The following is a 72089-nucleotide window of genomic DNA, read 5'->3' as shown; positions in this document are numbered from 1 at the left end:
ACATTCGGACAACCCCTTTTCTCCTTTGTCACCCCTTCCTGAGACTTCTGACCAGTTTGCATCACTAATTCCTGAGTTTCAGCCCGTAGTTGTCAAATGTCCCGATTCCACGCCTCTTCCGCCTCTGACTAACCTGGCCTTGAATCGGACCTCGGAATCTCACTCTAGTATTCCAAACCCTGTCATTCATATTCCGAACCACAGTCCTCCTAACAATTGTGTTGTTCAAGAAATCATTCCGGAGACAACTGAACCTGATGCCTCGAAATTTGTTTGGGTATCTTTAGATAGTGACGTTGATGATTCGTCAAATTCATGTGATTCTGACTCGCAAGTGATTTCCAAAACAAATCTTGTTCCAATCAAGCTTGTGTTTAACAATCCTTCTATAGGTCAAACTTCCAAATACTCCTTTTATTCCAAAAAAGAAACCCATGTTAAATAGGAAATATGTTGTTGATCCTAAGGTAGAAGCCCGGAATGCTCATAAAAAGGAAACTAAGTCAAGACAAAATTTTGGATTCCTTGAGAACTCCAAAAAGAGTGTATCTCGGACTACCAACCCATCGACTACGAGTCACAACACCTTTGCACCCACTAATATTCTCAAAAGGCAATCTAATCCTTCCAATCCGGTAGAACACAAGAAAATGGTAAGTCCTACCTCGAAAAAGTCCATTGTAGGTACTAAATGTGTCAGAACTAACTCTCCTCGAACTGTTTCATCTATTTTCATAGCTAAATGTGATGGTACAATTTTCAAACCTCAACAGCTTTCAGAACCAAATGTATCATCAACCAAAGAACAAGTTTTTAAGAAAACAGTTTCTCAAAAATCTTCAAAACAAAATCTTGTATGGTAAGTGAAAAATCTCAATAATGAAACTGCAACTCCGAGAGACACATTGATTCCTACTGCTCCGGAAGCTACTGGTCAGTGAAAATTTGTTCCAAAACCACATGTCATTGAGTATTATTATTGGATAGATGAAAGAACCATGTCATTCTGTTTGTTCCCAAAAGGATCTCGGAATAAATCCTCTAAAACAGCTGTTGCTCAAAAGTCACAGTTGAAGTCCAAAACTCATTCCTTGGTCCCAAAACCTAACCCGGAGCCTAAAAACTCCACAACTCACTAATTTTTGTAGGCCCTCTATGCTTCGGAGCAAGAAACAATATGGTATACATATATATAGTGCTTGCTCCATGCACATGATGGGGCAGAAGGACTTTCTGCAAGATCTCAAACTTTCACCAAATGTTGGCTACGCGATGTATGGAAACAACTCACACTTTCATATTAGAGTTTATGGCATTCTTACAAATGGCAACTTCTCCATTTCAAATGTGGCATATGTAGCTGACTTGAAGCGTAATTTTATAAGTGTGGCTCAACTCAACAATGCAAATCATCGAGTTGAATTCTGCAAGAAACACAGCTCTGTCATGTCAGAAGACCGAAAATAATGTTTAATCAAGTCAAATCGCAACAAGAACATGTATCGTCTTGACATCAACATGATCATTGGCAAGCCCCAGCTCTGCTTACTATCAAAAGTTGTTCCCGACGTCAGTTGGTTATGGCATAGAAGACTTCCTTACTTGAATTTTAGATATATGAATGATCTTGTTTCCGGTGAGATGGTAAGAGGTTTTCCACTCCTCAAATTCGAAAATGATCATTTATGTGTTGCGTGTGAGTGTGGAAAGCAATCGAAGAAGGGTCACCCTGTTATCATTGAAAAATCCATCTCGGATCCTTTAGAGTTACTTCACATTGATTTGTGTGGACCATGAACAGTAGAAAGTCTACATCACAAAAAATACATGCTCGTGATTGTGGATGACTTTACTAAGTTCACCTTGGTCCTTTTCCTAAGGCTCAAGTCATAAACAGCCTCAGAACTCATCAACTTTATCAAAGGAATTGAAGTTCTTGTCAAACTTATAGTAAGGCGAATCCGAAGTGACAATGCCTCGGAGTTCACCAACTATACTATTGAGAACTTCCTCACCGAGAAAGGTATTGATCACAACTTCTCTGTTCCATACACTCCACAATAGAACGGTGTAGTCGAACGATGCAACAGAACACTTGTTGAAGTTGCTCGATCCATGCTTAACTTTCCAAATCTTCCACTCTATCTCTGGGCTGAAGCTGTCTCAACTGCATGATTTACTCAGAATAGGAGTATCATCAATCGATGCCTCAATAAGACACTGTATGAAGCAATGAACGGTCGGAAGCCAAGTATCTCTTTTCTTCATGTGTTTGGATGTAGATGCTTCATCAAAGACAACCCCGATCAGCTTACAAAGTTCCAATCCAAAGCTGATGAAGCAATATTTCTTGGGTACTCTGCAAAATCAAAGGCTTATTGAGTTCTTAATCGTCGAACTCGTGTTCTAGAAGAAATCTTTGATATCACCTTTGATGACAACTTCGTTCGGAATTCTGGCCCAATCCATGTTACAACTCATATCATGGATTCCGATGCTCCAGCGCCAGGATGTCCGAACCAACAAATCATTTATGAAGTAGACTTCGAAACACTGTTCGGACCTTCAGAAATAGCTCTTGATTCGGAATCTCGAACAAGACAAACTTCATCAACCGAAGCTCCGGTTTCCCAAAATGTTTCAGGTCCGACAACCAGTTTTCCTCCATTTGATTCTGAACCATGTCAACCTTCTCAGGTTAAGGGGGAGAATGGTCAACCTTCCCTTGAATCAAATGTGGATGGATTCCAAGATGCAGCTGCTGAATTTGACTCTAATCCAATCAACAACGATGATGATGCATATTTCTTCGATTTCCCACCTGAGGACGACGTAAATGTGTCCGGTTCAGAAGTTCAGGGGGAGCATCATCCACAAGTTCAAACTATTCAGGGGGAGCAACACAACCCCATTGTTGATATAGGATCTTCTCCTGCACAAGAGCTTCCAAGACTACATATTTGGACTGAGGATCATCCTCCAAACCAAGTTATTAGAAATCCAAACACTGGTGTACAAACTCGTTCTGCCTCAAGTGTTCAAAATGAATGTCATTTCTCAGCATTTATCTCAATGGTTGAACCCAAATCCATCAAAGAAGCATTAGAACATGCTGATTGGATTACAACCATGCAGGAAGAATTGGCAATTCGACAGAAATGTAGTGTAGACTCTCGTCCCTCCTCCTCATAATCATCCCATTGTTGGTACTAGATGGGTGTTTCGAAACAAACTAGACGATGCAGGAGTCATCATTCGAATTAAAGCAAGATTGGTGGCTAAATGATTCACACAGATCAAAGCACTTGACTATAATGAGACCTTTGCTCCTGTTGCCCGTCTTGAAGCCATCAAAATCTTCCTTTCTTATGTTGCTCACAAAGGCTTTAAGGTTTACAAAATGGACCTCAAAAGTGCTTTTTTAAATAATGATTGATACTGAAGTGTATCTCCAACAGCCCCCTTGTTTTGTCAATCTCTCATATCCGAACTACTACTACAAACTCCGAAAAGCTATTTATGGCCTCAAGCAAGCTCCTCGCGCCTGGTACGAGACCCTCATCGGCTTTCTCAAGCGTTCAGGTTTTCAAAGAGGTATTCTCGATCCTACCCTATTTCGAAGGTCAAATGGAAAACATCTCATGCTTGTCCAAATTTATGTTGACGACATCATTTTTCGTTCCACCGGTTCATCAATGGTTGCTAACTTTGCTAAGTTAATGGTTAGTCGATTCCAAATGAGCATGAATCATGAACTAAGCTTCTTCCTAGGTCTCCAAGTTACACAGACCAACAGAGGAATCTTTATTCACCAAGAAAAGTACATCTCGGAACTTCTCAAGAAATATTCAATGGACACCTGTGCCTTCGCAAAGGTACCTATGGGTTTCAAACACAAGATATTTTTGGATCCTTTGGGTGTTGCTGTCGATGAAAAGAAGTACTGAGGAACGATTGGATCACTACTCTACCTTACAGCAAGTCGTCCGGACATCATGTTTTCAACATGTTTGTGTGCCAGATTTCAAGTCAATCAAAAGATGTCTCATCTCTTGGCCGTTAAGCAAATATTCCGATACCTCAAAGGTACAAAGAATCTCGGAATCTGGTACCCAGCAAATGAGAGTTTTCTCCTTAAAGCATATTCTGATTCGAACTATGGCGGTCTTCAATTGGACAGAAAAAGTACAGCTAGTGGCTGTCAATTCTTAGGGGGTCGATTGGTCAGCTGGTCATCAAAGAAACAAAAGTGCATTGCACTCTCAACAGCTGAAGCAGAATACATTGTTGCTGCTAGTTGTACATCTTAAGTTCTTTGGATGAAATCACAGCTCTTGGATTACAGTTACCGGTTTCAAAAAATCCCAATCTATTGTGATTCGCAAAGTGCCATTGCAATTTCGCACAATCCAATTCAGCACTCTATAACGAAGCACATCGACATACGATACCATTTCATTAAAAATCGTGTTTTAAATGGTAACATTGAACTTATTTTTGTTCCATCTGACGATGAATATGCTGATGTCTTTACCAATTCATTAGACGAAACCAAATTCATTGCTTTTCTGAACAAAATGGGTATGATGATGTCTGATCCTCAGTTCTTTCAAGAGGTTTCCACTCTCTGATGGCAACATCAGAAAGGAAAAAAAGTTCCATAATCAAATTTTCTCTTATCTCAGAACTATTGCCTCTCGGAATAAATAAGATCATTTTATATATATTTTATCTAACCACCTGTTGTAGTTTTAAGTTGAACAGCTCACTTTGTCATATGGAGTCCATGACCAATATAGTCACATTGGTATCAATCTCATTTCTGAACTTACTTCATTAGATCATCCCGGAATTCAAGTCCGGAACGGTATTGAACTCTTTTCTCTTATCCTGTCCGAAATAAAATATCAGAGTTTTTTTTTCAAAAAATTTCACTCCGGACCTTTAACTCCGAAATTTCTTCAAAATTTTACTCTGAAATTTTATTTTTTAAAAACTTTTCACTCCGGACTCTTGGCTCCTAAATCTTTTCAAAAATTCATTCTGGACCTTATGGCTCATATATTTCCATTATGAACCCTATCTCGGACCTTTCTCATGTTCCGAGATCATTCGATTTTTTTTTGGGACTCATGGTCAGAAACTGTTTTCAAAACATTTCAGAACCTTTCGACTCCGAAATCAAATCACATGATGAAGTCCAAAAGGTTTTTATATGAAACGTTTTTTAACGGTTACTTTTTAGTGATTATTATCTTTTCACCCTCGAAACTCGCTCCATGTTGCACACGTCTCTGTAAAGTAAACATCCCATCAACAAAGTGACAGTTTCTATTTTGCACAACAAGCCATTGGGATCTTTAGTCATTGCAGGTCAACTCATCTAAAAACGACATCATAATAAATTCGATCCATTTCCATTCGAGTTTCATCATTAATCTTTCTAATCCGACCCGTTTTTCTTAACCTATAAAAACCCTCCTCAAATCCTGTTTCACCCTTTACACGCACAAAAGAGCTAAAATCATTCTTCTTCTTTCTCTCTGCAACTGTGTTCTTCAAACCTTCATCTCCTGCAAAAATGGCATCTTCCCAATCTCCTTCTAATGTTTCCCAAACCGCTCTTGAAGTCACTCAAACAACTCCCAAAGTTCCCAAAACAACTGCGAAAAAGAAATCATCCAAAGGATCATCGTCATCTCAGTCCAATAAACCCTTTCTCAAAGACACGACACAACTGTTTTCTCTTGACCCCATGGATTTCGACGAACCCATCAAAGTCATGATTAAGTTCATTGCTCATCATCCCATCACTGTTCCACTCACCAAGATACCAGACCCACCAATCCCTTTTCGTCTTCTTCACACAACATTTGAACGGATGAAGATTGAAAACAACGTTCTTGAGACAAAAATAACAGGTGATCGCATTGTACCTATTCACAAATCGACGTTTCTCAAGGCGATTGGAATAGAAGAAAACCCTTCAGACTTCAAGGTACAAGAACCCACAGTAGAAGAATTCCAACTGTTTCTCACTCACATCGGTTATGGCCAAGAATACAAAGCAAAGAAGTTCAAGAAATCAGTTGTATCAGGTCTTTGGACAGTCCTGATGCACTTCATTGTCAAGGTTCTGTCTGGAAAACATTGAGGGACCGACACATTCAGCAAAGATTGGTTATGCGAGGTTTACAGTATCTTCTCCAGCAAGAGCAATGTGACAACCCGAAATTTCTATCTTTTACAACAATTCAACTCAATCAAAGTCAGACTCGTATCTGTTATCTTCTAGCACTATTTAGGGTCTATTTGAGTGTTTTAATCATAGTACATCCAAGGATCGAGTATTAAGAAGTAATTGCTTGAGTCCATTGTGCACCAAGTAAGCCATAAACTTCATCATGTGGAGTTTACGGCCACACCATATGAGTTTACGGCCGTAAACTCAAGGTGGCCGTAAACTCACCCTATAAACATGATATTCCATCCTTATTCTTCATTTCACCATTTCAACCTCAAAAACTCGAATTCTCTCTCAAGTATCATAAGGATCTTCATTGTATTCTTCAAAAATGTAAGTGTTTCATCCTTTGTTTAGTTGATACATCTCATTATATAGTATCAACCTTTGATTTCATCCATTAACTTCATCTTTTTGGGTTTGATCTTCAAGATCACTAAGAACACCAAGAACACACACTAGTGTATTGGGCCGAAATCAACTCTTTTTGCTTCTATATTGTAAGTATCTTCTTCCTATACATGTTATCTAGTAGGAACCCTCGATTTACACCTTGAAAACATCCATTTCCCAAGAAAAATAGGAGTTTACGGCCAAGAGCATCTCCCTTGGCCGTAAACCCTTGTTAAAGGTGCATTTGTTGGCCATAAACTCCCTTAAGCTAAGCATTGAGTCTAAAACACTTCCTTGATGTTTGCAAGGCCTTGACAACACTTTTTGGCACAAAACTTCTTGAGTTTACGGTCGTAAACTCATAGGGCCGTAAACCCTATGGCCGTAAACTCATGAGGCCGTAAACACATGGCCATAAACTCTAAGGCCATAAACCTCATGGTCGTAAACTCCAATGTTTGGCCATACACTCCTTAGATGCAATCCCTTGTGATTATAACACTTCCATATAAGTGTTTCCTAGTTCCTAAGGTGTGTTCCTTACCTGATTAGTTGTTGAAACACTAATTATATACATATATGTGTCATTATATGCTTATTAGGATTCGTTGTGCTCAAAGCTTCACTTGGCACTTAGCATCTTTCAAATCGATCTTTCATTCGTATCACTCACTACAGGTGAGTTCATACCCCTTTAACTTATCTTTTAAATGATTTTAAATGCTTTTATGGGGGGAATTCAAGTAGAAACGTTATATTTATTATATCGATCACATGTGATTAATAACTATCAAACAGTGGATTTCTTACACTTCAAACTGTGCTTTCAATCAAATTACTTCAAATCGTTTTACAAACTCTTTTAAACTTTTATTTTGTCAAAAGCATACCTATATGGATATAGTTATATAAGTAGGATTGAAAGGACTTAGGACTGATAACTCGCCTTACTTCCTGTTCCTTGTTTGGTTGTGGACTTAGGGTATCGGTTGTTTTTCCGAAGGTCGTTTGAATCTTAGTTATATATTATGTGTATGTATATAGATATAAAAGTTATTCATTCAGTTCAAATCCTTTGGGTAGCAAAGGTATACAAACATGTTCATTCATACAAACAACATTGCTAGTAAACTATAACAGGTATAGTTTAGGAAGTCACTAATACTATTACTAGAGCAATGAAACATACAAAGAGTCAGTTCATTCATGAGTTAGAGAATACTATAACGAGAAACAATAAATACTATAACAAGAAACAGTACATACTATAACGAGAATCAATACATACTACACACTATACACTAGAGAACATACTACATACTAGACAGAGAGACACTACACTAGTACATATTATACAAATACAAGAATACTATAACATTAATGTGAGATACTACTTCATGGCGCTGCATATACTCCTGTGTCACGTTTTGTACCAGAGTCTCGTGGAGGGAGAGCGTAAATTTGTGTATAGATCTATACGGGACTGACCCTCCTACACCTTGTTGCTAGCTACAGTGGGACCTGCAGGTCTACGGGTGACGAATGTCATATCATTTCGACGTCTCGAACGTCATGTTATACCGGTCGATCAAGTATGGTCACAATCATATCACATTTTACCTTAATTAAACTAACAAGTTTAAGGGTAGTTAGTATATTAGTAGTTACCTAGAACAAACTACAATACATCTTTATTTTCCCATTTCATATACATTGTGATCTTCTCACATATCCAGTAATGAAAAACTATATTTTGATAATGATAGTCATACATTGGGAAAATGCTCACTTTTACAAAAGAACAAACATAGAGAACAGTTGAGTCTTGGTAGAAGACTACTTTAGTAGAAAATATAGGATTTTCTAGGAAGCTTACAAACATTTACATAAAACACTTACAAACTCTTACATCAAACATTTACAAACACTTTCTTCAAACTTATACAAACATTCACACTAAAATACTTATGAACTCACCAGCTTTAATGCTGATCTACGCTTTCAAAATAACTTGTATTCTCAGGTCGCCAGTAGACAGGTACCGATGACCAGGTTTTGAGAAGATGGAGCACATTCAAGACTCATCTCTTATTTTGATATTCATTTTTGGTGTCTTATAAACTTCAGAACACACTTGTATTAAAACTATTACTATTAATGCAATGGATGATGTTGTTGCTTGTTTACTATTATGCATTGTTGTGATACTGTACATGACGTCCTCCGCCCCCGAACGTTTCTGCCGTTCCGGTTTTAGGGTGTGACAAGCAACGTCGTCGATCTTCCTAAAGTCTTGTGGCAAGATTTTCGGAAGTTTTCCATCAAAGGAAGCCCAACGAGATTTCCAGCCCTAGATTTTGGGCCCTGATGATCAAATAACTATACAAAGAAATGACTGAACCAATTCATGTGGATACGATTCCGAGAGAGGTATTTGTTTCTTTCACAACTGTTAGACATTATCGTATTCCGGACAAAACTTCCTTCGGACCAATTAGACGATTGCTGGAACATATGTTGGCCGCCCTACCCTCCGAATCAATTCATTTGAAACGTCACAAGGAGACCTCGATTATGTATAGCCCTACACAATCTGCCCCGATCCCCATTGAGCCTACTCCGGAAGTGGCCAAGCCTGTTCCTTCAGGTGGTAAGAAGAAGAAATATGCCAAGAGGAAATCCTCTCCTTCTAAGCCAAAAGCCAAAAAAAGAACCAAAGTCGGTTCCTCCTCTCAACAGGTAGGAGCCAAGGACATTCTAGAGGACTCTGGCCATCCTCTTACCCCACCTACCCACTCTTTCGAAGTACACTTCGGAGTTTCAAAAACACAAGCACACACACACGGGGAGTCTGCAGATAATCCACCCTCACCTTCCCAACAAGGTGCTTCTGGTGTTGAACAAAGTTCCTTGCCCCCATGGAACAAACCCACGAGCCTCATTGGAAAACCCCATTCTTTCTACACAAGCACGGTACGAAACCCCTGTTTCAAACCCCAAGCATTCCGAGGCTGGAGTTGTCCCTCCAACCTTAGGTGCCACAACTGGTCTGATACCCGGAAGGGCTATATGACGACCAGGTGCTAATGATCCATTATGGGAAGATTTTGTTGATAGGGCTTGTACGAGACATCATGAACTTACAAGATCCCGGGTTGAAGCATCTCTCATTTCGATAAGAAATCGAGCCATTCAGAGCAACCTGCCCTTTGTTGCTCCAACTCATGAGGTAGCAGATCTTGAGTTTGCTTTCGGAGAGACACATGACAACATCATCTCTGACAATCCTTTCAAGACTCAACATCATCATGGTCTGCACTGCGATCCAAATGAAGAACTTTCCGATGAAGTTATGTTTGATGATGAAGGTGCTTCCGTTGCTGCTCCTCTGATGTTCTCTTCATTTCTTTTTCCTTCAACGGCAACCTCGTCAAGGCCGGATCTTGACTTCGGACTCTCATCCTCCTCTTCCGAACCGGTTGACAAAGAAATAAATACTGAGGACCAAGCTAACCAAACGCATACCAAAAATGAAACAGAGTCTACTCCCAAACAAGTTGATGCGGATACAACTCTGCCTGGCCCTTCCAAACTGCAAGCCAACCAAGATGATAAAAAAACAAGTCCCGGACTTCCACTTCGGACACAGGATCATCTGCTGGCAATTATGTTGATCCTTTTTCCCTCCTAGAACTCTGAGACAATGTCTCTGACACAATGAAGAAGGTTTATGCCATAGATACTTCTATAGCCGGACTGAATACAAAAATTTATGAAAAGGTTTCTGGACTTGATTCCAAGTCTGATGTAATCCTCCAATCCCTATCTGAAACCAACAAGTCCGGACCCACTGTTGCTGAAAGAGAAGCTCAGCTTGATCAGCTAATCTCCCTTTGCCTCAAGCATACTATCGAGGAAGTTGAACAAAAGTATGATGCCTCCGTCGATCATTATCTTGACACTATAAACCAAGATGCTAAATGTTCATGATGATTTTGTGACAACCCGATATTTCGAATCAATGTAATGACCTGAAAAGTCAAAGAATTGTAATCTCTTTTGATATAATGAAATTAGCGTCAAAAATTAAATGTTCAAAAGTCTCTATTGGGTTGCCTAAAATGATAGTTATCATGTCAAGGTTTTCAGAAATATAAAGAACACTAGAATCCAAGTTATAACGAAGAAGTTATGACCAACCTAAGATTCACAACAAAACCGTCAATACGATTAAACGTTAAACGCGAAGTTTTAATAAAATACTTTTTAACCTTAAGTATCTAAACGAAAGTCATAGATACATTAAACCGTGAACATACATTAAAAGAACGCCCAAATCTGACTTTGTATGAGGAAGTTATGATTTTTCGAAGTTTCGGATATAGCAGTAGACAGCTAAAAACTCGAAATAGAGATCGAGAGATTTTTGGCCGAAACAATCTAAATGAGAATCAAAGATCTCAACAATAGTAGTGCAACGGTGAAAAGTCTGACGAAAACGGGCATCGGATGAAGGAGTTATGGATTTATGACGGAGTTTTCGTGTCCCGGCCTGTTAAAAATTAATTAATTAAAAATAAAGTCAAAATTAGCCGACGAAATCTAAACGATAGTCGTAGAGTATGTTCTCACCTACGCGTGCATATATAGAACATCGAAAACGGAGCTCGTACGCAGATGTTACGGATTTTACAAGTTTGAGACACAAAATTTGAGGCTGTCAGGATGGCCACGACGTGGCACAGATGGCCACGACGTGGGGGCCCTGATTGATGGGTTTTCAGGCTTGGCAGCAGACGTCTCGTCCATGGAAGAGGATAGGATCGAGGCCACGACGTGGCAACCTTATGGCCACGACGTGGGACCCATAAATTTGACTATAAATAGAGCTCAAGGGTTCCGGGTTTCATTGCTCAATTCTCTTCTTTCTCGTGCCGAAGCTCGACGATTTAACCCCCGAAGCCATCCCAAAGCCCCGGTCTTCGCATCCAAGTTCCGAAGGAAGGTCTTACACTCTCGAGAATTCCCGAGAATCCCGAGAAAACCCGCTTTCTCCTGTCGAAGTTCTGCTCGGTTTTCATCTCACCATCTTCACTCTATCAGGTGAGTTCATACCCCTATAACTACGTTTTCAAATGTTTTGTAAATGATTTTATACACTTTTAAGGGGGGGGGGGGAATACAAGTAAACACACGATTATCCTCGTGTGAAAAACATCAATCTTTTGCTATGCTTTTTGTTATGAAATCAATCATATGTGATTTATAACTATCGTACGAAAACGTTCTCATACAACATATCACGATAACACTTGTCTTTTTTTTTTGAATAAAACATGTTGTTATGTAAATATCAAACACTTAATTTATATTTTGAGTATAAATATTCAATAATGTTATTATAAATGTTATACTTTCCATACAAAGTCGACACTACACTAGGGTTTATCATACAAACGAATCACACTTTTGGAAAAACTATAATAGGTATAGTTTACTAGATATTCATGAGATTTTACATACTATAAATACGATATCCAGGAAATACTTTCATATACAAGAACAAATGGACTTTTCATACGTAAATCTATTTGATACTAAGTTTTGTGAGACATTCAACTTCACGTACTTTCAAGTATGCAGTTAAAGTCCTGTATTATATACCATAATCTCTTGTAGGGAGAGCGTGATTCTTGTGTATAGATCTATACGGGATTGATAATCCCGCACCTAAACTGTTAGCTACAGTTAGACCGGCAAGTCTGGGGTGACAAACGTCATAACATTCCAACGCCTGAAGAACGTTGTTACGGGCAGTCTGGGTCAATAGCATGGTTATAAAACTCACATAGAGTATTAAAAACACGTTGATTTACGGGGTTATCAAATGCCTTAGTGATTTTATACATACATAAATCTACTATTCTAGGCATGAAAAACACTTTTGCATTTCAGTTTTGGGACTTTTAAACTACCACATATTTATGGAAAAACATTGGATTTCTAAAAGCAAACATTCAAATCAGTCGGGTCTTGGTAGAAGACTACTTTTATACTAGTAGGAAATATGGGATTTTCTAGGAGTTTTCAAACATCTAAAAACAATTTCATTCAGATTTATACAAACATTAACATTAAATACTTATGAACTCACCAACTTAAATGTTGATCTACTCTTTCAAATCTACTTGTATTTCTCAGGGATTCAGTAATACAGGTAAACTTCAGCTTTTGGAGAAGTGGCGCTAAGGCGTCAGTTTAAAACTCATTTTGTCATCATATTGTAATTTGTTTTGAAACAAGTATCATTCAACAATGTAACTACCAAATTATATATATGATGGTTGGTTTACTTTCTTTACTATGTATTCAACTGTTACGATACTACATGAAGTCATCCACCCTCGAACGATTCCGCCGTTCTGGTTTGGGGGTGTGACAGATTTATTCAGTGCCACCAACGAGCTCATCAAACAAACTCATGTTCGCCATGAGAAATAGATTCAACGGTTAGAGAAGGAGATCCGGAAGAAAGATGAGATGAACCTGATCATCCAACAAGTTCTTGTCAAGCTTCTCGGGGCATGCTAGAACATCGTGGATATTCCGAACCACAAATTTGACGAGATGCATGCCATTCTTTCAGCCCTCATCGATCATATAAAAGCTCAGACTCCCACAGCTGATGCTTATGACGCTCTGATTCTTCAGATGAATCAGAGTTTTCAGAAAGTGTTTCACAAATTCTCGGATCTTAAAGCTTCTACATTACATGCATCGATTGTAGGATCCTCCGTTGCAAGAGGGGGAGAAGGACCTAGCTGGAGAAATCAATCGTGGAAACCTGTCTCGGAGTTCAAACTTCGAGATGAAAACTCTGATGATTCTTTACAAATTCTTTCAGGTTCTCCAGGTGGTGATGATAATGATGATGATGATATGTACGTTACGAATGCCATCATAGGGCTTCCAGCATTAAAAAAATTTCCAGCTAAGGTGCTCTCCGAGGAAGAGCAAAGGATCTGGTCAGCAGTATCATGGCCATCAACTCTGGCCGATGTACTTCATAGAAGCCAAAAAAATGAAAAAGGCTAAAACTCAACTAGCGGTTGACGCCTTCCGAGCCACGACATCAATGCTCCCCCCCCCCCCCCCCGGTTCCCTCGCCCAAGATTGATCCTAAGATTGATCCTATCGATGAAGGCTCTCCACTCTGGAAGTCGGATGATATTCCGGAAGAGCCCCTGCCTTCCTCTCCTCTAAAATTCATCGTCGACGAGAACATGCAACACATCCTCTCCGCCTTCCAAAAACAGAAAGACAAGGGAAAGAAGTCCATTTTGGGACTTTTCTTACTCCACACCTCACTTGAAAGAAAGAAGTGGTTGGTCTCAGGAAGAAATCAATCGATCTCTTGAGGAAAGCATCCGGATTCAATCCTTCAAAGATGATAATCCTCATCTAATGCTAGGGATCTCTCCTCTTTGCAGAGATGGGATCATACAAGATATAGACATAGTGCCTTTTATGTACTATGATCTTCCCAACCAAGACTCGAACCAGATCGATTTGCCTCTCTCTCCTTACAACAAGTTTTACAAAAATTTCGCTCATCTCCACCCAGATGACGATCCTCAAATGATCATCAGAACTGAACGTGAAAGATTGAAGACCTTTTAATCCAAGAACGCACTTCCTCAAAAAGAAGTATAGTCTCGGAAAAGGATAACTAAGATTTTTGGGTTCGGAAGAAATATATTGACCAAGTTCGAACTCAATCGTGTGTTATTCCGATACCACATCTTCCAAAACAAACCAACTCACAAAACCATCATTGATGCCAACTTCGCTGCAATCAACCCAAATGATATTCTGACGATTGTTGCACACTGCAGAAACCATCAAGCTGATGATCTTAGCATGGGAGCTTACCACGCTGCTTTGAGCTTCCTCAAAGATTATATTGCTGAATTTTGTCGGTGCGACTTTGAATTGGCCCATCTATTCCGAACCGAGAAATACTTAGCCAAAATTGACTTCAAGCTGCCAGAAGCATAGATATTAGCAGAGGGACCCATTGATGAACCAGTGCTAGGTTTTGTCTATCTTCAAAGAAAAACAAATAAGAAGGACTTCTTCCGAGTCCTTGAAAAACATCTGGTTCCTACCAAGGCCCTTCGGAAGTTCATCAATCGAGAATCAAAGTCCGACGCACCATAGCATGTGAAGGCAAAGTTCATAAGTTAGCATTAATTTTTCTTGTCTTTTACTTGATGTAACAGTACATAGGACTTAGTCTTTTTGTCAATGGTATAATCAGAGTGTCAGAAGTGACTCTTTTATCCGTTCCTTTGTATGTAACTGGGTTTGTACAATGTACTTCTTTCTCCTATATAAGGAGTGTTTAATGACAAGAATAGAAGACGGATTGTTGCTCCAAAGATAGTTATATTCACATTTACTTCACTTTCACTTTTCTCTCTAATCAAACTCTTTCAAACATTCTATTTGTTCATTTATTGTATTTACTTTGATTATACTCATTACTCCATATTTAATACTTGAAGTACTTTGTTGATTCTTATCTTCAGTCTTGACCGGTCTTGCTAGACTTGACTGGTACACTTAATCAAAAGCAGACATTGATCTTAAGCATTAACTCAAGGTTTGAATTTTCAAGCCTTGTCCCTGCGCAATTAGATCCTTGTTCTCACAGTAGGCACACGGGCTCGAGAGGAGCGTTTGGGTTGAGGCGGTAGGCCAACAAGCTCGGGGCATTCCATTCGGGAGACTGTGGGCCGAGGGCATTCCAATCCGATGACTAAGGACCCAATATGTATGCGTATATATTTGTTGTGAGGGTTATTTTGGGGGAACTCACTAAGCTTTGTTCTTACCCAGCTGTTATTGTTTTTTAAGTATCATCGGTTATCGTGAGAAGGCGAAGGCGTGACTGTACACATTTATCAGCAGCAATGAAGATTCCACGTTATTATATTACTCTGATTTTCAACAATATAGTTAGAAACAAATAGTCTTATTAATATGGATTTTAATAATATGGTGTTTTACCTTAATAAAAATTAGGGGTATGTATGGGGCGGTTTGATTCGGTTATTGGTCAAAACCGAACCATAACCATTACAACTGGTTAATGTATTTCGATAACCATTAGGTAGCGGTTAATATTGGTTTTGGTTAATGGTTTTAGTTGGTTAATGGTTATGGTTAACGGTTAATATCGGTTAACCATAATGGTCCAAGATGACATAAAAATAAAAATCCTACAAATTCCTAAAATAAGCTAGTGCTCACACCTCACAATCATCACTTAGCATTCTAAGTTTAAGTCTAGAAATCCTACAAATTCCTAGTTCGCTTAAACTAATGCTCTGATACCAACTGTGACATCCCCATTTTCACGGCCAGAAAAGACCGATTTTGTTTATGCTTGTTTGAAAATCAGAGTAACATTTTAAATAAAAGTGTTGCGGAATTTGTCCCAAAACAAAATATGATAAAGATTTATCAAAAGCATTTCCAAAGAAATGTATTTCATTAAAAGACTCGGGATGTCATGTTCGATACAGATCAAAAGCATAAACATTACAATATAAGCCTTACTACATTATTTCGTATCTACAGGCCTATATCCATAATCCCTCATCCAAAACATCACATCTATGCTCGAGCGCCACTACCTGTAATACATAAAACTGAGTGGTTCAGGCTTGGGAGCCTGGTGAGCACATAGGGTTTTCAACCCACAATAAATAAGTTTATTAATTTCATCAATCAACAATAACCCGATTACCCGTTCCCGTTATCCTCACTTTACGTCCCTAAATACCTATCATAAGGGACCTAGCCTAAGGATCATCATCGGGATGGACACTACTGAGAAGGGGATTCCTCAGCAATAAATGTCCTAAAGGCAACCATGAGGGGGATGGAGTATACCGGTGAACACATCGTTCACAAACACCTACAGGTTGCGAGCCTGCTAGCGTTCCATTGGACTGTCTAGAAGAGTATGTGGTCGTCATCTATACTCCACTAGATGATTGGATCACCAACAACATCGAGGCCTTTCATCATTTTATCACACATCATCTTATTACATCTACCCATGTTTTACCCCAACATTTTTGTAGATATAAAATACATATACAGTTTAAATCATGAAAAACGTGTATAAAAATCATCTCCAGACCCCTTTCTTTTTCTCACCAACCTCGGCTATCTCCAGACCCCTTTCTTTCTGCTGGGTCTCCACATTCTTAGCCACTCGAACAGCTGATTTCAGAGTGGTTGCCATCTTGACTGTTGGGCCATAGTCGGCTGGCAGTCCATTTGCGAACCTCTCAATTTTGGAGAGTTTGGTTGGCACTAGGTATGGAAACAACTTCATCTTCTCCGTGAATGCAGTAGCGTAGTCGTCGACGCTCATCCTTCCCTTCTTCAAGTTTTGGAACTCATTGTTCAGATCAATTAGATCTATCTCTGAACAGTACTGCGCCTTCAGTTGTTCCAAGAACTCATCCCATGACATTTTCAGAGCTTCTCCTCCCGGCATTGTATCTGCCAATAGCTTCCACCAGCTCAAGACTCCAGTTTTCAATTGTCTCATAGCGAAGACGGTCTTCTGCTTCTCGTTGCAGTCGCAGCTTTCAAACACCATCTCCATCACGGAGATCCAATCCATAATCTCAACAGGCTTTGGGCTTCCTGAGAGACTTGGTGGTTTCGCACCCAAGAAATTCTTGTACATCCGCCCATCCTTGTTGTTTCTCCTCTCCGGGCCATCCCTTTGCCCACCTTGAGTCCCTACTTGACTCACTTGGCGGCTGTAGTTCCCTTCCTCAGATTGCTCGGGAATTGGCTCGGTCGGCTCAACATGTATGTGTTGGATTAGGTGTCTAAGCCCATAACTATAATTGGTATGTACTTGAATTGATAGCAGCACAGTCCTTTTGGGTTGCCCTCAACCTAGCAACTGGACAAGGAAATTATGAAAGGAGAGATATTAATTTATAAGATTAATAAATTAATATATATATATATATATGATTTATTAATATGTTAATGGATTAATATATTAATTAGAAATCATTATGTTTAATTAATTGTTAGCCAGAAATTAATCAGAATTGATTTTGGGGTTAAAAGAATTAATTATAAGGTGCAGGGACTAGTTTGCAATTATCTAATAGTTGAGTGGAAGGCTCTAGAACCCCCTTGGAAGAGGGTGGACGAAATCTTTAGGGGAAACCCTAATAATTTCGTCCATAGGGGCTTGGATAAGGCCCTTGGGTTTGCTTAGGCCCTAAGCAAAGGATAACTAGGGTTTCCCTTAAACCCTAGATCCCTCAGCTATATAAGGAGCCTCCTGGTTCATGTTTTTGGTCACTCTTTCTTTTGAAGAAACCCTAAGGCCGAGATTTTGCATACTCCCTCTCCCCTCTCTCTTCTACTTTCCTTCTTGCTAGTTTGGGTGTGATTCCATTAGAGGCATTACACTTGTGGTGCTAAAGCTTCCAAGAAGATCAAGATCAAGATCAAGGGATTATCAATTGTTTGCTATAACAATTGAAAGGTATGTAAACCCTAAACCCTAGTTTGTTAATTTCGAAATTAGCCTCTCTCCTCTAGGGTTCTTGTTTTGCAATTCAAAGTTGTATGTTCAATAGTTAAAACATAGATCCAAAGTAGGTTGTATGTGAACTTAGGAATTGTTTTCTAGTTTATTTGTTGTACCTAAAACCCATCAGTGGTATCAGAGCCTGGTTGTTTTAAAATTGAATTGCTACAATTGTTGAATTGCAAATTAGGGTTTATAGCTATTAAACCCTAAAGGCCAAATTTTCGATTTCTAGGGTTTTGGATCAAAGGGTTTTTTCGAAAACCCTAGCCTCCAAAGAACCCTAATCGAAATTAGGGTTAGGGTTTTGAAAACCCTAGCTTCCTCCCTTGTAAATTTCGAAATATGCTAGAGGATAACTAGGGTTTCTTGTTTTTGGATAATTGTTACTTAATTAGATTAATTGGATAATTATCCTTACCCTATTTTTCGAAATTAGAGGGATAAGGATTAGGATTAAATTAATTGATTAATTTAATTAGATAATCCTTACAAGATTTAATAATTTGATTAATAGTTAATTAATAGATAAATATTAAATCTAGTTAATTGGTTTATTTAAATTTGAATTTAACAGCTTAAATTTCGAAATTTATATAAACCCTTGAAGTTTTAAAAAGTTTTAAAACACACCTTATATATATATTATAATTAAAGGTTTAATATTATATGTATAAGAATATGGTCAGTCAAATCGCTAGTATGCCTCATTCACGAAGCTAATCTATAAGGGGGGTATAAGGAAACTGCCTATAAAATGGTAGTTGAATGGGTGTCCACTCTCACCCACCGCTTCCTTGATTAGTGGAGGGTCGTTAGCAGAACGGATTTGATAGGACAACTACTTCTCATTAAAAGTATAATGATATTAAAGAAAGTACTAGAACATTATTTTCAAAATCCCAACTCTAGTTACTTTAGGAAAAATGTGAAAAGTATGCTAATCCATGAAATTGCACATTATGCTTTATTGGTCGTTAGTGGAGCGTGTGTGGTTAACCAGCACACTAAAAGGCACTAATAAAGAGTAGCAATGGGTATCTCATAATTGTCATTTTGATGGAGCGTGTGTGGTTTACCAGCACATCAATAGTTAATGATAAAGACAATGAGGTTACCAAGCACATTTGCATGGTTATTCACATCTTGTTTGTGATCCTCGGCATCCCAGTCACAAATAGAAGAGCATAATCTGAGAATAAAACATGCCATTGAATAGTTTCAATGTATCTCAAAAGAATTAGGAATTTCACTTCGTTTGTTTCGTCTAATGGTGGAATTGGTGAATCGTCATTCACCTACCTTTATGAAATTTGCACTTGGATCTCGGCATCCCATTTCTAAGTTGTGAATCTTCATAGTTGGATCCTAACCTTGATATTATATCTTTGGGTTATTCTATTAAGGTATCTTGAAATCTAACTAAAACTTTCTTTCTTTTCAGATGTCTACTCCTGGAAACACTTCTGCTTCGTCCTCCTCCAACCAAAACTTCTCTTTGCTCAATATATGCTCCAAAGTCGTTATGGATGGCTCAAACTATAACGATTGGATGCGCAACATCAAGATGGCTCTTCGTTTCGAGAACAAAGAATATGTTCTTGAAAAGGAGCTCAAAGAGCTTGATGAGAATGAAGCTACTCCTGAAGATCTTGCTGCCTACAAGAAACATTACGATGATGCTACCAAAGTGGCATGCATCATGGTGGCAACTATGTCCCCAGAACTGCAGAGGTACTATGAGGACTACTGGCCTTTCGAGATGAACAAGGACCTTATGGAAAAGTACCATAAGCGAGCTCGTCAAGAAAAGTTCGAAGTAGTCAAGTCACTCATGGCTTGCAAGATGAAAGATGGGGAGTCAGTTGTGTCACATGTGCAAAGAATGCAACGCTACATAGAGCGTTTGGTCAAGCTCAATATTCACTTTGATGAGGAATTGGCCATTGACATGGTCTTGAACTCACTTCCTGAATGTTATGGTCAGTTTATTCTAACTTACCATTTGAACAATACTGAGCAGACCTTGGCCCAATTGCACAACTTGTTGCAGACAGCTGAGGCAGGGATGAAGGGTAAAAGTATACCCTCCACACCTACGAGTGCCCCTGTTTTGGCTATTGGACAGGGAAAGGGGAAAAAGAGGAAAGGTCCTCCCAAGCAAAACTGGAAGAGCAAGGCTCAAGCTGGGTCATCTAGTAATGGCCCAAAGGCTAAGCCCAATGGTTCCACTCCCCATGTTTCTGATCCAAAAGAGGCAGTTTGCTTTTACTGCAACCAAAAGGGGCATTGGAAGAGATCTTGCCCACAGTATCTGCAAGATATCAAGGATGGCAAAGTGAAGCCATCTTCGGCAGGTATTTACACTATTTCTGCTAATAACTCATTATCTTCTCGTTCATGGGTCCTTGATACAGGATGTGGTTTTCATATCTGTTCTGATTTGCAGGGTCTAAAGGAAAGTGAGGAGATAGAGCGAGGAAGGATAAACCTGATCATGGGAAACAGAAAGTCTTCACCAGTAACCAAGATCGGAGTTTATCAGCTTCTGCTTAGTAATGATGTTAGATTAGATTTAATAAATTGTTGTTATTCGTCTGAGATGACGAGAAACATTATTTCATTTCATGCATTGTTCAGACAAGGTTTTACATATTCTTTTAATGATTTGAATGGTTCAATTTCTGTTTATAAGAATGGTGTTTTTATGTTTGAAGCTTTGCCTTGTAATGGTGTGTATGAAACAGTGACTTGTGTTGATAGCCTAGGAAATAGTGTACTTAATATTGACTTGTCTAATAGTGTAGACAAGGCATGCTTGTGGCATTGTCGTCTTGGACACATTAACAAGAAACGCATAGCCCAACTCCAAAAGGATGGAGTGTTGGAATCATTTGACCTAAAGTCAGATGATATGTGTGAGTCTTGTCTTTTGGGAAAGATGACAAAATCACCATTCACAGGGTCTTGTGAAAGAGGTGAAGGTCTGTTGGATCTCATACACACGGATGTGTGTGGACCCTTCAGATCAACTACAAGAGATGCTAATCGATTCTATGTGACTTTCACTGACGATTATAGCAGATATGGATATATCTACTTGATCAAGCATAAGTCAGAAACTTTTGAAAAGTTCAAAGAGTTTAAGCATGAAGTCGAAAATCAATTGGGCAGAAAGATAAAGATACTTAGATCCGATAGAGGCGGGGAGTATCTTAGTATCGAGTTTAACGACTATCTGAAAGAATGTGGGATAGTCTCACAATTGACTCCTCCTAGGACACCACAGTTAAATGGTGTAGCTGAGAGGCGTAATCGAACCTTGTTAGACATGGTTCGTTCTATGATGAGTCGGGCTTCGCTTCCCATTCACTTCTGGGGGTATGCCTTAGAGACAGCCGCCCACATCCTCAATCTTGTCCCTACAAAGAAGGTTGCCAAAACACCTCACGAAATGTGGACAGGGAAAGTTCCCTCGTTAGCACATGTTAAAGTCTGGGGTTGTGAAGCTTTCGTAAGACGAGAGACTCACGACAAGCTAGCAGCTAGAAGTGAGAAATGCGTTTTCATTGGTTACCCAAAGCAGTCTTTTGGATATTTGTTCTACAGGCCTAGTGAGAACGTGGTCTTTGTAGCACGAAGAGGAGTCTTTCTTGAAAGAGAGCTCATATTCAAAGAGGACAGTGGGAGCACTATTAACCTTGAAGAAATTCAAGAGTCAGCCAATGAGGGAACCTTAGATGACACTAGCACTCAACCAGAGGAAACAGTTCCTGTTGAACCAATTGATAACTCATTACCTCTTAGAAGATCCACTAGGGTGAGTGTGCCACCTGAGTTGTATGGTTTTCATATTACTTCAGATGGTGACACATTCATAAGTGACAGAACACTGGTAAACTTAGATGAACCAGTCACTTATAAGGAAGCAATGGCAGGCCCAGAGGCTTCCAAGTGGAAAGAGGCAATGGACAGCGAGATTAAGTCCATGTATGACAACCAAGTTTGGAATTTGGTTGATAGTGCACCAGGTCGTAAGACAGTTGGGTGCAAATGGATCTTCAAGAAGAAGACAGACATGGATGGAAATGTGCACACATTCAAGGCTCGACTGGTTGCAAAAGGTTTCACTCAAACCCCAGGGGTTGACTATGATGAAACCTTCTCGCCAGTGGCTAAGATTAAATCTATTAGGATATTGCTCGCCATAGCTGCCTTTCATGATTATGAAATCTGGCAGATGGATGTCAAAACTGCTTTCCTTAATGGGAAGTTGGCTGAAGATGTTTACATGAGTCAGCCAGAGGGTTTTGTTGATGCAAAGTTCCCTAATAGAGTGTGCAAGCTTGAGAAATCCATTTATGGATTGAAACAAGCATCTCGCAGTTGGAATCTTTGCTTCCATGAGAAAGTCAAAGAATTTGGTTTCTCTAGAAGTGAAGATGAGTTTTGTGTGTATATCAAGGCTAGTGGGAGTATAGTAACTTTTCTGGTGTTGTATGTCGATGACATATTACTCATTGGTAACGACGTTCCAACCTTGAAAGAAGTTAAGTCTTGGCTTGGAAAGTGTTTTGCCATGAAAGACCTTGGAGAAGCTGCCTATATTCTTGGGATTAGAATATTGAGAGATAGAAAGAAGAGACTAATTGGACTTAGTCAGAGCACATACTTGGATAAGGTACTAAAGAGGTTTAGTATGGAAAATTCCAAGAAGGGAGAGCTACCTATCCAGAGCAATACCAAATTGAGTAAGACTCAATGCCCGAGTACAGATGTTGAAATAGATGACATGAGTCGTGTACCTTATGCTTCCGCTGTCGGATCGATCATGTACGCTATGACATGTACTCGCCCTGATGTGGCATTTGCTTTGAGCATGGTCAGTCGCTATCAGGGAAACCCAGGTAGAGCTCATTGGGTAGCAGTTAAGAATATACTCAAGTATTTGCGAAGGACAAAGGACTGGGTCCTTGTGCTTGGTGGCAGTGATACTTTGAGAGTAGATGGTTACAGTGATGCCAGCTTTCAGACGGATAGAGATAACTTCCGTTCTCAGTCAGGCTGGGTGTTTTTGCTGAATGGAGGAGCAGTTACTTGGAAGAGTTCCAAGCAAAATACGGTGGCTGATTCTACTTGTGAATCAGAGTACATAGCAGCAAGTGAAGCGTCGAAAGAAGCAGCTTGGTTAAGGAACTTCATCGGGGATCTCGGAGTTGTTCCAACCATCCAGGAGCCTATGGAACTGTTCTGCGATAATGAAGGAGCGGTTGCCTTGACAAAGGAACCAAGAGATCATGGTAAGACCAGACATATCGACAGAAAGTACCATTTCATCAGACATAGAGTAGAAGAAGGCCATCTTATAGTAAAGAGGGTGTCATCTGAAGATAACCCAGCAGATCCTCTCACAAAGGGTCTGAGTAGGGCTAAGCATATTCAGCATGCTCGGAGCATAGGACTGAAAGATGATATTAGTTTTAGTAGTTAGATTAGTTTTTGAAACTTGTAACAAAGTAAATGTAATTGACCTTTGGTGATTAAATAATAAAGTATTATTTATAAGTTTGGCTACTACCTTTTGTTGATTGTTTATTATTGTGTTTCATTTTTGCATGTTTTACTTCCTGAATAATGAGATTATTCAAACTCCACAGTCGCTCGTACTCTTGGAAGTAAGTAGTGAATTAAGACTGTCATGAATTGGATTGCAGATTGTCTAAGGATAGACATGGCAATAGAATTGCTGCAATGTTCATGAGTACTCAGAAATTGAGATTTGAGTATTGGATAAACCCTCGCTCAGAGTATTACTTCATGGAATTCATCACGAGTAATACTGAGACGATAATATCTTATAATCTTGAAACGAAGATATATGAGTTGTAATTTACAAGTCGGTTGTGCATTGGTGATACGAAAACGCATCAGTAACTTGGTGTTATAAAACGTATTGTCATGCATAATTTGATGAGTAAAAGATACAAGCATATGAGTCAACGTTTATTCGTTCCTTTTGCCCTAACAGGAAAAGCGATATCTGTGGGCCCCTCGATGATTTGGTGTTGACTTATGTGCTGGGCCCAGCCAGGACTAAATTGATGTGTTCGATTAGAAGTCCTACATCATCACAAATCAGGAATCGGGAAACATAGATTCTGGACAAACAGATTGATTACATTCCATGTCTTTTGTCTGGGGATATCAAGCAGAACGAAGGGTTATATGATCACTTATCTTAGGAAACGTAACTGACTGGGTCAGAGTTCGGCAGCAGCTTTTTGGAAGCTACAATTTGCTGGTCAAATTTAGAAGGCATACTAGCAATTATAGTTACAGACTTATCCAAGTGGGAGACTGTTGGATTAGGTGTCTAAGCCCATAACTATAATTGGTATGTACTTGAATTGATAGCAGCACAGTCCTTTTGGGTTGCCCTCAACCTAGCAACTGGACAAGGAAATTATGAAAGGAGAGATATTAATTTATAAGATTAATAAATTAATATATATATATAAATGATTTATTAATATGTTAATGGATTAATATATTAATTAGAAATCATTATGTTTAATTAATTGTTAGCCAGAAATTAATCAGAATTGATTTTGGGGTTAAAAGAATTAATTATAAGGTGCAGGGACTAGTTTGCAATTATCTAATAGTTGAGTGGAAGGCTCTAGAACCCCCTTGGAAGAGGGTGGACGAAATCTTTAGGGGAAACCCTAATAATTTCGTCCATAGGGGCTTGGATAAGGCCCTTGGGTTTGCTTAGGCCCTAAGCAAAGGATAACTAGGGTTTCCCTTAAACCCTAGATCCCTCAGCTATATAAGGAGCCTCCTGGTTCATGTTTTTGGTCACTCTTTCTTTTGAAGAAACCCTAAGGCCGAGATTTTGCATACTCCCTCTCCCCTCTCTCTTCTACTTTCCTTCTTGCTAGTTTGGGTGTGATTCCATTAGAGGCATTACACTTGTGGTGCTAAAGCTTCCAAGAAGATCAAGATCAAGATCAAGGGATTATCAATTGTTTGCTATAACAATTGAAAGGTATGTAAACCCTAAACCCTAGTTTGTTAATTTCGAAATTAGCCTCTCTCCTCTAGGGTTCTTGTTTTGCAATTCAAAGTTGTATGTTCAATAGTTAAAACATAGATCCAAAGTAGGTTGTATGTGAACTTAGGAATTGTTTTCTAGTTTATTTGTTGTACCTAAAACCCATCAGTATGGTAGGTTCGTCCCTATTCTCTTGCATCATTTGCCTCATTTCTTCCCTTTGTTCAGCTAACATAGCCCGTATCATGGCTTGTACTCCAGCCATGGTGATCGGCTCAGGTGCAACTTCTACCACGACTGGTATTTGCTGTATCACTGGGGGTTGATCTCGGTTCCCATTTGCATTTACGTTTCCGTTACGGGTCCTTGCCATCTTGATCTATACACCGAATAAGGTGAATTAAGATCTTTATTTAGGATAGTCGTTTAAATCATCCTTATCACTCTGAAACGTTTACATGCTAGTTCTAATATCGTAGTCGTACGTTTAGAATCCTAAACACATAAGGTTTCCAGATCCGGTCGGCAACAGACCATAGATCCGAACAAATAACAACATATCAGGCACACAACATTTAGCACATAAGAGCATTTTAGGCATAATTCCTAAAATAAGCTAGTGCTCACACCTCACAATCATCACTTAGCATTCTAAGTTTAAGTCTAGAAATCCTACAAATTCCTAGTTCGCTTAAACTAATGCTCTGATACCAACTGTGACATCCCCATTTTCACGGCCAGAAAAGACCGATTTTGTTTATGCTTGTTTGAAAATCAGAGTAACATTTTAAATAAAAGTGTTGCGGAATTTGTCCCAAAACAAAATATGATAAAGATTTATCAAAAGCATTTCCAAAGAAATGTATTTCATTAAAAGACTCGGGATGTCATGTTCGATACAGATCAAAAGCATAAACAGTACAATATAAGCCTTACTACATTATTTCGTATCTACATGCCTATATCCGTAATCCCTCATCCAAAACATCACATCTATGCTCGAGCGCCACTACCTGTAATACATAAAACTGAGTGGGTCAGGCTTGGGAGCCTGGTGAGCACATAGGGTTTTCAACCCACAATAAATAAGTTTATTAATTTCATCAATCAACAATAACCCGATTACCTGTTCCCGTTATCCTCACTTTACGTCCCTAAATACCTATCATAAGGGACCTAGCCTAAGGATCATCATCGGGATGGACACTACTGAGAAGGGGATTCCTCAGCAATAAATGTCCTAAAGGCAACCATGAGGGGGATGGAGTATACCGGTGAACACATCATTCACAAACACCTACAGGTTGCGAGCCTGCTAGCGTTCCACTGGACTGTCTAGAAGAGTCTGTGGTCGTCATCTATACTCCACTAGATGACTGGATCACCAACAACATCGAGGCCTTTCATCATTTTATCACACATCATCTTATTACATCTACCCATGTTTTACCCCAACATTTTTGTAGATATAAAATACATATACAGTTTAAATCATGAAAAACGTGTATAAAAATCATTCATCCAACATAGACAGCAAGTATTCAGATAATATGCACACATAGCACGTAATTTATATAAAATACTTCATATCTATGTGTAAGATGAAAGTAACTATGCACTCACTTGATAAGACAATGGTCGGACAGCACCTCGTCTCTTAAAATAAACTTTTCCGATAAAACCGGGATGTTTTCCTTGAAAACCGGGCTTCTCGCGGGCAGAGTTTCGGCTCGGAAACTTTACTTCTCGGGATCTTCGGGACTTCGGAACTTGCTTCGGGGCTTGGGAATGATACCGGGGCTTCGGGATAATTCTGGCACGAAAAACGAGACAAAACGGGAGAGAGAGAAGAGAAAAGGAGCAAAATGGTCGGTTGCCCTCGCATCCTTTATATAGGGGCTGAAGCCTCGCATTACGCTGGGCGTAATGCTCAGCTACGCGGGGCGTACGCCTCGGATCGTCACTGCTTACGTCATCGGAGCACTCCAGTGCGAGGCGGGTCACGCTTCGGTGTACGCTGGGCGTAGTTCAGATCGGATCAGCAACTCCTTCGGATAAGCTTTGGTATGCGTGCCACGATCTTCAAAAATTCATAACTTTCGCATACGAGCTCCGTTTTCGACGTTCTTTATATCCACGCGTAGGTGAGACTACGCTCTACAACTTTCGTTTAGACTTCATCGGCTAATTTTGAATTTATTTTTATTATATTATTTTTAGTAGGCCGGGACAGGAAAATTCCGTTATAAAATCATAACTTCTTCATCCGACGTCCGTTTTCGTCTGTCTTTTCACCGTTGCACTACTAATGACGAGATCTTCGATTCTCGTTTATATTTTCTTGGCTAAAAATCACTTGATCTCAAAATCGAACTTCGGGCTGCATACTGCTAAGTCGAAACTTAGAAAAATAATAACTTCCTCATACGAAGTCAGATTTAGACGTTCTTTTTATGCACGCTCTCGGTTTAACGTATTCTACGACTTTCGTTTAGATCGCTAAGGCTAAAACTCTCTCTATCGTAAATTCACTATTTACGCTTCCCGGTATCGTGCCGGTTTCTTCACGAAACTTCGACGGGTCATAACTTCTTCGTTATAACTCGGATTTCGGCGTTCTTTATATCTCCGGAATCCTTGTTTCGACTACTACAACTTTATGTAAAGATATTGGGCTTATCTCACACTTTAATTTTGACGCTTATTTTTATCTTTTATTAATTATACATTTATAAATAAGTAATAAGCACACAAATACACATAATTCACATAATACTCAAATATTTCATCTTTATTACTTCAAAAAAAGTTACAATAGTTGACCTAGACTATTACATCATCTAAACATGCTTAGCCCCGAAACCCGGGCGTTACAATTTCCCTTTAAATTTCCAATTCTTAATATAATTACATATAATATATTCACTACGTCCTATATTTATTGTCCACTTTTGACTTTTGAAGTCTTTATTCTTCAAGTTTGACCTTAAATATTTTTATTTGTGTTATAAATTACTTGATTAAATTATAACAATGAAAAAACATTTAAAACACAATCCATTCATATATTTTGCCTAAAGTATTATATATCAATAACAAAAATATTTAAGGTCAAATTTAAAGATTAAAAACTTTAAAAAGTCACAAGTGGACAGTAAATGTAGAACGGATGAGTATATAATATTATATTATATCAATAATATTTATTAATATTATTGGTTTGGTTCGGTTAATAGTGGTTCGATTTTAGATGAAAACCATAACCGAACCATATGTATTCGGTTAATCAAAACTAAAAACCGCATCATATCTTTTAGTAACGGTTCGGTTAAAATGGTTCGGTTATATTGGTTAATTTGGTTATGGTTCGGTTTTTTGGTTAATATGCTCACCCCTAATAAAAATAAAAAATTTTGGTTGTGAAAAAAGGACGTTACATTATTTTTCAACAAAGCAAGTACATTTGATATAGAAACCTATTGTGACTCAGATTTGGCTGCATGTCCAATAACAAGGAGGTCTATGAGTGGATTTTTTATTCTTTTTGGAGGGAGTCCTATGTAATGGAAGTCAAAGAAGCAAATTACAATTTCCTTGTCGTCTGCAGAAGAAGAATATCGTTCAATGCGTCACATTTGTGCAAATTTAGCGTTGTTATCTCCTCTTCTTCATGAACTTTAGGTTCACAACATTACGCCTATACTTTTCAAATGTGACAATCAGGTTGCAATATACATTGCTAGTAATCCAGTTTTCCCCGAGCGGACCAAGCATATAGAACTCGACTGTCACTTTGTTCGTGAAAAGCTTCAAGAATGACCCATTTCTCTATCACATGTTTCATCTAATCATCAAAAAAAAATCTAAATCGCTTCAACCTACTCAGCATCCCGAAGCATTATCCAAGTTGAATCTCATTACATTGCCTTCAGCTTGATGGGCGATGTTAGAATCTGTTATATTTTAGTTAGAGACAGAATGGTAGAATTGTCTTTTGTACAGAATTAGTTAGATAGTTAGTTACTTCTTTTATATATATATATATATATATATATATATATATATATATATATATATATATATATATATATATATATATATATATATATATATATATATATATTATTGATTGAAGTTCTTAATGATATAGAAGATTCTTTCTTATTGATTCTCTTATTTCTCTCGTTATTACATCACAACACCCATTTCTAACAAATAATCGATATGGAATATCATACATAGAAATTAAATATCCTCCTACATTTTGTTCATACCTATCCTTCTACCCATGTGAAATGATAACATGTGTCACATTTTGAAAAAAATCTACCCTTTAATAAATGAATAGTTTCAAGATTACACATCTCAATTCCACAGGCCTCCACCTCAGCAAATGACATGTGTCATTTTTATAACCAACTGCTGTGTTTTTTGAATTTGAAACCCGTTCATTGCTCATATACGAATTTCCAAATTGGATATCGTTGTGATCTCTTCCTTCAATCTCGCCTTCTTCCCAAATTTAAAAAAGCAGTTTTTGAAATTTGATTTCTTCCTCAACGCCATTATTTGGGCCGATTCCTATGTATTATAAGCCTCAAATTTAAGGTATTCTTCTAAATCTTCAATCAGCCTCAAATCTAGGTCCCTTATTCGTTTTGATTTGGATTTCAAAATCCATAATTCACTCCTTTCAATTGTAAAATCAATATAACCCATTGATTGATTATGAAATATCGAAAACCATGTCTCCAGCATCGATGCTCCACCATGCTTCTGATCTCTCGATTTAGGTATGTTTAATATGTTTTATATCAAGTTTTTTAAGGTTGATTTGAGGTTTACTGAGTTTAAATTTATCGATTTTCATCATGTTTTGAGAGGCTAAAATGATCACAACGAAGACAGATTGAGCAGGGTAAATTCGACCCACAACGATTGTTGATGCTACTACTTTCAAGAACAGAGAAAACAAAATTAAAATCAGGTTTGTGTTTTTAAATTTTTGTGTTTTTTGTTCTCTAAGTCTTATTCTTCTTACGTTTTTTCCTTGATTTGTCATGTGTGTTTCTCTAATTGCCAATTTTTCGAATTGTTGTTTTTTTTGTTGATGGATTGAAATTTTTTGTTTATTCTGTTAGAGAATCAAATTGTGAAAGTTTTCGGTCATCTGGTCTTGATGTTTAAACAAATCGTTCTTTTCTCTTTCATATACACACATAATCACATTGCATCTTTTAGACACTAGTATATCTATTTCTCTCGGTTTTCCTTATATTTGATTATATTTTGTTATTGTGTATGTATGATGAATTTCCCAGTATATAACAACGAATTTGTGAATGCTGATATACTTGCTTTCTTATCAGTGTTTAAGCTAAGGTCAATTTATTTTTTGCAATACGTTTGGGTTCATCTGGTATTAGTTAATCTGGAATCCATAAAGCTTAAAAATCAGAAAATTATGGAGATCAGGTAGCTTTATTTGAATATGGGTAGATATTTTATATTTATGATAGGTTTTATTGGTTTATTTGAAGCCTAAAGATCCATGCTTAAAGGATTTGTAGTTGAATTTTCTTGTAAGTATCTATTTTGTATTTACATTATATGTTTGATCTCAAAAATACCATGATCAAGATAGTTTTGGACTTTTGAAATTCATTTAGGTAATTTCGAATTCAACTAAGGTCACGTTTGGTAGTTTCTGTCCGGGAAAGTGTTGTATGAGAAAGTTTTCTGACTGGGAAAGAAACCATGGTGTTTGATTATACATCTGATTGACTGTGCTGAATGATGAAAAATAACAATATTACCCTGCTATTTTATGTTGTGATGGATGAAGTTGTTGAATAATTATAGAAACATACAAATTGTCATACAAAATCAAAATTACACAATAATCATTTAAAAATCCAAATAGAATGTCGATTAAGTTGTTTTTAGTTTATTTTTTTCAAATTGATGTTGGTTTCTTATTCTTTCTACCAATTTTAATTTTTTTATAACTCAACATGTGATTTTTGACCTGGTTTATGTTCGCAAGTCGTGGGATGGTTGATTTTTTTAAAATACATTAGGATGGTGGTGTTGTCTATAAAAATGATTAATCCAATAAAAATGAATTAAAAAATTAACTAATAGAAATTAATAATCCAATAAAGTAATATTTATTAATATATAAATATTATATATTTATAAATAATATTTATTATTATATAATAATCCAATAAAAAGAATTAATACATAAAAAGGAAATAAAAAAGAATTATTTAAAAGAAATTAATAATCCAATAAAATAATATTAATTAATAAATAAATATTATATATTAAAAATAATATTTATTAATATCTAATAATCCAATAAAAAAATTATTTAAAATAAATTAATAATCCAAGAAAGAAAGAGGCAGAGTTAGGGGTACAATTGTCTCTCCATCCTATTCAGTCAGAAAGATATGGTTTTAGAACTTTCTAGGAAAGACATATCTTACCGGGAAAGACCCATTTTTTTGTGCATATCAAATAGTCTTTCCGGACCATTCAGCCATAAAGATCTGTTTGGACCTGGAAAGATGTCTATCAAACATGGCCTTAATCTGAATTTCTTAATTATTTTGGAATTTGCTCATGACCTTTCCCTAGAATGTTTAATTGTTTGTAGATCTGATATAAAATGACTAAGTGTATGTACAACTAATTGTAGATCGTATGATATGTTTCGTTTGAATGTAGATAAGATATAACTTTTTGTGTATACTCTTCAAACATGGTAAATAAGATGAAGGGACATAATGATTGAAAGGCTGATAAGTTGGTATTAATATATCCTTGATCAAATGTGAATATGGAGATGATGAAAAACCTCTTAAATAGCAAAAAAGACAATTTCTAAGGGTGTTCTTGGGTGTGTCTATTTGAAGCCCTTAAACATTCCTTGCTCTCCACGATTACCTTTTAATAAGGGCATTGTTTCTCTTTAAGCTCAAAAAGCTTTAAAATTCATGTTGTTTGTATTCTAATTATGTTACTGAAACTTTATGAGTTTATGTAGTAACTTTATAATATTTTAACAGATAATCGACATGGCCACCTGGAATTGGTCCTTCGCCCTATCTTAATGGAATTTAAGAGTTACATTTCTAATACTATGTTCATTTTGAATCTTTATAACATAATGTTGTTTTCTCTATGAAATATTGTTATATATTTTGGGTATGACCTTCTGATTTAAAGATAACCCATAGTGCTTGAAGTCTTGTGTGTAGGAGAAAACTGATGAATATGGTCACCTGGACATGGAGACTTGTTGCAAGGAGTATTCTGAGATGGCCACTGGTTGCAAGGTAAGTTTCTTTCGAGATCTTCTTATGTAACAATCATTCTCTTCTCTAACCCTTTGGAATGTTAACAGACACAATTGATACATATCTTCTACTCTTATATCTTAATTTGGTATTAGTTTACTTTCCCATTTTCTATTCTCTTTCCAAACTATTTTTGTTGTATTCTGTTGTTTTTAATATATTTTAGTAGTTCTTAGATTATGGAGTGGATCTTGGCTGGGGAACTGAAACTCATATAAGCATATCTAGAAACTAACCTTTTTGTATTTATTTCATTTCAGTAGATCTAGAAACAAGATCTATATAATAATAATAATAATAATAATAATAATAATAATAATAATAAAAATAATAATAATAATAATAATAATAATAATAAAACTAACTTTTATTTGTATTTTTGTTTATTTCAGCAGACCTGGAATCAAAGATCTTTTTGTCACCTCAGGTTGTAGCCTCCAACATGTAGGTAAAGTGTAATTAATTTATTTATTTTTCAGTAAATTTTGATAGATATTTGTGTATGTCTGGAAAGCTTGATATGTTGCCACTCTTGATGGTGTAGGGGTGAAAATATCTCTGGTTAATGACATTTCTGTAAGGTTGGTCATCAATTATGTCATCAATATATTTTTAACCAATTTCCTTAAGATGGTTTGTAAAATAAATTGTTATGAGCTTTTCAATTGATTGAAGTGGTTGTTTGGGAGCATAAGGGTATTTTTGTCAAAAATAAGAAGCTTATGATGCTCTTGGTTATTTTATCACGTGACTTTGTTTTCTTGAAAAAACAACATACTTCAATTACATTTATGAATATCTTTTCCATGGTTCTATAAATTTACATAAATGGTCCCTAGTTAAGTAAATATACAAAAAATGATTGTTATATACATTTTGGTTTTTTTTACATTTAGATGAGTTAAAAATGAACAAAAAGAAGTTTATAATGATATGAAACTCTTATAACATAATATATATAATTATTTTTGGTAAAAAATAACAGGTTCGATTTTCTTTGGTCAATTTGTCAATTTTTATGATTTTTGTTCTTTTTTGTCATATCGACCGGCTAAAAAGGCACAAAAAAAACTTATACTAATATGAAGCACTAATAACAAAAGGTAGAGGTATTTTTGTTATTGTTTCTATATTTTTTGTGACTCTTAATTTGGACCACTTAAATCACATATGTTGAATAAATAGCAATGTACTTTATTGAATGAATCAAAACAAAAAGTTATTCATTTTTAGTGAAAATGACCATTTTTACCTGTTAGGTCAATTTGGTGATTTTGACCATTATTGGTTGTTTTTGCATCTAATAGCATCCTATTTTTGTTACTCTATTTTCCAGTTTTGGTAAAGGGAAAAAATGTTACTAATGATGTCCATGGTTAAATAAATTTACAAAAATGGTCTGTTGGTGCTTTTTTGGAAGACTGTGTTGGGCCCTTGGTGCTTGTTTGGTTGCTTCATTGTGATTTGCTTGTTGATTGACGTAGGTTTTGATTGTGCTCGTTGCTTTCATTTCTTTTATATGCATTGTATTTTGAATATCTTTCCCATTACAACATTGTACTTTTGAAATATTATGATTTAATAAGGACAAATTAGAATTAAGTTAAAAAAAATTGAAATGAAAAAAAGATGATATGTTCTAGAAACAAATGAATGTACATCGTTATTTCTTGCATTTAACCTAATCAATTGTTAAATGCAAGAATTATGAATGTACTTTAATTGGTTTGTCGAATATAACATCATACTTTCCTTTTTATTATTAACCTTTTTAATTGTAATTTTCCCTTTTAATCATTTTGTTGGTGAAAAACAAAAAATATAATTAGTATGCATATGTTGCATAAATATTTTCTAAAAAATATTAATTTGAAATTAAAGTATGATGCTATATGAAGCAAACAAATGGAAGTATATTGATATATCTTGCATTTACCTTTTGATTGGGCTAAATGTAATAAATAGAAATGTATTTTCATTTGTTTTCTATTTATAGAATTTAACTTTAATTTGTAATTCTAACTTTTTTTCCTTTTATTTTCTTATATAAGCATTGTACTTTAAAAGTAGAATGGTTTAATAAGAAAAAACTGAAATTTTAAAAAAATAAAACATTTTAAATGAAATTATGATGCTAGATTAGACAAAGAAATGGAAGTGCATTTTATATCTTGCATTTGCATAGAAGAGAAAATAATTTCCAATTCGATTATGTTTGGCAATGACAATTAATAAATATTAGAAACAACTTAAGTTTTCATTTGTAATAAAACTTTCTCGCTAATTTTCATTTGTAATTTTTATATTTTTCTTATATGTTTATTTTAACAACTTAAGTTTTTGACTTTCCATATATAAATTTTAATTTACTTCACTTATTGTGGTTCAAATTAACATTTCATTATCATTATGTTTTTCACTAATTCACAAATAAAAATTGTCTCATACATCTTGAAAAATAATTTCACATATTTATTTGAATCAATGATTATAATTTTACATAAATAAAAACACATAAATATATTAATTAGTAATTTATTGAAAATAATTGATTAATAGTTATGACTTTTTACTATAAAAATTTATTTATTTTTATAACCGTGGTTTAATTGGATATAAGCTAATTAATAATATTTTAAGACATTTATCATTATTTCACATTGGTAGAAGGATATATATATGAACTAAAGTAGAGAATATTTAATTTCTCTATCATATAAAACTTGCATTCTCTTTCTATTTTAAAAACATTTATTCTTGTTTCAGTTTTTGTTTCATTTATTTTTGACAAATATCACTTTTTGATTTTCGACTTGGACTCTTGAAGACATTTTGATTATTTTAATTATATAAAAGTTATTAATCTTCATGAGTTATTACGTGCATGATCGTGCCTCCTTAGACGAAATAAAGAAGTGTGTTTAGTACCGAACGACCAACAATTCAATAAAAAAGAACGGTCCTTTTAATTATGGACAAAACGGTTGAACAATTGACATTATCAATTAATACCACATATCAATAATTTTTTATATTACATATGCCTTTAGGATGTAATATTCTCTACTTTTGGTATTTGAAAAATAAAACTTTGCCCTTCTATGAAAGAATATGAAGACAAGTTATATATATATATATATATATATATATATATATATATATATATATATATATATATATATATATATATATATAGATATATATATATATATATATATATATATATATATATATATATATATATGGCTAGGTTATTTTATTTCTTACATTTATTGTGTGCTAGAATGCACCAATAGGAATTTAGTAAATTAAATAATTATTTAATTAAATAAATATAGATATTAAATGATTTCCATAATTATATGTATATTAAATGATATCCATAATTATAATTCTCTTTTTATGTAAACTAATTAAATCCGTCATTAATGTCAGCAATAACATTCTTTGAATTCGTATCTAGGTTTTTATATATGAGTTCATATTTTGTTTCAGGACTCATTCACTTAAAATACAATAAAGTTGCATAGAATATGAAGAACGAGAGTGTATTATACTAGAATACACTTTCATTCTGCTGGAATACACTCTTATTCTTCTAGATATGAATTTATTCTGAAAGAATATTATTGTTGACATTAATGACAAATTTAATCAGTTTCCATAAAAATAAGTTATAAGTATGGATAGCATTTAATATACATATAATTAATACTAAATTCCTATCGGTGCATTCTAGCACACAATAGATGTGAGAAACATTGAACCTACATCTCTCTCTCTCTCTCTCTATATATATATATATATATATATATATATATATATATATATATATATATATATATATATATATATATATATAGAGAGAGAGAGAGAGAGAATAAGCGTTAAAATGACTTTTTGATAGAAGATTATTTAGAATGAATAATCTGAACCAAGTAATAGTGCATGTCATAAGGATTCCGTATATATAAAGAACGCTGAAATTCAACTTAAAACGAATAAGTTATGACCCGTCGAAGTTTTACGGCTAAACCGGTACGGCACCGCATAACCTAAAAAGTGAATTTTTGATAAATTACTTTTAGTCTTAGCGATCTAAACGAAATTCGAATTATACATTAAACCGAGAGTGTGCGTAAAAAGAACGCTCAAATCTGACTTTGTATGAGGAAGTTATGATTTTTCTAAGATTTAACATAGTAGTGCACAGCCCGAAATTCGAATTTTAGATCGACCAATTTTTAGCCGACACAACCTAAATGAGAATTGAAGATCTCATTAATATGAGCTTAACGATATAAAGACAGTCGAAAACGAACGTCGGATCAAAAAGTTATGAATTTTTAATGGCTTTTAACTGTCTAAGTCTGTTAAAATATAACTTTAAAAATAAATTTAAAATTATCCGATGAAGTCTAAACAAAAGTTGTAGATCCCGTCAATACCTACGCGTGGATATAAAGAATGTCAAACACAAAACTCGTATGCAAAAGTTACGGATTTTAGAAGATAATTAGTTTTTGGAGTAACCAGCGAGCGACACGTGGCGCGATCTGAGCCACTACTCCCTCACTACAGGTTGGTACCAGATGATGACACCTAGCCACGAACGCCCAACGTTCAGCAAGGGAACGGTCCATGTTCGAACCGAACTCAGCCTATAAATAGAGGTGCAAATCACCCCAAAAACTCACACATTTCCCATTCTTTCTCTCTCAAACACCCCTCTTAGCCCCTCCCATTCCCTAGCACTTCCCGAGTGCTAGAAGCGAGTCCTGGAGCGCCAGAAGGCTCCGAGAAGAAGAGCTTTCGGCTCGGAAGTTCTGCCCCCGCAAGGTCCGGTTCCTAGCCAAACTTCCTATTAAGTAAGTTATGCTTACCCTACTTTAAGTATAGCTTATGTTTAAGTTAATTATGAACATATAAACAATATATATATATATATATATATATATATATATATATATATATTATAAAATATAATATACAAAATGTTATTATAATATCTTTTAACTACTCGCGGTACGTGGAATCTGGTTTGAAGGGCCGCATAGGGTTGTTGGATTTTAGAAGTGCTATAATGTCAAACTGGTCTTGCCCTCCGGTGTTTCGTGTCTTGCCCCTGTCTGTACATAGTGGTTGAAAAGTATTGTTTAACACTTATAAAACAATAACGCTCGTAGACCTTGAGCTAATTAGTCGTAATAAATATTAGACTAAAACTTAGCAATAACAATGCTATGTTTCGTCAAAGGAAAAGACGATTGTTAGAAGCGAAACGTTGTCCGAATTTCGAGTCATCATTTTAACAAATGAGTGCATAGTTACTTTCATCTTACATATAGATATCAAGTATTTAATATAAATTACTTGCTACATGTGCTTATTATTTGTGTTCCTGATATCTATGTTGGATGAACGATTTATACATGTTTTAAATGATTTAAATTGTATATGTATTTTATATCTATGAATATGTTGGGTAGAACATGGGTAGATAAATGATGAGGGATGAAAGATGATATAGATGAATATTGGCAGCTGCGCCACAACATGTAGATGTTTTTGAACTACGATGTACTGTAAACATCCTAGCAGCTGTGCCTAAATGATAATATCGACAGTTGCGCCTAATAGAGAACATCATAATCCTGACAGTTGCGCCTAAATGATAATATCGGCAGCTGTGCCTAATAGAGAACGTCATAATCCTTGCAGTTGCGCCTAGATGGTAATATTGACAGTTGTGCCTAATAGATAACATTGGCAGCTGTGCCATAGGCAACGATGGACTTCGTGCCTATTCCTTAGGAGAATCCTTAGGAATGAAAAAGTGAATGATAGATGATTCTTAGGGTAGATCCTTAAGAAATAAAGTAGATAATAGGGATGAGTAATTGGGTTAATTATGTGATGATGAAACATAATAGCTTTATTATTGTGGGTTGAAAACCCAATGAATTCACCAGGTTTCCCAACCTGACCCACTCACTTTATTTGTGTCACATGTGTCGATACGAAGCTACATTACACTAAGAGATTAAAGGAGATTTAAATCACTAGTGTAAATGAATGTAAGGTCTGTTTATGTTTATGTTTCTGTATTAACGATGACATCCCAAAATTTTAATATAAACAAATTACATTTCTTCGGAAATGCTTTGATAATATATTTATCATGTTTTCTGGGAACAAATTCCACAATATTATTCTTTAAAATTAATACTCTGATTTTTAAATAAGCATAAATAAAATTTTTAAAATGACCATGAATTTAAGGATGTCACAGTTGGTATCAGAGAATTAGTTTAAGCGAACTAGGAATAAGGATTTATTTCGAGACTTAAACTTAGAATGCTAAGCGATAATTGTGAGTTGAATGTGTACAATATAATTTAGGTAGTACACCTGAATAGACACAAGCTCTAGCTTATTTAAGGAAGATGTCTAAATTGTTTTTATGTGCTAAATTATTTGTGATGCTTTATGATGTTATCGTTTGACCGGATCTATGGTATATTGCTGACCGGATCTGGAAACTTTATGTGTTCAGATTTCTAAACGTTTAATTACGGTATTTGAACTGACATGTAACTTTTCTAAAAGATAAGGAGATTTATACGTATATCGTAAATAAAGCTTTCCTATCTAAATTCTCTTCACTGAACACCGAACGTCTGATTTGGTGAATAGATCGACATGGTGGGAACTCGAAGCGGATTTGGAAATGTTAATGGAAATGCTAACACTAATCAGCGGCCTGTGATTGAGCGTGCACCAGAAGTAGCGGCTGCACCCGAGCCAATCACTATGGCAGGAGTACAAGCAATGATTCAAATGATGTTGGATCGTCACATGGAAGAGACAAGGAGTCTACTTCAACAGAAGAGGGATGAACCTACTGTGCCTGTTGAACAGCCTGAACTGAATGAAGGTCAGTCAGAAGAAGGAAACTATAGTAGGACCGTTTGCCAAGATGAACCGCCAGTGGTTAGAAGAAATAAGAAAGACGAAGGGATTGAAAGAAACAGATTCAAGTACAAAGATTTCACAACTTGCAAACCATCAACTTTTAATGGGAAAGAAGATCTAATCAGAGTTATGGACTGGATCTCTGAAATGGAGCTAGCTTTCATGACGTTTGGTTGCAAGGGAAAACTACAAACCACTTATGTGGTGAGTCAGTTTAGAGGTGGTGTTGTTCGCTGCTGTAACACCTGGGGGAAGACCATAAGCCCCAATGAGCCACTAAAACTGACATGGGCAGAGTTCTTGGTCCACTTTAAACGCAAGTTCTGCTCAGCCCAAAACATGTTGGAACTAGAAAACTAGTTTCTAACATTTAAGAAGGGCAACATTTCCATTGACGAGTATACCAATGCCTTCACAGACATGAAGGAGTTTGCTTTTCTCATCTTCCTTGACGAACTACCAAAAGTCGATAAGTATGCAAAAGGAATACCATGGGAGTATGTTGTGCCAGTATGCCAGACACCTACTCTTGAGGCGGCTATATGGGCTGCTAAGTCTGTTGAGGATATGATCAAGAGTAGAGCCGCCAACAAGGTAGAATTTGGCGAGAAAAGAAAGTTTGAAGGATCTTCAAGGTCCAATAAGAAGAGAAAATTCTCGAAGTCTGGTCCAAGAAGTTCAAAGGAGGAGGAGGTGAAGCAAGATGGTGCGATAAGTGCAAGAAGAAACACTTTGGAAAATGTGGCGAGGAGGTTACATGTTTCAAGTGTGGAAAGTCTAGGCATTACGCCAATGAGTGTACATTCAACAAAAGGGTGTGTTACGAATGTAATGAAGAATGGCACTTCAAGCAAGACTGCCCAAAGAGGGAAGGAGCTACACAACCAAATGCACCGCCAAAGCCAAAGGAAAGAGCATTCCATATGATCCTCGACGAAGCAGGTGACAATGCAAGGAATCAAGAGTGAGGACTTTATATCCCAAGATCAAGATATGAAGTAGCCATGCGAATAGTATCATATGGTGTAGCCTATTAGAAGCATAGTATAGGTTGAACTTGAACAACTATGTAGTCGTTTCAAGAAATAATATACACCTTGGTTATGTTATCCGATACGTTAAATGACTATGTGAAATTATTGTATGGTGACTTGGAGAACTGCGAGACAATACTTGGGACGGGTATGAGTAGGTATGAATGGTAGTAGAGGCCTATACTACCGGAAGCACAAGACTCGCACTTGGATCAGGGAAAATCACAAGGTTACCAAGAAGCTAGTAATTGATTTCGTTTTGTTCAAATATGTCGTTACCATCGTTTCGGTAATGACTGAGAAGATGATTGTTATTCCGACCCTAGTGGTCATATCAAAACGAGTTCGAATAAGAGGATTATGTTGCGTGAATCAGAGAACTAAGATCGATGTAGCATCTGACTTAAGCCAGACAATTAAAGTGAAAGATAACCGAAACGATCAATAGAAGTATCACGATCGTTGTAAGAGCTTGTAGATAGAAGTGATACATGCTAGAATGTGATTATATCACATTAGAACATGAAGGAAGATATATTCCGTTCTGGAATTTGACTCTAACAGACCCGAGTCTAAGCGTTGCATCATACGATGAGAGGTCATTAGAACAAGACTCACCGATTTGTTACGGTAATCGAAGCAAATAAATTATCTTAAGTTAAGTCTGTTTAAGAAGGAGCAGGAGTCTCCAATAAGGATTGAGTTTGTAACTCGAAGGTTACGATTGAAAGTCCAACATAGTACGAAGAGCAAATGCAAGATTGAGCATTGCCAGCAGTCAAGGAGTCAAAGAGATAGATAATCATTTAAAAGGACATAAGAGTTACAGTTATTACCTAGGATGAAAAGATAACGTATGGAGTCATTATACAAGCCTTGTTTTGTTTATGATTCTGGGACGTAATCATCCTAAGGGGGAGATAATTGTAACGCCCGCAGATTCGGGCTAGTCAGTTTAGAGACAATAAGCGTCAAAAATGACTTTTTGATAGAAGCTTATTTAGAATGAATAATCTTAGCCAAGTTATATTATATGTCACAAGGATTCCGTAGATATAAAGAACATTGAAATCCGACTTAAAACGAAGAAGTTATAACCCATCGAAGTTTTACGGCTAAACCGGCACGACACCTCGTAACGTAAAAAGTGAATTTTTGATAAATTACTTTTTAGACTTAGCGCTCTAAACGAAAGTCGTAGTATACATTAAACCGAGAGTGTGCGTAAAAAGAACGCCCAAATCTGATTTCGTATGAGGAAGTTATAATTTTTTTAAGATTTAGCATAGCAGTGCACAACCCGAAATTCGAATTTTAGATCGACCGATTTTTAGCTGACACAACCTAAATGAGAATTGAAGATCTCATTAATAGGAGCTCAACGATATAAAGACAATCGAAAATGACGTCGGATGAAAAAGTTATGAATTTTTAACGGATTTTAACTGTCTAAGTCTATTAAAATATAAATTTAAAAATAAATTCAAAAATAGCCAACGGAGTATAAATGAAAGTTGTAGATCTCGTCAATACCTATGCGTGGATATAATGAACGTCAAAAAACAGAGCTCGTATGCAAAAGTTACGGATTATAGAAGATAATTAGTTTTTGGAGTAACCATCGAGCGACACGTGGCGCGATCTGAGCCACTGCTTCCTCACCACGACTTGGTAGCAGATGATGAAACCTGGCCACGAACACCCAGCGTTCAGCAAGGGAACCCCCCGCGTTCGAACCATACTCAGCCTATAAATGGAGGCACAAATCACCCCAAAAGCTCACATATTTCTCATTCTTTCTCTCTCAAACACCCCTCCCATTACCTAGAACTTACCGAGTGCTAGAGGCGAGTCCCGGAGCGCCAGAAGACTCCGAGAAAATGATCTTTCTGCTCGGAAGTTCTGCCCCGCAGAGCCCGGTTCCTAGCCAAACCTCATAGTAAGGAAGTTATGCTTACCCTACTTTAAGTATAGCTTATGTTTAAGTTCAATATTGTTATTATGAACTTATAAATAATATATATATATATATATATATATATATATATATATATATATATATATATATATATATATATATTACAAAATAGAATATACAAAGTGTTATTATAATATCTTTTAACTACTCGTGGTACGGGGAATGTTGTTTGAAGGGCCGCATAGGGTTGTTGGATTTTCAGAAGTGCTATAATGCCAAAATGGTCTTGCCCTCCGGTGTTTCATGTCTGGGCCCTGTGTGTACATAGTGGTTGAAAAGTATTGTTTAACACTTATAAAACAATAACGCTCGTAGACCTTGAGCTAATTAGTCATAAGAAATATTAGACTATAACTTAGTAATAACAATGCTAGATTTCGTTAAAGGAAAAGACGATTGTTAGAAGCGAAGCACAGTCCGAGTTTTGAGTCATCACTTTAACAAGTGAGTGCATAGTTACTTTCATCTTACACATAGATATGAAGTATTTAATATAAATTACTTGCTACATGTGCTTATTATTTTTGTTCCTGATATCTATGCTGGATGAACGATTTATACATATTTTAAATTATTTAAATTGTATATGTATTTTATATCTACGAATATGTTGGGTAGAACATGGGTAGATAAACGATGGGGGATGAAAGATGATATAGATGAATATTGGCAGTTGCGCCACAACCAGTAGATGTTTTTAAACTACGATGTACTCTAAACATCCTAGCAGCTGTGCCTAAAGGATAATATCGGCAGCTGCGCCTAATAGAGAACATCATAATCCTGGCAGCTGCGCCTAAATGATAATATCGGCAGCTGCGCCTAATAGAGAACGTCATAATCCTGGCAGTTGCGCCTAAATAGTAATATTGGTAGTTGTGCCTAATAGATAACATTGGCAGCTGTGTCATAGGCAACGATGGACTTCGTGCCTATTCCTTAGGAGAATCCTTAGGAATGAAAAAGTGAATGATAGATGATTCTTAGGTTAGATCCTTAAGAAATAAAGAAGATAATGGGGATGGGTAATTGGGTTAATTGTGTGATGATGAAACATAATAACTTTATTATTGTGGGTTGAAAACACTATGTACTCACCAGGTTTCTCAACCTGACCCACTCAGTTTATTTGTATCGCATGTGTCGATACGAAGCTACATTACACTAAGAGATTAAAGGAGATGTAAATCACAAGTGTAAATGAATGTAAGGTCTGTTTATGTTTATGTTTATGTATTGATGATGACATCCCAAAATTTTAATATAAACAAATTACATTTCTTCGGAAATGCTTTGATAATATATTTATCATGTTTTCTGGGAACAAATTCGGCAATATTATTTTTTAAAACTAATACACTGATTTTTAAATAAGCATAAATAAAATTTTTAAAATGACCATAAATGTGAGGATGTCACATTTATTTTCTTACCTGTTGTTTTAGAGAGAGAGAGAGAGAGAGAGAGAGAGAGAGACTATGGGTGGGATGGAGTCGACATATTTTTTATTTATTTACTATTTTTTTAAAATTAATAAGGAGTTAAAACAAATATAAAATTACAAAAAAGAAATAAGAAAGGCAAAATAGTCCTTTCAACTTTTTTTTGGACCAAAACCAAGGTAATACCTTGATTTTGGACTTTGTATGCAAGTGAATAAAAAAATTGGACCCGATCCAAAAACTTTTAAATACCACAAAGACTAATCTTATAGTTTTGTGTTTGATATAATTAATTATTATCTGTGTCAAGTTTAAGAAATATAAATTAATTTATATAAATAAACTTAATATTTTAAATTTGTTATTTTGCTCTAAATTAAATTTCTTAATAACCTTCTTTAATTCGATTATTCAAGTTTTTAAAATTTTGACAAATATTAATGGTTTATTTATATATAATTGATTTGCACAAAAAGTTTTGTATCTTATACATTTTAAAATTTAAGATATGAATAATATATATATATATATATATATATATATATATATATATATATATATATATAGAGAGAGAGAGAGAGAGAGAGAGAGAAAGATAGCTAGGTTCAAATGTGGATTGACATCTATTATGCGGACGTGTAGACAATGCTATTCTGTGAGAATGCAAAAAAATATGTTGTTTGATAATATGAATACATTTAATCTTACATAACTATTATTATTACCACTTATTCTCACTAATTAAATCGTCTATAAGGTTATTATAGACTTTTTATTATTATTCTCATTCTGTCAGAATGTTGTCAGAATATTTATTGAATTGTATTCTGTAAGAATGAGAATGAATGAAAAACGATGTATGAGAACAAAAATGAATAAGAATTAATGAGAATGCATGAAAATGACGATAGTTGTGTAAGGTTGAACGTATTCACATTACTAAACAATTTATTATCTTATTAATTATCATTGAATAGCACTGTGTACACGTCCGCATAATAGTTGTACATCCATATTATAATTAACCCTATATATATATATATATATATATATATATATATATATATATATATATATATATATATATATAAGATAATATAGAAAAAAAAAATCTTTTGTAGTAAGTAGAAAACAAGTCTTATATATGGTAGGAAAGAGAAACATGTGCGCGGTTCAATGACTACATGTCCAAATCGTGAAGATGAGATAGCATGCAACTAATGTACATGAAAATAGGAGGAAACGGATCACATGGGATTAGCCACAGCAGCATATGATGTGCCCACATCAATAACATGAGTTGCCGATATCATTGACCATGCCCATGCTACGTTTCTTGGTTTTCGTACTCATAACCACAGGTACCAACTCTGATCCATTAAATATAGGACAGGAATTTAGAGGACGGTTGTTTGAGTTATTTACATTACTTTTATTAAATTAGACATTAAAATGTCCAAGAATATATAGAAAGACGAATATTATTTTCGCACAAAATATTACGTTTTCTACTCTTATATCAGGTTACACAAGAAAATACTTATTTCACACACTTTATTTTATTTTTAGAACGACAAATATTATTAAAAACAACTACCAATGGTACAAGTGGCCGAGCAAGTACTTGTAATATATATATATATATATATATATATATATATATATATATATATAGCAACTCCTAGTGAAAATTACATAGTACTGGTAAAAGCATATCTTGCAAGGAAGACCTGATCAAAAATTTTGATCAACTCGAATCCACAAAATCAGACAGCTCAATGGTTTCAACCGAAGAGGAGAATCAGTTACAATTCTTAGCTAGTGAATCCCAAATGGAAGAGATAATTCCCCTTGATTATATGTTTGACATTATAGTAGACAATTTATTCAAAAAAAAATCTTTCAGAAGACAAAGAATCAAAAACACACTAGGCCCATTGGAAGAAAAAGTAAGGTATAATAATTCAACTTTATCATAACGAGACTTTCCATTATCATAAAGAATGTAATCATTTTATCATATATATAATTTGTCGGCTATATTATAAGACATCTCTATTATTTGTTTAAATTAGTTTTAATTTTATTTGAAGTTCGTTACTTGTAACATCCCAAAAATTACGATAAAATTTTCATTTTTCAATTAAGGTAAAATCATTGTTTCCAGCCAAAACCCAAATCAAAAACCAAGTATCAAATACAAATATCCAAGATCAGTGTATCATAAAATCTCCCAAATATATCACCGAATAATGTGTACGATCATGTCTTCGTCTTGCCGCGATCATAAGAAGTACCTGAAACATAACACTTAAACCGTAAGCCAAAGCTTAGTGAGTTCCCCAAAATACCACCACACAAACATATAACAACATGCATCCTGGGTCCACAGCCATTGGGCTGGATTACCCTTGTGCCCACAACATGAGTCTGGCTTGCCTTTGTAGCCCACAACTCATGTCTGGATTGCTCCAAAGCCCACAACATAAGTCTGGCTTTCCCTCTGACCCACACCTTATGTCTGGCTAGTTGTCGGGTTTGTTGGCCTTAGCATAGAGCAATATTGTCTCAACCCAACCGTACTATGTCAACATATGCAACAGATAAAAACATATAATCATGCAGATCTTAACAGATCATTGCAGCATAACAACATCCTAACCAGGATACACAATCTAATGGGTCGACATTGGTGTCTTTGACCTACAAGTACAATGAGGAAACTCATCTTACAGTCTGAAATGTAGTTGAACAAAACATAGCTCCAACTGCTGACTCTACAGGTCACCTATACAACAAGTAGTAACCTAATCTCAAACTATTGCTCAAAATACTCATAATACCCCAAAGTTAAACTTAGTCAAAATCCTGGTCAGAGTCAAGGTCAAAAAGTTAAAGGTCTCACTCAGGCTAAGTAGGCCTTGCGTACTCCCCTCAACGCCCAACGTAGAGGGTGCCTCTCAACCCACAGGTTCCAAACCTGGTACATACAACGTACCTCCAGGTACGCCTAACATACCAGCGTTGAATCCCCAATTCATCATTAAGTCCTTATTTCATAAATCCAAAGCACCAAACTTCATATCCATGTTAAAAAGGGACATCTTAATGGATAAAGTCTTTGACTTTATCCATTTACATGCATACAAGAGAATATAAATTCAAACCCTTTGGTCTAAAAGTCATCTAAAGCTTGAAAACTCTTGCATGGCTTAATGAGAATGTCGAAGCTCTCATTTTTATGAATCCATGAGCTCAAAACTATAGAAAACTACATTTCAAAGACCTGGAGTAGCTCATACTCCACTAGATCAAAACTATGGGACCAAAAATGTACACAAATTCTAGACTACCAAGATCTAAGCAAATAATTCATCAAGTTCCAAGCTTTAAACCTTCAAATGATGCTTGAGGGTGAGATACTTCTGGATCTAAGTTGCATTGAGCTACTAAGATGATTCCACTTCCTTCTCCTCTCTTCAAGAACACCAAAAATACATTCTCAATATCAAAAAGGCTCACACAAAGGATTAGGTTTTTCAAGTGATGATTTGGGAGATGGAGACTGATGAGGGAAAAGGTATTGAGGAGATAAGAATGTTTAAATAGTTGTGTTTCATGACTATAAAATTTTCCAGATGGATGTTAAAATCGGTTTCCTCAATGGAAAGTTGGCTGAGGATGTTTACATGAGTCAGCCAGAGGGTTTTGTGAATACTGAGTACCCCAATAGAGTGTGTGATATTGCCATATTTATACATACTTTTAGGAAATATTTGAATACATTTTGACTAATAGTTTGGTTATTTACATTGAATAATGGTACTTATAAGATTAAATTGTATTTTGCAGCTAAAACAAGTCATTTTAAAGAATAAGGACTAAAAGTGACAAAATAGGAACTTTGGAGGCTTGGAAGACTAAAGAAAAGAAAACCCACGAAAACAGCTGAATCCATGTCGTGGATATCACTTACACGACGTGGAATGGAAAATTATGGAAGATGAGTACGCACAAAGTCGAAATCCTTACCCGATAAGCATTCTTTCTAGTCTACGACGTGGAGATGAAACCCACGACGTGGAATGCAATTTCATGATAATTATATATATATTTGACACTTGCAGGTTTAAGAGGTTGGATGGCTAGAGGATAGTTACCAGAAGTCGATTTTCAGAGGTTTAGAAGGTTAGAAACCTGGTAATAGCACCAAGGAAGAAGGAGAAGATCATAATTAGATTTCTAGTTTGCTATTTTACTATGCTTTCAGTTATGAATTGTTTTTGTTTGGTTGTTAGTATGAGTAGCTAAATCTAGCTGCTTCTGTTAGCTAGATGAAGCTAGGACTCATGGTTTGTTTAAATTAATTGAGACTTTTCTAGTTGGTTAATGTCTTGTGTTTGATTGTTTATACCTAGCATGCTTAATTTGATACTAGATCGCTTAAACTCATATTTTGTGTAGCTTAGTGACCAATAATCTGCATGAATTTGATTACCTAGTAATTTAGTGAACATTAGATTACTAGAGCTAAGATTGAACCAATCTTAGATAAGTACTTGAAGTATTGAATTTGGTTGTGCTAGAGAACTCATATTATGAACATAATTGTGTTTGTTAACTCAATATTACATAGCTCCAATACTATTCAATAGTTAATTATGTGTTAAAGTATGTGTGAATATGTATAGATCTAAATGAATTAATTCAACATTAGTTAATTTGGAATTGAATTACTAATAATACATTAATTGGTAATCAATGAGAATTGTCATAATTAATAGTTAAACCATTGAGGGAAAGTGGATTCAAACTAACAGAAGTGTTCTTATTACTTGACTGAATTGTGTTTGAGAATTTAAGTTTATCTAAACTTGCAAAATTAGATAGAAACCAATTTACTTTGCTAGAATTTTAGGTTAATTTAATAGTAAGTAGATTAATTAATTAAAACCGTTCCCTAAGTTCGATACCCGACTTTTGTGCTATATTATACTCGAAAGGGTACACTGCCCTGGGTCGAATAACTAGAAGATTAGGAGGTAAAATTAGGTGTAGTTGTTCCAGACACATCAAGTTTTTGGCGTCGTTGCCAGGGAACGACTATTTTATTTGTTAATTTAATTGCTTTGGGTTAATCGATCCTTTTTGGGGGGTAAAAACCGCAAAAAGTTAATTCTCTGCAAAAATTAATTTTTCTGATTTTACTGTTCTCACGACATGAGATTCACCTCTCACGACGCGAGTTTCCTAGTTTTCTGTTTTTATTTATTTTATTTTTAGTTCGTTTTTTAATGTATTTTCCAAATCTCGATGCTTTTGACGCTTTTCTTGAGGAAGTGGAACAGGAATTAGAGCGAGAAAATTATGGTTATGACTCATACGAAGATTTGAAAAAGTTTGGAAGATGGTTAGACTGCGTCTTTCCAGGCGAGCCAGAACAAGCCGAGATACATGAGCTAGAGATAAAAGAGGAGAGAGGGTTGAAGGCTACGCCTATTAACGAAAATATACCCTTCCAAGACCCTTTTGAGGGTAGAATTCAACTAGAGATCAAAGCATAAAGAGATTGGAGCAAAGATTCGCATCTACACATTCTGTTTGCCTAGTTTAATCATGATTAGTCTAGTTTCCCTTATGTTTATGTGTTTTCCAGCTGTGATTATGGGCTAAAAACCTTTTCTTTCGTTTAGTTAGATGAAACCTAAAACTATGAGTTAGTTTCTTACTTTATGGATTATATGAATTTGGTTTATGCATGTGTTTGATTGTCATTACCTAGCATGTTAATGTTTGTAACTTTGTTGCTTAATTTCAAGTGTAGTGTAGCTTAGTGACCATTAAATTACATGAACTAGATTACCTAGTGATTTAGTGATCATTAAAATGCTAGAGCTAGGATCGACCAAATCTTAGATAAGTAATAAAAGTAACAAATTTAGCTGTGCTGGAGAACATAATTGTGACCATAATTGTGTTTGCTTAGATAAATCTTACATAGCCTATCTATAATGAATAACTAATTATGTGTTTTGCTTGTGTATGACCATACAAGGTAGTTCATGAATTGGTGAAAGTATTAGTTTTTGTTTCAGTACTCAACTCACAACGTGAGTTCAGTAGTTTTTCGTTTTTCTTCGTTTTTCTTTATTGTTTAGATTTTCTGCGACAACACAAGCTGGTGATCTTTACCACGTCATGGTGACCAGTCAGTAGGCAATTTTATTTAGTTTTTGTTCAGTTTTACGTTTTTATTTTGTTTTTATTGCAGTTCATGACCCGAGGATCCAATACACCCTTGGTACCACCGCTTGAAGATCCAGAGTCAGCCATTCACAAGAAGACGAACAAGGACGAAGGACGAAACCAAACACCAAAGAAGTCGCCTTTCAAAGATCTAAAGTCAGTTTTTGGAAAGAAGAATGGGAAGAACGTGGGAGAGTCAAGTACATCTTCAAAGGACAAAAGCAAAATTGAAGACCTTCATCAAACACCTAGTCCACAAGAATCCAAATACGAAACTGAAACCGAATTCGAATTAGGAAAAAGTGAACCCGAAGACGAGCCAAAAAACGAAATGGCAAACATTACGGATATTTCCATGGGAGCCTACAAGAAGCGAATAAGAGATTATGTTGGTCCTGGTTTATTACAACCTGCAATTCCTACAACTGCCACATTTAAGCTAAAAGGACACATTCTTACCGCGCTGAAGGATGTAGCATTTTCTGGAAAGGATCATGAGGATGCTTATAAGCACTTGGATGAGGTCAATGACATTGCAGACTATTTCGATGACCCAAATGTTCCTAGAGAGACAGTTCTGCTAAGGATGCTTCCAGTCACTTTTAAAGGACATGCAAAAGACTGGTTGAAAGCACTTGCACCTGGTGCAATTACTACTTAGGCACAGATGCGTGAGCAATTTCTAGAACAGTTCTGCCCACCATCAAAGATAGCTAAACTTAAGAAGGCAATAGCCAACTTTGAGCAACAACCGGGTGAGTCGCTTTATGAGGCATGGGAACACTATAAAGGGTTACTAAGAAATTGCCCTCAAAATGACCTTAACATACAACAAGAAGTGTCTATCTTTTATGACGGGATCAATGTCATGATGAGGTACTCCTTGATTCTCAAGGACCACTTACTAAGAAAAATTCGAGTGAGATTAAGGAGTTAATTGAAGGATTCGAAAAGCATTCTCGTGAGTACCACAATCCAAGGAATGATGGAGTTAAAGGTATTGGGGGAGGAAATTCTGAAGACATGGATGTTGTGCTAGCCATGCTTAATACTATGGACAGAAGAATGACAAATATGGACCAATCAATTCATGCTATTAGAGTTGGATGTGAAAAATGAAATGGTCCACACTTGACCAAAGACTGCTACTTAGATGATAATGGGAACATAAAGGCTCAAGTGTGCTACTCAAGTGGAGGTAAATATGATGAATATTGGAGGAAGCCAAAGAAGGAGTGGTTGCCATATGAAGAATATAAGAAGCAGAAAGAAGAAAAATATAGGCAGACTGGCCGAGGCTTCTACCAAAAGGAACAACCACCAGCTAAAAAGAAAGTTGACTTAGAGACCATGCTAGCTCGTTTTATGGAGGCTTCAGAAAAGAGACATGATGAGACAGATGCATCTATAAAAGATCAAATAATTATGATGAAGGATCAACAAGCCATGATGAAAGATCAACAGGCTATGATGATTGACCAGCAAGCATTATTAAGAAATCATCAAACATCGATCCAACATCTTGAAGCCCAACTTGGTCAACTAACAACTTTGGTGAATGAACGATTATCTCCACAAATTCCCGAGAAAAAGCTTCAATAGCATGTAATGGTGGTCGATACTGAAGAGGATACATTCTTTGAGTTCCTTGAAGTCAATCTACAACAACCCGGACCAAAGCCAAAGAAGTCCAAACTCGAAGAAAATAAACTTGTTGAAACACTAGATCCACGACGTGGAGATTCAATATCCATGACGTGGGATAGGTCTGATCAGAAAAATTTGGATAAGGTTTGTGCTTATCGTCCTCCTTTACCATTTCCTTCCCGAGCTAATATCCATCCACTGGAACAAGAGCATTTGAAGTTTATGCAACAAGTTAAAGGTATTCGAATAAATACCCCTTTCATTTATTCATTATCTAAAGTTCCCGAGTATGCCAAGGTTTTGCAAGATTTAATCATTACTCGCCAGCAATTAGAAAGGAATTCTAAGGTAATTCTAAGTGAGCAGAGCTCTAAAGTGATTACGGGAGAGTTACCAAAGAAATTGGGAGATCCTGGATGCCTCACTCTTCCATGTGAGTTTGGGAACAATTTGCAGACTTATGCTTTAGCTGATTCTGGAGCTAGCATAAATCTAATGCTTTTCTCGTTTTATCAAAAGCTAAACCTTCTAGATTTTAAGGCTACAAGGATGACAATTCACATGGCCAAGCGTTTGGTGACATATCCTAGAGGCATTGTGGAAGATATTTTGGTGAAAATTAAGAAATTCGTTTTTCCAATTGACTTTGTCGTGATGGACATGAAAGAAGATAACAATGTCCCGATTATTCTTGGTCGCCCTCTATTAAATACTGCTCGAGCCTTGGTTGACATTCGCGAGTCCAAGCTTACCTTGAGAGTGGGAGATGATGAAGCTACTTTTGGAGTAAAAGATGGTTTCCAAGGGAGTGATGTTCAATATGAAGTTTTCAATGTCGATGAGGAAATGAACTTGAAGAACTAGAAAAACTTATGAAAGAAGAGATTCGACAAGTCAACCACACCAAACCAAGAGCATCTGTTCCTATGGTCTTTGAAGTTATTGCTTATAAAACTCCAACATCTTGGGTAAGTGAAGATAGTGAAGAATTGGTGTCTAGTGATGAAGAGGATGTTACTTCTAATTTAAGAAGTTCAATTGTGGAAAAGAGGATGGTGCTCGTGGAGCTTAAAAATGAAGAAGTTAAACTTGTGGAAAATAAGGGAATTAAAAGAAAGCTCGAAGAAGGTAGTGAAAAGGGTAAGAAAGAAAATTCCAAAAAGGGTTATCTTAGATGAGTCTAAGCGTATAAAAGGAAGTGGAAGGAGCATAAGGTGAAAATGGTGGTGGATACTCTGACTAATTCAACGTGAGGTGGCACGGAGTCCGACTCAAGACTCCAACAAAAAGAAGCGCTTCTCGGGAGGCAACCCGAGCTTGATTTCGTGAGTCTTCGTGAGCAAGAAGTTGAGAGTTAGAGATAGAAGTTTTCAAGAGAAGTTGTGTCATTTAGAGTTATGAGTCGAGATCCACAATCTTAGATACGTGTGGGGTTAATCGAGAGAGAAGCGAGTTAGAGAAGAGTCACGTCATATACAGTTAGAAAGGGTCTTAATTTATTAAGACACCAGTTCACATTGCACTCATTTAAAGAAGAAAAGCTTTTTGTAATACCCAATTTCCACGACGTGGACACCAAAAACACGTCGTGGATTGAGTTTAGTTAGTGAATTCAGAAGCAGCATTATCGAAGCCACGTTGTGTATTCTTACATCACGACGTGGAGTGCATAAATTCCATTTTATTTTTATTTTCTACACCTTGCGATGTGGCGTATGCTTTCCTACATTGTGTTATTTATGCTTTGAAGCTTTTCTACACTACAATTTGTTGAAATTTAATGTCTCAGATTCATATTATGCTCGCACATTTACGTATCTCACTTATTGAAGATCCAAGTTCCATATTTGAAGAAGTCCAAGTTCTAGATGTTCAAGTTATCCACACGTGAAGAATTCGATCTCGCCACTACTATCCCAGGGGAGTCTGTTCCTTTTTCTCCCTTTTTTCTTGCTTTATATTATTAAATGCATACAATGAGGGAATTGTATGAAATAAGTGTGGGGTAGGGGTCAGAAAAGTAAAAGTAAAATTACTAGAAAATTTAAGATTTTAAAATTTTAAATATTTCGAAATATATTTGAAATAATAATCTAAAATTGAATCTAGTGATAATTAAAAACTTAAGTTGCTAGTGTTATGTGGGATGATCCGATGCGAGCTCAAATGGTTAATTGAGCCAATACATGTTATAGTATATTTGTGGCTTCCCATTCCTAGTGAAAAGCCATGAGATATGAAAGGTAATATGGTAGTTTATATGGCATAATATGTTTTGCAGCCTGTACTTGAAATCTATCTAGGAGAGCTTATGTAGTCATTGCACTTAGACTAATACCTTTAACCAATAAAGGTTGAAGTTAAGCTCCATTGCTTAAGAATGTAGGATTTAAGTGAAAGAGAGAGAGAGAGAGAGAGAGAGAGAGAGAGAGAGAAATTACAGAAAAGTTGAAAAAATATTGGAGCAATCAAAGTATGAAATCAAAAGATCAAAAATTCCAAAGAATCAAAAATTGAAGATACCAAAAATTACACAAAAGGCGGTGAATTCAAAGAAATCAAAGAGAAAATACTCAAAGAAAATAAAGAATTCCAAGAGCTCCATTGTCGTATCTAAAGTTGTAATTTCTAGATTATGTATGCTTGGGTTGCTTAACCAAAAACACCTTGAGGTTAAGAAATGTTTCTGAGGATTGATTCGGAGGGTTGCAGAAATGAGTATCGTATAAACTAAGGGGTGAAGGTTCATAAGGATTGTGAGTAGTTAGGACTGGGAAGTTATTAGGAGATTTAGACACAAATATGCACATTGAGGTCTTGGTATAATGGCTAAGGTCAAAATGGATTGCTCTATGTGATGCTAGTGATGAAGGTTTGAATTAAAAAAGAATTAGTTTTGCTTGAGGGCAAGCAAAGGATAAGTGTGGGGTATTTTGATATTGTCATATTTATACACACTTTTAGGCAATATTTGAATACATTTTGACTAATAATTTGGTTATTTGCATAGAATAATGGTATTTATAAGATTAAATTGAATTTTGCAGCCAAAAGAAGTCATTTTGAAAAATAAGGACTAAAAGTGACAAAAGAAGGAACTTTGGAGGCTTGGAAGACTAAAGAAAAGAAAACCCACGAAAGCAGCTGAATCCATGTCGTGGATATCACTTACACGACGTGGAATGGAAAATTCAGGAAGATGAGTACGCGCAAAGTCGAAATCCTTGCCCGATAAGGATTCTTTCTAGTCCACGACGTAGAGATGAAACCCACGACGTGGAATGCAATTTCATGATAAGTATATATATCTTTGAAACTTACGGGTTTAATAGGTTGGCTGGCTAGAGGAGAGTTCCCAGAAGTCGATTTTCAGAGGTTTAGACGGTTAGAAACCTGGTAATAGCACCAAGGAAGAAGGAGAAGATCATAATTAGATTTCTAGTTTGGTATTTTACTATGCTTTCAATTATGAATTGTTGTGGTTTGGTTGTTAGTATGAGTAGCTAAATCTAGCTGCTTCTTCTGTTAGCTAGATGAAGCTGGAACTCATGGTTTTTTAAATTAATTGAGACTTTTCTAGTTGGTTAATGCCTTGTGTTTTATTGTTTATACCTAGCATGTTTAATTTTATACTAGATTGCTTAACTTCATATTCTGTGTAGCTTAGTGACCAATAATCTGCACGGATTTGATTACCTAGTAATTTGTTGAACATTAGATTATTACAGCTAAGATTGAACCAATCTTAGATAAGTAATTGAAGTATTGAATTTGGATGTGCTAGAGAACTCATATTATGAAGATAATTGTGTTTGTTAACTTAATCTTACATAGCTCCAATACCATTCAATAATTAATTTTGTGTTAAAGTATGTGTGAATATGCATAGATCTACATGAATTAATTCAGCATTAGTTAATTTAGAATTGAATTGCTAATAATACATTAATTGGTAACCAACGAGAATTGTCATAATTAATAGTTAAACCATTGAGGGAAAGTGGATTCAAACTAACAGAAGTGTTCTTATTACTTGATTGAATTGTGTTTGAGAATTTAAGTTTATCTAAACTTGCAAAATTAGAAATAAACCAATTTACTTTTCTAGAATTTTAGGTTAATTTAATAGTAAGTAGATTAATTAATTAAAACCGTTACCTGAGTTCGATACCCGACTTTTGTGCTATACTATACGCGAAAGGGTACACTGCCCTGGGTCGAATAGCTAGTAGATTAGGAGGTAAAATTAGGTGTAGTTGTTCCAGACACATCAGTGTGTAAACTTGAGAAATCAATCTATGGATTGAAACAAGCTTCTCGTAGATGAAATCTTTGCTTTGATGAGAAAGTCAAAGAGTTTGGCTTCTTTAGAAGTGAGGATGAATCTTGTGTATATGTCAAAGCTAGTGGGAGTATAGTCACCTTCCTGGTATTATATGTTGATGACATACTACTCATAGGAAACGAAATTCCAACTTTGCAAGAGGTTAAGTCTTGGCTTAGAAAGTGTTTCGCAATGAAGGATCTCGGAGAGGCTGCTTATATTTTGGGAATAAGGATTTTGAGAAATAGGAGTAGAAGACTAATTGGACTTAGTCAAAGTACGTATTTGGATAAAGTGTTAAAATATTTTAACATGGAAAATTCCAAGAAAGGAGAGTTGCCTATCCAGAGTAATACAAAACTGAGTAAGACCCAGAGTCCGAGTATTGATGCAGAGATAGCAAAAATGAGTCGAGTTCCATATGCTTCCGTCATTGGATCGATCATGTATTCTATGACATGTACTAGCCCTGACATGGCTTTTTCTTTGAGCATGGTTAGTCGATATCAGGGAAATCCAGGTAAAGCTCATTGGATAGCTGTCAAGAACATTCTTAAGTATCTGCGAAGAACGAAGGACTTGGTCCTTGTGCTTGGTGGGAGTGACAACTTAACAATTACTGGGTACAGTGACGCCAACTTTCAGACAGAAGAGACAAATTTTGTTCTCATTCTGGCTGGGTGTTTATCCTTAATCGAGGAGCGGTAACTTGGAAGAGTTCCAAGCAGGAGACGGTGGCTCATTTTACCTGTGAATTAGAGTACATTGCAGCAAGAGAAGCATCAAAGGAGGCTATATGGTTGAAGAACTTCATTGGAGACCTTGAAGTTGTGCCAGCCATAAAGGAGCTAATAGAGATTTCTGCGATAATGAAGGAGCGGTTGCATTGACAATGGAACCAAGAGATCATGGCAGATCTAGACATATCGACAGAAATATCACTTTGTCAGACATAGGGTAGAAGAACGACACCTCATCGCAAAGAGGGTATCATCCGAAGAGAATCCTGCCGATCCCCTCACAAAGGGTCTGAGTAGGATTAAGCATGTTCATCATGCAAGGAGCATTGGTCAGAAGGATGATATTAGTTTTAGTGATTAGATAGATATTTAGAAACTTGTAACAAATAAATGTAATTGATATTTGATGATTAAATAATGGAGATTTATTTATGAGTATCGTTTACTATCTTTTGTCAGTTGTTTATCATTGTGTTTCACTTTTGCATGTTTTACTTCCTGAATAATTAGTTTATTCAAATATCCACAGTCGATCATACTTTGGAAGTAAGTAATGAATTAAAGTTGTCATGAATTGAGTTGTAGATTGTCTAAGGGTTTAGACATAGGCATGGTTTGCTGTAACATTCATGAGTACTTTTGAAATGGGGATTTAAGTATTGGATTAACCCACGCTCAGAAAATTACTTCATGGAATTTATCAGGAGTAATTCTGAGATGATAATATCGTATAATCTTTAAACGAAGATATATGAGTTGTTGTTTACGAGTTGGTTGTGCATTGATAATGCGTAAACGCGTCAGTAACTTGATGTTATAAAACGTATTGTTGTTCATGATTTGATGAGTAAACAGTGCAAGCATATAAGTTAATTTTTATCTGTTCATTTTGCCCTAACGGGAAAAGCGATATCTTGGGCCCCTCGATGATTTGGTGTTGGCTTATGTGTCGGGCCTAGTCAGGACTTAATTGATGTGTTCAATTGTAGTTCTTTGTCATTACAAATCAGAAATCGGGAAACAAAACTATTGGAAAATGAGAATGATTTTGTACCATGTCATTTTTCCACATGATATCTTGTAGAACGTAGGATTATATGATCACTTATCTTAGGACATTACAGACTAGGTCAGATTTCGACAGCGGATTTGAGAGATACAATTTGCTAGTCAATTTTGAAGTTATAACTATAAATGGTATGTACTTGAATTGATAGTAGCACAGTCCTTTTGGGTTGCCTTCATACTAGCAACTAGACAGGATTACCTATTGAGAAAGAGGAAGAATTTCTTATTTGATTAATAAATTGAAATAAATGATTTATTAATGTATTATGGAAATAATATATTAATTAGAAATCATATTATTTAATTAATATTTAATCAAAAATTAATTTGGAATTAATTTTGGGATTAAAGGAATTAATTAAAAGTGTAGGGGCTATTTGGCAATTTATTGATAGTTGTGGTTTTGGGCTCTAGAACCTTCCTAGATGGGTTGGACGAAATCTTCTAGGGAAGCCCTAGAAATTTCGTCCAAGGGCCTCTTGGATGAGGTTCTTGGGCTGCTTAGGCCTTAAGCTAAGGAATTAGGGTTTCCTCCTTAAAACCCTAACTTTGGCCCTAATCTACCAACAACTATATAAAGGGCTATACCCCTTGCGATTTCGGAAATGCACTCAAACCCTAAGAAGAGCCAAACTTTTGAAGCATCTCCCTCCTCTCATCCTCTTGCTAACTGTGTTTGTGAGCCATTAGAGGTGTTACACTTGTGACACTTTCTCTCAAGTCCAAGATCTTCAAGGAACTCATTGTTATTAAAATATAACAATTGAGGTATGTATTCTAACCCTTGTTTTGTTAATTTCGAAAATACTAGATGCGTCCTAGGGTTCTTTCTTTTGTGTTTAATACTTGCATGTCCAATAGTGAAAACATAGATCCTATAAATTAGGGTTGCATGCACACATATGGATTGTTTGCTATGCTCAAAACCCATCAATTTGCCCCTCTTTATGAAGCGTATTACACCCTTACAGGGTGATACCTTTAGTAAAACCATGTCGCCGACCTGGAACTCCAACTCAGATCGACGTCTGTCAGCATAGCTCTTCTGCCGAATCTGAGTTGTCTGCAGTCTGATCTGTTGAATAAGCTTTGTCGTCTGAAGGACTACCTCGGTATTTCCTATAACCCTGTGACCGACCTCTCCGCAACATACTGGGGTACGACACTTCCTCTCATAAAGAAGCTCAAATGGCGGCACACCGATACTGGAGTGATAGTTGTTGTTGTAAGAAAACTTAGCAAGAGGAAGGTAGGAGTCCCAAATCCCACCGAAATCTTTAACACGGGCTTTCAACCTATCCTCGAGCGTCTGGATGGTCCTCTCGCTCTGGCCGTTAATCTGTGGATGATAAGCAGTACTAAAGTGCAACCTCGTACCTAGTTCCTCATGGAAGCTCTACCAAAATCGAGAAGTGAACCGAACATATCGATCAGATACAATGGGATCCGGAACACCATGTCGAGCGACAATCTCGTACATATATACATCGGCCAATTTCTCGGCCGAAGACCTCTCCCGAATAGCTAGAAAGTGGGCACTCTTGGTCAAACGGTCCACTATAACCCATGTCTCATCAAACCCCTTAGTCGTACGAGGTAACTTGGTGATGAAATCCGTGGTGATCTATTCCTATTTCGACATGGGAAACTCTAAAGGCTGAAGCTTTCCATCCGGCCTCTGGTGCTCGACCTTGACCATCCAATAGGTCAAGCACCTCTCAACATACGAGGCTATCTCCCTCTTCATGCACGACCACCAATAACTAAGTCTCAAATCCCGATACATCTTGGTGGCTCCAGGGTGTATTGAAAATCTGGACTTATGTTCCTCCTCCAACATAGTCTGTCTGATTCTGCCAAAATCTGGTACCCTAACCCAACCGCACCGGGTCAACAATCCACGACTATCGGTAGAAAACCTGTCAATCTCACCCCTGATTCTCTCATGCTTCCAATTTTCCTTCTTGACTCCCTCGGCCTGAGCCTCTCTGATTAGATCCAAGAGCAGCGAATCGATAAATATCTTCATACATAAGCTCCCTACAGAAGAACTACCCGACTTGCGGCTCAAAGCATCAATGACCACATTCACTTTTCCCGGGTGATATAGAATCTCACAGTCATAATCCTTGAACACGTCAATTCATCTACGCTGTCTCTTATTTAGATTCGGATAATCCATGATATATCTCAAACTCTTGTGATCTATGATAAACTTTAAGCCACCCTTTGCCAACCTTGTTAAATCCAAGTTAGTGTGTCGGTTAACCACACACGCTCCACTAACGAGTTAAGCAAGGTGCAAAGTGTAATTTCATGGGTTAGCACCAAATTCATATTTTCCTAAAGTAACTAAGATTGGGAATTTATAAAACATTTAGTTACTTTATAATAATCAATATACTTTTAATGAGAATTAAAGTCATTGTCCTATCCGTTCGGCTAACGACCCTCCACCAGTCAAGGAAGCGGTGGGTGACAGTGGACACCCATTAAGCTGCCATTTTATAGGCAACAACCTTATACCCCCTTATAGACCGTCTTCGTGAATGAGGCCTACTAACGGTACAACGACTTGATCTTATATATATATATATATATATATATATTATAAACTTATAATACTATAAAGTATAAGGGTTGAATTTTAACTTTTAAAATTCTAGGGGTTGGAACTAAAGTTTTCTAAAGTGACTTTACATGTTCCAAAAATTGAGGGCAAGTTTTGTAACTATTCAAAACTTTTCAACTTCATAACTTATGAGTTAATGGTTTATTAAAATGAAGACTCTTCATTTTATGTAACCTATGTGTTCTTTAATGGACTTTAAAAGAAGAGACTTTTGGTAATCCATAACTTGAGGACAAATTATGGATTCCATTAAAACACTTAGATCAAGAATTAAACTAACAACCAATTTGCATATAACTCCTATGATCTACCAAACTCATAAGTGTATGAACATTCATATCAACAATTTCAAGAATCACATAAGCACATATAAAACTTGAAATTTTGATAATAACCATTGAAAATGGATTAGCATAATCATTACCACACCAAAAACAGGTTTTACAAGTCCAAAATAGTTTAGGGTAATGATTCTAGTCCATTTCCAGCAGTAAAACTTGAAAATCTGCACTCAGGGTCTTCTACTCGTCGAATGCAAGAACCTACTCGACGAGTAGGATGCTTTTACACTTGGACTCATCGAGTCCCCCCATGGACTCGGCGAGTTCACTCAAAAGAATGCAGATTTTTCAATTTTCTTCAACAATTTGCATCAAGTATCAAGTAAACAAGCCTAGGCTCTGATACCACTGATGGGTTTTGAGCATTCTAACACTCCAATGATGTACATGCAACCCTAGAAACCTTGGATCTATGTTTTACTAAGATACATGCAAATTTGATTTTTCCAAGGTTCTTAACAAACTAGCATGGCATGGGGAACTTGAAACATAAAAGCTAGTAGAAGAACATACCTTTCTTGTTGCTTGGATTCCTTAAGAACTTTATGAGCCTAGCACCCCAAATGTGATGCCTCAAATGTTTCACACAACACCACAACTCTAGGAATAACTTTGAGAGAAGTACACTATCACTCAAAATCGGCTAGCCCTCCTTGTTCTAGTCTTAGTGCCGATTTTGCTATCCTATGGGTTCTTTATATAGTGTGTCACAAGTAGGGTTACACCATTTAAACCCTAATTGACATGGCTTTTCATTTCCTCCATGATCCTTGGTTTTTAACCTCCATGAAGCATCCATGGAGCACCCTATGGGTTTTAGCCCAATCCAATAAACCATGGACCATTAGCCCGCTATATAAGAATGGATGATTTACACAATCAATCCCCATATATTTAATTAGTCTCTTTTTTATCAAAAAATTAATTCCAAATTAATTCTTGATCAATACTAATTAAATTATATGATTTCATATTAATATATTATAACTTATAATATATTAACAAATCATAAGTGTCCTTGTTCTCATTTTGTCTATCCAATTATCATGATGCCATGCAACCCAAATGGACTATGCCAACCGGGTCAAGTACATACCAGAAATAGTTATGGACTTAGACACCTTATCCAACTACAACAACCTTGGAGAAATCCTGAATGAACCTCTGATAATACACTGCTAAATCCAAGAAACTCTTGATCTCTAAAGGAGACTTCGGGACCTCCCACTGCATAACAATCTCAATATTGGCTAGGTCGACCAGAATCTCATTCTTCTTAACAAGGTGTCCTAAGAACTGGACCTCCCATAATCAAAACTCATACTTTGAGAACTTGGCATAAAGTCTCTCCCATCTCAAAACTCCCAGAAGCTCTCGAAAGTGCTCCTCATGCTGCTCCCGGGTCTTGGAATAAACCAGGATATCATCGATAAAGACAATGACCGAACGATAAAGTAACGCCCTGCACACCCGATAAAGACAATGACCGACCGATCAAATCCATGAACGATCAAGTATCGGCCTGCACACCCGATTCATCAACAGTCTCCCACTTGGATAAGTCTAATAACCATAACTACAAGTATGACTTCAGGAACCGATCAGCAATCGTAGCTCTTTCAAAGTCTCGCAGAACTAAGATGACCTGCCATTTAAGACAAGTGATCATATAATCCTCTGCTCCCAAGATATATGTCGGACAAATACATGGAACAATGTTGTACTGAACACATCAATTTGGTTTTGACCGGGCCCCGTACATAGGTCAAAACAAAACCATCGAGGGGCCCAGATATCACTTTTAATCCTCCAAGGACTAAAAGGAACAGATAAACTTCGACTCATATGCTTGTTCTACTACTTGTTGAATTATACACAAAGGCACGTTTTATAACATCGAGTTACCAATGCGTTTTCGTACAATAAATGTATAACCAACTCATAGTCAACAACTCATATCTCTAGGTTTGAATACTTATACGATATTACCGTCTCACGATCACTCGAGATAAATTCCATGAAGTGATACAACTGAGCGTGGGTTGAATCCAATACTAAGAACTTATGAGCACTCATGAATGTTGTAGCAACCTTTTGCTATGTCTGGCACCTTAGACATCTACAAACCCAACTCATGACAGTCTTGATTCATATCTACTTCCAACATATGACTGACTATGGAGAGTTTGAATAATATGATATACCATAACATAATTATTCTGGAAGTCAAAACATGCAATATTGAAATGATAGTAAACGATTGACAGAAGATAGTAACACCTTACTTATAAATAAATAACAACTTTTATTTAATCATCAAATGTCAATTATACTTTACAAATTTCAAAAGCTATCTAATTTCTAAAACTAATATCATCCTTTAGCCCAATACGCCTCGCATGCTGAAGATGCTTACATGTGACATCCCCCAATTTCTCGGCCAGAAAAGACCGATTTAATTTATGATTTTAAAATAAAGTCAGAGTAATCCTTTTAAAAGATGTTGCGGAATTTGTCCCCAAAACAAAACATGATAAAATTTATCAAAACCTTTCTTTAAGAAATATATATTTTCATTTTATATCAAAACCTCGGGATGTCATGTTCCGATACAGATCAAAAGCACAAACAAGACATTATAAGCCTTACAACAGTTATTTACAACTACTGGCCTATAATCCAAAAATCTCTCATCATCATCCGACTATGCTCGGGGTCCACTACCTGTAACATAAAAAGCTGAGTGGTTCAGGCTTGGAAGCCTGGTGAGCATATTGGATTTTCAACCCACAATAATAATAAACTTATCAAGTTCATCAATCAACAATAACCCTGATTACCCATTCCTGTTATCCTCAGTTTACGTCACTAAACACCTATCACAAGGGATCTAGCCTAAGGATTATCATCGGGATGGACACTACTGCTAAGGGGACTCCTCAGCCATACATGTCCTAAAAGCAACCATGAGGGGGATGGAATACACCAATGAACATATAGTTCACCAACACCTACAAGTTGTGAACCTGCTAACGTTCCACTGGACTGTCTAGAAAGGTCCGTGGTCGTCATCTATATTCCGCTAGATGACTACAACAACAACAACAACAACAACATCGAGGCCTCTCATAATTTTAACACACATCGACTATTTCGTCTACCCATGTTTTACCCAACATATTTGTAGATAAAATACATATACAGTTTAAAGCTTGTATAAAACATCTATTCAACAGTCACCTCAAATAAACAATTAATATAATTACACATAACACGTATTTTATAGAAAATACTTCATATCTATGTGTAAGATGAAAGTGACTACACACTCACTTGATTTAATGATAATCGGGCAGCACTTCGTTTCCTAAAACAATCGTTTCTAATAACACCGGAAGTTTTATTAAGAAGCCGGGCTCTACGAGGGTTGGGCTTCAAAACCGAAAAGATAAAATTTTTCGGGTCTTCGGGGACTTCGGAACGTATTTTGGGTGTTTGGTATTATACCGGGGCTTTGGGTAAAGTTGGAATGGAAGAAATATGGGTTTAGGGGTGTAAAATGGCAATTTTCCAAATTATCCCTAGGAGGTCTCGCACCCTTCTATTTATAGGGGAGGCTTCGGACCGAGGGGAGGATAAGTGAACACGTGGCTCGCATGAGAGGCTCCAGGTGGTGGCTTCAGATTAGACCGAGGTCTAGGGTGGGAGGGAGGAAGAGGTGGCGCGCCTGCGAAGCTCGGACACGCAAGGAGGGCACACGTCGGACTCCTATTGGACCGCGCTTCGGACGGCTCTCCGGTTCGGACACGCGTCTGATGACACACCGAGATCGGACACGGGGCAGCTTCCGAGCGAGGGTGACGTGGCCTATTCCAGACCATTCGAAATTTCTTGGATTTCGTGTTTTTCTTGATTTTTGGCCAAAACTTCTAATATCCATAACTTTCGCATACGGGCTCCGTTTTTGACATTCTTTATATGCACGCGTAGGTAAAATTACGCTCTACAACTTTCGTTTAGATTTTGTCGGCTAATTTTGAATTTAATTCTAATTTTATTATTTTTAACAGACCGGGATAGGAAATCCGTTAAAAATTCATAACTTCTTCATCCGACGTCCGTATTCGTCTGTCTTTTTACCGTTGTACTACTATTGATGAGACCTTCGATTCTCGTTTAGGTTGTGTCAGCTAAAAATCACTCGATCTAAAATTCGAGTTTTTAGGTGTCTACTGCTAAGCTGAAACTTAGAAAAATCATAACTTCCTCATACGAAGTCAGATTTGGGCGTTTTTTTTATACATACTCTCGGTTTAACGAATACTACGACTTTCATTTAGATCATCAAGGCTAAAAAGTAGTTTATCAAAAACTCACTTTTTACGTCATTCGGCGCCGTGCTGGTTTTGTCGCGAAACTTCGACAGGTCATAACTTATTCGTTATAACTCGGATTTCGATATTCTTTATATATCCGGAATCCTTGTCGCGACCACTACGACTTTCTTAATAGATATCGGCTTTATCTAATGTTTATTTTTGATGCTTATTTTTATTCTTAATTAATTAATTCCTAATAATTAAGCATAAAACACATAATTCACATAATAATCACATAATTCCTTTTCATTTCTTCAAAATGAGGTACAAAGGTTGACCTAGACTATTACATCATCATTAATGCCTATCTTAGAAAAACGGGCGTTACAATTCTCTCCCCCTTAGGATGATTCCGTCCCCGAAATCACACATCAACAAACAAATGCGGGTAGCGACTCATCATGCCACTCTCCGTTTCCCAGGTGAGATTTGGCCCATTTGTATGTTTCCATCGCACAAGCACTAAATCGACCATCTTGCGTCGCAACTTCTTAGTCTTACGGTCGACGATTGCCTCTGGTTTTTCAATTAACCTCTTGTTTTCATTCAACCTTAATTCAGAAATTGGAATTATGTTGGGTACATCTCCCGCGAACTTTCTCAAATAACACACATGAAAGGTGTTATGAATACCCTCTAGTTATTTTGGTAATTCTAGCTTGTAAGCTTGATTCCCGATCCTTTGAAGAACTTTAAATGGTCCAATAAACCTTGGACTCAATTTTCCCCTTTTACCAAATCTTATAAGTCCCTTCCACGGCGAGACTTTAAGTAAAACCGAATCTCCAACTTCGAATGATATTAGTTGTCTTTTCTTGTCAGCATAGCTCTTTTGACGATCTTGAGCAGCTAACATCCTTTCCCTAATCACTTTCAACTTTTCAGCAGTCTGATGGACTATTTCGGGTCCCATAAACTGCTTTTCCCCAGCTTCCAGCCAACATGACGGGGTTCGACACTTTTCTCCATACAAAGCTTGGTATGGTGCCATCTTGATGCTTGAGTGGAAACTATTATTATAGGAAAAGTATACCAGAGGTAAGTGTTCATCCCAGTTACCTTGGAATTCTAGGGTACATGCTCTCAGCATATCCTCCAATGTTTGAATTGTTCGATCGCTCTGACCATCGGTTTGCGGATGGTAAGCTGTACTCAAACACAACTTGGTACCCAATTCCTCTTGTAGACTCCTCCAAAACCTTGAGGTAAAACGGATGTCACGATCTGATACAATCGTTAACGGAACACCATGAAGCCTCACAATTTCCTTCACGTAAGAATTCACAAGTTTATCCATAGACCATTTCTCGTTGGCTGCTATGAAATGCGCACTCATAGTGAAGCGATCAAAGACCACCCAAATCATGTCGTGACCGTTCTTTGTTCTGGGCAGTTTAGTCATGAAATCCATGGTGATGTCTTCCCATTTACCCATGGGTATAAGTAAAGGTTTTAAACTACCATACGATTTCTGATGTTGTGCCTTAACCCTAGCACATGTTACACACTCGGCCACATACTTAGCAACATCGAGCTTCATCGTCGGCCACCAGTAGTAGGGTTTTAGATCCATATACATTTTTGTGCTGCCGGGATGAATCGAGTACATGGTTTTGTGAGCTTCTTCCATCAGAAGATCTCTTACTCCTCCCATCTTAGGTACCCAAATTCTATGTTGGAATACCTTCAGTCCTTGACCGTTTGTATCAAACACTAACGTTTTTCCCAAACGTTCTTCCTTTCGGTCATTTTTCTCTAAAGCTTCTATCTGAGCTTTCTTTATGCTTTCCACAATTGTCGAGACAACTTCAATTCTCAACGCTCTTGGCCTTTTCTTTTCAAGGTTTACCTTCCGACTGAGAGTATCATCAACAACATTTGCTTTACCAGGGTGGTAAAGTATCTCACAGTCGTAGTGCTTGAGTAACTCTAGCCAGCATCGTTGCCTCATGTTCAATTCCTTCTGATTAAAGAGATATTGAAGACTCTTATGACCAGTGAAAAGTTTGCATTTAGTGCCATAAAGATAGTGCCTCCATATCTTTAAGGTGAATACTACCGCTGCCAACTCCAGATCATGAGTGGGGTAGTTCTTTTCATGCTCTTTCAATTGCCTCGATGCATACACTATGACTTTATCCCTTTCGGTCAGAACACAACCTAACCCAACTCCAGAGGCATCACTATAAACTGCGAAGTCATCAACTCCTTCAGGCAAAGAAAGAATCGATGCTTCACTCAATTTCTTCTTTAACTTCTTGAAAGCTTCCTTATGCTTCTCATTCCAAGTATAAGTAGCTCCTTTGTGGGTCAAAGCTATTAATGGAGTAGCGATCGAAGAAAAGCCTTGGATAAACCTTCGGTAATATCCAGCTAATCCTAAAAAGCTTCGGATCTCCGTAGGACTTTTCGGTTGTTCCCACTTCATCACAGCTTCAATCTTCGCTGGGTCAACCATTATCCCTTCTTGGTTAACCACATGACCTAAAAATTGGACTTCTTGAATCCAAAATTCACATTTGGAGAACTTTGCATACAACTTCTCCTTTTTCAGAACTTCTAGCACTTCACGCAGATGCTTGTCATGCTCCTGCTTGCTTTTTGAATAAATCAAAATATCATCTATGAACACTATCACGGATTTATCAAGGTATGGTTTACAAACCCTGTTCATCAAATCCATGAAAGCCGCTGGAGCATTGGTTAGTCCGAACGACATAACCAAAAACTCATAGTGTCCATATCTTGTTCTGAACGCAGTCTTCTCAATATCATGCTCTCTTACCTTTAGCTGATGATATCCTGACCTAAGATCGATCTTCGGAAAATAGCTCGAACCTTGCAACTGATCAAACATGTCATCAATCCTCAGCAACAGATACTTGTTCTTTATTGTCGCTTTATTCAGCTCTCTATAATCGATGCACATTCTCATGCTCCCGTCCTTTTTCTTTACAAATAACACCGGGGCTCCTCAGGGTGATGAACTAGGTCGAATAAAACCTTTATCCAATAATTCCTGAAGTTGTGTCATAAGCTCTTTCATCTCTGTTGGTGCTAATCGATACGGTGCTTTTGCTATTGGCGTCGTTCCTGGTAACAAGTCGATACGAAATTCTACTTGTCGATCAGGGGGCAATCCGGGAAGATCTTCGGGAAAGACTTCCGGATAGTCACACACCACCAGAATATTCTGCACCTCCTTTTCCTTCTTAGCATCGATCACGAATGATAGATATGATGTACATCCCTTGACCAAACACTTTTTGGCTTTCATTAGGTAAATGATTCCAGAGTTTACTCTGCGTTTGTCTTCATACACCATAAACGACTCCTTCCCTGGCGGTTTTACTTTTACTATCTTCTTTCTACACAATATTTCGACATCATTGGCGCTAAGCCAATCCATTCTTAGAACTATGTCAAAACCATTTAACTCGATAGGCAATAATTCCTCGTGCAACTTAATCCCATTCAAGTCAATGAAGATGTTTTTCATACGATGGCTAACAGGTATAAACTTGCCACTAGCAACCTCGACTATTAAAGGATTAACTAGTCTATCAACAGGCAAAGCTAGTTTTCTACCAAATTCATGCGAAATAAAGGAGTAATTGGCTCCAGAATCAAACAAAATTTGGGCAGGCAATTCGTTTACGAGAAAGGTACCTGAAGCGACATCAGCTTCTTCTTTCGCAGCTTCAAGTGTTATCTGAAAGGCTCTCGCCTTCGGCTTTGGTGGAAGATTGGGCTTTGCTGCATCCTTCTTCTTCGGGCAATCCTTCATAATATGCCCCTCTTCATTTCACCCAAAACAGACTTTCTTAACAAAGGTGCATTCATTGGCATAATGCCCACGTTTTCCACATTTGTAACAAGTGACTTCCTCGCTGCATTTCCCAACATGTTTCTTCTTACACTTGTCACACCACTTGGCTTTGGCTCCTCCTCCGAATTTCCTCGAACCATTCTTCGAGAATTTGTTCTTTTTATTGGAACCTGAAGTTCCTTCAAACTTTCTCTTTTCGCCAACTTCAACCTTGCTGGCGGCTCTCCCCTTAATCATATCTTCAACAAACTTGGCAGCCCAGACAGTTGCCTCCAATGTAAGTGTCTGACGTACTGGCACCGCATACTCCCATGGAAGTCCCTTTGCGTACCTGTCAATTTTTGTCAGCTCATCTGGGACAATACGCAAAGCAAACTCCATTTTGTTTGTGAAGTTATTTGTGTATTCATCAACGGTCACACTTCCTTTCTTCAACGTCAGGAATTGGTTTTCTAGCTCTAGCACATTTTGGGTCGAGCAGTACTTGTGCTTGAAGTGCACCAAGAACTCTGCCCAAGTCAGCTGCAGTGGCTCATTGGGGCTTAAGGTTTTCCCCAGAGTGTTCCACCAACGAACAGCGCTACCTATGAACTGACACACTGCAAATGTGGTTTGTAACTTGCCTTGGCAACCACATGTGATGAAATCCAATTCCATTTCCGAGATCCAATCCAATACTCCAACGGGATCTTCTTTTCCAGTGAAACTTGATGGCTTGCAAGTCATAAAGTCTTTATACTTGCATCTATTTCTCTCCACTCTATCCTCGTGGTTGTTTCTCCCAACCACCAGTGGTTTAGTTTGACCAACAGATCTACTGTTATTTCCTTCTTCAGACTGACTGTCATTTAATTCAGGTTGTTCAACAGGAATTGAGGGTTCACTCCTGTTGTTCAGCAATATTTGCCTCATTTCCTCCCTTTGTTCAGCCATCATTGTCTGAATCATGGCTCGTACTCCAGCCATGGTGATGGGTTCTGGTGCAGCTCCTGCTATAGGCACCTGTTCCATCACTTGGGGTTGAGGTTGTTGGTTTCTGTTTTCATTTCCAGCTCCACTTCAAGTTCTTGCCATTATGATCTATACACCAAATAAGGCGAATTTAGATCTTTATCCTCGATAGATATTTAAATTCTCCTTATCACTCCGAAACGTTTACATGTTAGTTCTAATATCATAATCGTACGCTTAGAATCCTACACACATAAGGTTTCCAGATCCGGTTGTCAACAGACCATAGATCCGAACAAATAATGTCATATATGGCAAACATATAACATTTAGCACATAAAAGCATTTTAGGCATCTTTCCTAAATATTCTAGTACTCGTATCTAAAATATGATAGGCACTCATCTCACAATCATCACTTAGCATTCTAAGTTTAAGTCTAGAAATCCAACAAAGTCCTAGTTCGCTTAAACTAATGCTCTGATACCAACTGTGACATCCCCTAATTTCTCAGCCAGAAAAGACCGATTTAATTTATGCTTTTAAAATAAAGTCAGAGTAATCCTTTTAAAAGATGTTGCGGAATTTGTCCCCAAAACAAAACATGATAAAATTTATCAAAACCTTTCTTTAAGAAATATATATTTTCATTTTATATCAAAACCTCGGGATGTCATGTTCCGATACATATCAAAAGCATAAACAAGACATTATAAGCCTTACAACAGTTATTTACAACTACTGGCCTATAATCCAAAAATCTCTCATCATCATCCAACTATGCTCGGGGTCCACTACCTGTAACATAAAAAGTTGAGTGGGTCAGGCTTGGGAGCCTGGTGGCATATAGGGTTTTCAACCCACAATAATAATAAACTTATTAAGTTCATCAAACAACAATAACCCTGATTACCCATTCCCGTTATCCTCACTTTACGTCCCTAAACACCTATCACAAGGGACCTAGCCTAAGGATTATCATCGGGATGGACACTACTGCTAAGGGGACTCCTCAGCCATACATGTCCTAAAAGCAACCATGAGGGAGATGGAATACACCAATGAACATATAGTTCACCAACACGTACAAGTTACGAACCTGCTAGTGTTCCACTGGACTGTCTAGAAAGGTTTGTGGTCTTCATCTATATTCCGCTAGATGACTACAACAACAAAAACAACAACATCGAGGCCTCTCATCATTTTAACACACATCGACTATTTCGTCTACCCATGTTTTACCCAACATATTTGTAGATAAAATACATATACAGTTTAAAACTTGTATAAAACATTTATTCAACAGTCACCTCAAATAAACAATTAATATAATTACACATAGCACGTATTTTATAGAAAATACTTCATATCTATGTGTAAGATGAAAGTGACTACACACTCAGTTGATTTAATGATAATCGGGCAGCACTTCGTTTCCTAAAACAATCGTTTCTAATAAAACCGAAAGTTTTATTGAGAAACCGGGCAATGCGAGGGTTGGGCTTCAAAACCGAAAAGATAAATTTTTCCTGGTCTTTTGGCAATTCGGAACGTATTTCGGGTGTTTGGTATGATATCGGGGCTTTGGGGGAAGTTGGAATGGAAGAAATATGGGTTTAGGGGTGTAAAATGGCAATTTTCCAAATTATCCTCGGGAGGTCTCGCACCCTTCTATTTATAGGGGAGGCTTCGGACCGAGGGGGAGGATAAGTGAACACGTGGCTCGCATGCGAGGCTCCAGGTGGTGGCTTCTGATTGGATCGAGGTCTAGGGTGCGAGGGGGGAAGAGGTGGCGCGCCTGTGAA

The 72089-nt window shown here is 36.6% G+C and overlaps 1 long non-coding RNA gene and 1 other non-coding gene across 5 annotated transcripts; one reads left to right on the top strand and one right to left on the bottom strand.

Moving 5' to 3' along the window:
* Positions 1-29825: 29825 nt before the first annotated feature.
* On the top strand, positions 29826-33388 carry LOC145108735 (uncharacterized). 4 transcript variants are annotated; one of them, XR_013708524.1, is made up of 6 exons: positions 29826-29940; positions 30088-30125; positions 30214-30319; positions 32589-32678; positions 33092-33143; positions 33244-33388. It is a non-coding gene; the product is annotated as an uncharacterized LOC145108735 (long non-coding RNA). The 4 variants fall into 4 exon arrangements; XR_013708523.1 differs by lacking the exon at positions 29826-29940 and having other exon boundaries at positions 29949-30125; positions 32601-32678; XR_013708514.1 differs by lacking the exon at positions 29826-29940 and having other exon boundaries at positions 29949-30125.
* Positions 33389-51089: 17701 nt separating this feature from the next.
* On the bottom strand, positions 51090-51196 carry LOC145151767 (small nucleolar RNA R71). The gene has a single exon (XR_013732322.1). It is a non-coding gene; the product is annotated as a small nucleolar RNA R71 (small nucleolar RNA).
* Positions 51197-72089: the final 20893 nt, after the last annotated feature.

The sequence above is a fragment of the Lactuca virosa genome, chromosome 1, assembly GCF_052849685.1.
Source record: "Lactuca virosa cultivar CGN04683 chromosome 1, Lactuca_virosa_CGN04683_v6, whole genome shotgun sequence".
Classification (NCBI taxonomy): domain Eukaryota; kingdom Viridiplantae; phylum Streptophyta; class Magnoliopsida; order Asterales; family Asteraceae; genus Lactuca; species Lactuca virosa.
The sequence above is the reverse complement of the archived record's forward strand: the minus strand, read 5'-3'. Positions and strand labels throughout refer to the sequence as shown.